The following is a 72,089-nucleotide window of genomic DNA, read 5'->3' as shown; positions in this document are numbered from 1 at the left end:
GCCCTTGCTTCATATGTCCTTTTTGGTTCCCCTGTTGCCCTCTTTTGCCTGCCATTACTGTCAGCTGTACTTTAAGTGATGGCCATGGTACTATCTTGTGAAGTCCCCGGTTGTGTTCCAAATGATTCTGCTGATGGTGCATATGAGCCAGCTGCAGGTTGGCCTGCTGCAGAAGGGCCAGGTGTAGGTTGCCCTGCTGTAGAATGGTCAGGTGCAGGTTGCCCTGCTGTAGAAGGGCCAGCAGCATCCTCATTTCCCACTGGCTGCATGTGCAGTGGCACATAGGAGGTGCTGGAGTCCATCTGTGTGCAATTATATTTGTTTTGTATTATTATTTATTTTGCTACATTCCTGCCATGTTGTTTATTTTTTGGATTTTGTATTTTTTGGTCATTGCATCACAGTGGCATTGACTGTGACATGTATAGAAATAAATTTTTTTACTTTACCCAAAAATGTGTGGTTTCATGAGTACATGTCGAATACACATGTGTATTGCTAGTATTAATATTCTGTCATGTCCATTGTTAGCAGTTTTAAAGTGTCTGACAAGTACAGGATATGTGGGTGTTTAGTAAGGGTTCCTTGAAGCAGCAATGGTTTCAATTAAAGCACTGACAAGCGGCCTATTAGTGAGTAATGAGTAAAGGAGTAGATTCTATTGGGTTCAGGTGTTAATGCTTGTAGTCATTAGGCGTACGTTCGCCTACCGCATGAACGAGTGGTGTCCGCAAAGCAATAGTACACTTGTGGACACCGCACATTTCTTCCCTTTTTGATCGCGTGCATTCGGAGTGCTATCCGAATGTACGCCCCCCAACATAAGTGTACTCCCCCGTGTCCGCCCATGTTTCCGCCCCGTTTTGCCCACTTTGAAACTACGCCCATGTGACATTCCGCATGACGCCCATAATACGCCCATATTTCCCGACTGATTGCGGGGAACAGTTTTGTACGGGATTTGGCCGAACTGGTACGGAGTCAAGGCGTGGCACATGCGCGTTGCGTTCTCCACGCATGCGCAGACGCCGAAAAGACGCGATCCGTAAGAATGCGGTAAAGTCCGCGTCAATCAGAATAAGGGCCCATGTGCACTGCAGGTGGGGCAGATGTAACATGTGCAGAGAGAATTAGATTTGGGTGGGGTTTTACTTCAAAGTGAGATCTATATTGCAGTGTAAAAATAAAGCAGTCAGTATTTTCCCTGCACAGAAACAAAATTACTCACCCAAATCTAATTCTCTCTGCACATGTTACATCTGCCCCCCCTGCAGTGCACATGGTTTTGTCCATCTAAGAAGGATTTTGTCAGAAAGAATGAACCAAAATAAGGCCCCAAGGGCCCTCCTCACAAGCTCACAATCTGCTTCTCACTACATCTATATACAGTAGATATTTAAAATAACAAAGCAAAACTGTATTCCTCAATGTAAAACTGATAGAATTAAAGTATCCTTCAGTAAAGAGAATGCTTTCCCTTGTAAAACACACATTTATATACTACATCGTCCTATGTACTATTATATAGGTTAAGTATCCCTTATCCAAATGCAGAAGAATTTTGAATAACTGATTATTCCATATTTCAGAATATTTTTATATTTAAATGATGTATCTTGAGGTATCTTGCATTTATGTTGTATAAAAACATCAAACACATGAAATACACACAAACCGTATATACCCGAGTATAAGTCGACCCGAATATAAGCCGAGGCACCTAATGTTACAACAAAAAACTGGGAAAACTTATTGACTCAAGTGGGACCCTCACTCGAGTATAAGCCGAAGGGGGCTTTTTCAGCATAAAAAATGTTCTGAAAAAGTAGGCTTATACTCAAGTATATATGGTATTGATAAACCAGATATTTATCTGATAAGATTAGATATGATTAATAACCCAAACCAAATATATTTACTTTATTACCTTTAAATATAACGGCAACGCTGAAATGATTGCACACCCACACAACCTTGTTATAAAAGGTATGACAATGCTTTACTTAAAGAATAGCTTCATTACAGATATTTGCAAATGCAGACTAACACAAGAAACATAAAATTGATTAGCTAATACTTAAACAGTAATTCTAAACCAAATCAAAATGGACACCTTTCAAGGACAGTGATCAGCCATGATTAAACCTCCTTCATAGTTACCTCCAGCCCCCTGTGCTTGCTGGTTCTTCCTCAACTGCCTTCCACCTCCTCCTATCACTCTGATATTTAAACCTTTATCACATTAATTAATTAATTACTCATAAGCATTGAGTCTTATTGGAAAGCTCTGCTTTCAATCATGATGTCATAATTAACCCAACACCCAACTTCAGTGGCCTTGTGGGTCTACGCATGTGTGGCCTTGTTCCCATCTTATTCAGTTTGTGGAGACTAGCTTCCTGTCCTTGCTACATTATACTGTCAACATCACATTCTTAAGCTTCTAAAACCAAAAACAATATTCTATAAGAAATCACTTTTACAGCACTGTTCTGAATGATCAGCCATTTTAATAATATTATTATGCAAGTCATGCCTAACAAAATGGCTGCTGCTTCTAACATATTGCGCAAAGGGAAGGCCTCATACGCAGTGAATAGTACAATGTGCAACAAGCTAAAGTCATCTGCAGTAATAATAGCAGCAGTCAGGAAAACAGAATATAATAAAAGCATAGATTTATTGATTAGTTGATTTTCTGTATTATCAGTCCATCCTCAACTTTTTTATATCTCCGAAAAAAAGTTCATATCTCTCGTACTGTGCATCATTTGTTTCTCTCTTAATACATCGGAAAACCTTCTTGAAGCATTTCACTAGTATACAGAAAAATCAATAATATTATCTTGGCAAAAACATCAAACTTCTTAAAGCATATATAACATTGACTTATGCGAACCAGTTATTGGGGTTCAACCAAATAAACCAACTGTAGGGAATCACATCACTCACACCTGTTCAATAAACTAAAAAAATTTTTCAACCCAAATAATTTAATTCAACTTTCCTTTTAATGTCACCATCAGTTTCTTTTTCTTTCAACTGATATCACCACCAGGTCGGAAACCTTCTTGCAGTGAGACGCATTAATTCAATCGGTTTGTTTCACAGGGACGGGTCTTGCCTTTGATCTACGAGACATTTAATTGTAAGAATTTTCTCACCATTGCATAGTCTCCAGGCTGGACCTTATAACAACATCCCTTCATAAGCTTGTTTGCTTTTCTGGCAAAGTATTTAGATAATGTGAGAATTAGAGTGACAAGTCTGCTGCTGGATGTTGAATAGGGTTTGCTGGTCTCCCAAAAAAAATGTATATATCAATTAAAATAATGATCTTATAAGGGGACAGGTTCAGTGGCTGCTGAGGAGTAGTGTGAATGTCATACAAAACCAAAGACAAAACTTCAAGTCAACTCATGGTAATTTCCACACCCACCCTAAATAATGTGTTCTCAATGTGCATTTGTTAACATGTTCAATTTTGACTAAAACCTTTTAGTGTGTGGTGAGTGCAACCAAATTTTCATACCCATATTTTGACTTATTCCTTAGAATACCTTTCCTGTCAAATATGTACCTCTATGATTTCTTTAATACCATATACCTTATGGGATAACATATCTGAACACAAATTTCTTAATAAATTTCTTTGCTGTAAAGGATGCTGTACATGGGACAGCTGGGATGTTCCTTATAATCAAGATAACATATCAGATACCATTTAAATATAATGACAATTTTAAATGCATGTAAATTCAATAAATTTATTTTTAACCTTAGGAATGGACCAGTGGTAGGAGAAATGTTTGATGGTTCTATAGGAATAATTTTCCTGAGTTCATTCTTCTGCAGATGCGTTTGGGCCTCTGCATAAGATGAAATCAACATACATGCCCTCTCTCTCCTTACATGGGTCATCCCATGGGCAGCTTCCGCATATGCCAGGAGGAGGGGTTTGGGGAGCTACTGATCTGCCCCCACCATCTTTACATAGGCCATTAGCCTTTTGACTGTATCCATTCATCATCCATTGGCACATTCCTTTTAAATACACAACTCTTGATGTTTTATGAGATTCTGCTGGTCAATTGTAAAAACATTAAATTGTATAGTGGTGTGATTCACAACAGTGGCCATCTTATTTTTGTTACCAAGTGCAACAAGATCACTTTATAACATGTGAGCTACTGCCTTTGCAGGGAGTTGCACAGCCTCAATGAGCTCCTTTACTTGCTGTGATATTAGCGTATTATATCATAGCAAAATCACGATGGAAAATGAGGATCTCTAAATCCAATACTACCGCATATCCCGTATATGGCCATCCTGAGTCTCCTTGTTGGTGACAACTACAATCTTTGTAGATGGCAGTGGCGTGTCAGAGATATCAGGTCTGATTGCAGAAATTTTGCTTTAAATATTCCTCACAATCATGTTCTAAATCCTGCCTCTCATCCATCCTCTGGGACTCCCGGGTCCCACCAGGTAGCAGAGTAGCAGGATTTGGCGTACCACACCTGACAATGGTCAGGTCATGTGGCGCTGGGAGCAAAAGTTCCCAACGAGAGAACCATGCACTGGAAAGTGTCTTGTCCATGAAGAGTTCAGTAAGAAAAGATGTAGCATTAGAGACACATAGTGTGCGGTGTTCTGTAATTTCTATACAAAGGCTGCAGCAGCCGCCACAGTCCTTAAACATGTTGGTAAAGCAGATGCCACTTGGTCAAGTGCACAACTGTAGAACCTGATGGGTCTATATGAACCCCCATGTATATGTGTTCAAACTCCCAAGGCCTCTGCTTGTTGTTCATTACAGTAAAGACAGGTATATGATAAATCTGATATATCCAGTGCTGTGGCTTCTGTCAGTGCGTGTATCAGAGCCTCAAATGAAGCAATTATGTCAGTATATTGTACTTTGTCAGCTCTGTGTCAGTTTGATTTAGTAGTAGTAATAGAAAAGGTGTCAGTAAGAGAATCCTGTAAAGAATTTAAACACATCATTAGATCATAAACATATTGAATCAGCATTGTGGTAGCAATCATGCAACTCATTGTGGGACATAGTGGGACTGTCCATAAAACTTTGGCTTAATTGAGTCCACGTATATTGGACTGTGCTGTAAATAAATGTAGTAAGTCCTGACTATCTGCTTTAAGAACTATGCAGATCATAAATCAATGATTAGATGACTGTAATAATCACATTGGGCAGATAACCTGCAATAACAGAGTGTTGCAAATACTATGGGTATTAAATAGTATGCGTTGTTGTAAAATCTGGAAAAAAAACTATTTCTTGTGGTCCATAGATGTTTAGAAACTTGTGACATGATTAGTAATGAAAAACTCATCAAAATCCTCTAACCCCGTGAGGGTCCTCATATCGGTTAGTGCCTTCTGACTGCAGTCTCTCATGGATTCCTGTTAATAATACACAATTTCTTCCAAACCACTCTGAGAAAAAAAATAATCATTAAATCATTACAAATATTGGAGATAATATCATGATTAGTTGTGCAGCAATTGTGACCTCCATTCCTTATTTGTGGGCTCATATGCATGACCAATGGATCTAGTAAAGTGGCAACATGCAATCAGATAAATCAGTAAGCATAAAAATGCAACTCAATATGCATCTTATAATAATCACTATAAAATCTATATTTTCCAATAAGGGCTTTGATAAGGATTCTGCAGCATTACCTGCAGACTCAATATTTTTTCTAAATAATTTCTAGTGGCTCAGTAATAATAATAATAATAATAATAATAATAATAATAATAATAATAATAATAATAATAATAATATTATTATTTTTTTTAAAACACTTGCTTTTTCTGTGCAAAATGAAATGCATCAATTTGTAAATTAATCTTTTCTCTGGAATAGTCACACCTCTATTGGCTGGGATTTTTATTTAAATAAAACAAGCAAAAGCAATAGCATTATTAAGCTCAGACATCATATTAGCATTTGTCATTTGGAAAAAAAAAAATGGCAGTTTTAAAACAGATGTTGATAAAACAACATTATCACTTGAGGGAAGCAATGGGGAGGGGGCTGGAGGTCATCCTTGGGTATGGCTGATCACTGTCCCATACAGAACATTGCAATAACTTTAATCTATTCATTGTGCTTTTTCAAAAGGGTAAACAATATCTTCAATTCTAAAATCTTTCATGTCCTTGTTATGGAAAACAGTTCTGTTAAGGCCCCCATACACTAGCCGATTTTGGTCCGATTTAGGCCAGATCAGTCGGATCTGGGCGAAATCGGACCAAAATCGGCTACTTTTGATGTCCCCTCAGATCCGATGCGTGGTCCCGTGCGCATCGGATCTGCGTCGGGTGGTCGGACCTGCTGCACGTCCGACCACCCGACTTGGGACCTTTAGCTGGCGGTGAGTGCTGACCTGGGGGCGGTGTGGTCAGCAGCAGGGCTCATCAGGGGGACGCCGGAGCGGGAAGCGTGTCCTGACGCTGTAACTAGCCGGCGGCGCCTGTGTGTGATGATCTGGCCGGGCGCTGTGATAATTCACATATATCATTCATTCAGCAGCGCTGCGGGACGGACGGGGCCGGGCAGTGGCGGGTATTATATTTTTAAAACACCTGTCAAATGACTAGCCGTTCTCTGATTGGCTGAGAGCTCTCAGCCAACGGTCAGTCATTGGCTGAGAGCTCTCAGCCAATCAGAGAACGGCTAGTCATTTGACAGGTGTTTTAAAAATATAATACCCGCCACTGCCCGGCCCCGTCCGTCCCGCAGCGCTGCTGAATGAATTATATATGTGAATGATCACAGCGCCCGGCCAGATCATCACACACAGGCGCCGCCGGCTAGTTACAGCGTCAGGACACGCTCCCCGCTCCAGCGTCCCCCTGATGAGCCCTGCTGCTGACCACACCGCCCCCAGGTCAGCACTCAGTACCCCCGCTGCCCCTGATCACCACCGGCCCCCATGCCCCTCACCGCCCGCTGCAGCTCCCCGTACATGTGATAAATCGCAAGCGATTTATCACATGTAAAATTTGGCTCATCAAGTGCCAAATTGTATTTGAGCCTCCCGGGGAGCTGCCGGGCGGCTCACAGGAGTATTGGGTCCGACTTGTCCTAAGGACAAGTCGGCCTAATGTATGGGGGCCTTAACACTCCTTGGATATTTCACATTATTTAGGAATAAAACTTTACTCTCTTATCAATCTCATTAACCATTTCCTGCCTTTAATCTCCTACAGAGTTATTTCTGATGTTACTCTCACCTCATCACTGAAAAAAACTTCTTCCCTTCTGCTTTTTCAAAAATAAACAAAAAATTTCAAAATTATTCTTTTTTTCCCCATTTTTTCTTTTTCTCCCTAAGGCTCTAAAAGACATATCACCTCTCCTCACTTCTCACTGAACAGAATTAACCCCTCAGTGGGACAGTACAATCTTTCCAAACATATGTGGGTTAGTGGGATATACTATCTCAATTCTTGAAGCTTTCACCACCTGTCACCAGACCATTGCGCGTTCACTCTCATCAAATAATCATTACCTCACAGGTGCATCATCATCACCAATTCCAACTAACTATGACCAGCATAGTATTTTCTATTCCTTCTCACTTGCTCACACTAGTCACATACTCAGAACTTTCTGTGATCCCATACAAATGCTTAAAACAGTGTTACCTCTTTCAAAGACAAAAATGTAAATAAAATAAATGAAAAATTTCCCAAAAAAACCTAACCTTGCGTTATGTGTCTGTCACTGTTATCACACCTACGCCTTCCACATACTGTCCTCTGTTATCAGTATAGTGGGCCACCTACTGTCCATCTCTGTTATCAGTATGGTGTTTCATCTACTGTCCTCTGTTATCAGTAGTCACGTGTCCCACCCCCACCCTTTTTTTTTTCTCTTTCCATATATTCTACCTTGCACGTAGGTGGCAGATACCCCCTGTGAATCTCGCTACCGGTCAGCACTCACAGGAAAAAATCAACTCATCAAATCATAAAAAAATTATATGCAATATGTCATTCTTTGTTACCATATCTGCACATTGTCTAAGCGATCATTACACGCTTAGATCACTATCTCCCCTTGTTATTTAGCTAACTGTGGCCACAGTATTAACCCCTTAAGATACTCTATCAATTTAGTACCCTCCCCCTTTCAAAACAAACAAAATTAAATTAACACAAATTAAAAACAAAACAAAAATTGGCTAAAAGAAAACCCCACAGCCTTGAGTCAGTTATCACTGATTACCTTCCATTCATAAGAATAAAAATAAACCCAGGATTTATCTGCGCATTACTCAAGGTATATCTGATTCAATATATGTATCCAGATTAAGCAAATAGGCAATAGAAATTGCCAACAGAAAACACGGTCTAATATGTCAAAATGAACCTTTAAGAATAGATGTTATATTGGACTTATATCTCATCGATATATATATATCACTTTTCTTATTCAAAATGTATTACTCATTAACTGAAAAAAACATTGAATTCACATGATCATTTCCTGTTTCTTCACCTAACATGGACAACTCCTTATCTCGCATTACATCAACTGAATCCATCACTTTAGAGTTTCCAACTCACAGCTGCTTTGTTTAATAAACCAAAAAAATTAAATCAAAAACCCATAGCAGAAAAACATCAGTCCTACATTACGGACTTCATCTCCGCAAGACAAGAGATGAAAAAAACTTTACAATGAGATAAACTCGATCTTTCTTTGTTATAAACAATATTCCAATTAACTTTATTTATTCTGGTGGTAAAAATGAACTGTTTACTTGGCTTACAATATTAGCGTCTACTCCTTTAAACTCTGTATTTTAACGGACCTCTGTCTATGGATATAAAGAAATTAGCTCAAACTGTTATTGTAATCCGACTGCTTGCTAGCTCTAACAATGCAACGTATACTTAATTATTTATTAACATTTTCTTATATAAACCATATACAGTAGACAATCCGGGGGTTTCCAAACAATACAGATTATGGATAAATCATGCATTCCATTTCTTCCACATGTTGCTGGCCAGTCAACCAGAAAGAGACGTAAATACACAATCTCCTATCTCTAATCACCAAATTATAAGCACGGGAAAACCTACAACAAATATATGCAACTTCTTTAAAATTTATAGATTGGACAAACAAAGAAACTCTAATTATCAAAACAACCGCTACAGATTAGTTACTTCAGCAATATCCTCAGCAGATAATATACATCAAACAATCCAACCGCGGTCAAAAAATAAAAACAAACAAAAAAAATACTGTCATTTAAAGAATATATTTTTTAAAAAAGTAGAAAATGTATTGCCAGCATAACCTTTATACCAATATGCTTGCTATAGTCTGCATGCTTTGCAAATAAACTAAAGAAACACTCTTCCTGACTCAAGCAACGTTGTTTACAACTTCTTGCCAAGTTTCTCGCTGCTCTCCTTATCTATTCTCTGACACAGAGAAGAAATGGGCGATGCGGGGGGGGGGGGGGGGGTTTAGCAAGCTGACAGTCTGCAAAATGCAGCATTGTCTTTCCATGCCTTAAATTACGATCTATTTGTTTTATAATTAAATAGCGAAGTTGCTTCAAGTAATTGTGGATTACCATACCTTAACAGATGTTTGAGAAGATTAGGGTACACAAATGCACCGACTTTAAAAAAATTCTACACATTTTTTTTTTTCCCAATAGCTAATTTTTTTTTTTTCAAACTTTGATCTTCTCAATAACTGATAAAATATGGACACCAACCATCATTGAATCTCGCTGAGGCCTCCAACTGATAAACCAGATATTTATCTGATAAGATTAGATATGATTAATAACCCAAACCAAATATATTTACTTTATTACCTTTAAATATAACGGCAACGCTGAAATGATTGCACACCCACACAACCTTGTTATAAAAGGTATGACAATGCTTTACTTAAAGAATAGCTTCATTACAGATATTTGCAAATGCAGACTAACACAAGAAACATAAAATTGATTAGCTAATACTTAAACAGTAATTCTAAACCAAATCAAAATGGACACCTTTCAAGGACAGTGATCAGCCATGATTAAACCTCCTTCATAGTTACCTCCAGCCCCCTGTGCTTGCTGGTTCTTCCTCAACTGCCTTCCACCTCCTCCTATCACTCTGATATTTAAACCTTTATCACATTAATTAATTAATTACTCATAAGCATTGAGTCTTATTGGAAAGCTCTGCTTTCAATCATGATGTCATAATTAACCCAACACCCAACTTCAGTGGCCTTGTGGGTCTACGCATGTGTGGCCTTGTTCCCATCTTATTCAGTTTGTGGAGACTAGCTTCCTGTCCTTGCTACATTATACTGTCAACATCACATTCTTAAGCTTCTAAAACCAAAAACAATATTCTATAAGAAATCACTTTTACAGCACTGTTCTGAATGATCAGCCATTTTAATAATATTATTATGCAAGTCATGCCTAACAAAATGGCTGCTGCTTCTAACATATTGCGCAAAGGGAAGGCCTCATACGCAGTGAATAGTACAGTGTGCAACAAGCTAAAGTCATCTGCAGCAATAATAGCGGCAGTCAGGAAAACAGAATATAATAAAAGCATAGATTTATTGATTAGTTGATTTTCTGTATTATCAGTATATATTTTATTTGTGCATAAAACAAGGTTTCAAAACATGAAGTTTGTGTATTTCTCAGATACTGAATTTAAATGCCAAGCAATCATTTTCTTGCACATATTTAGTGATAGTTACATATCATATCATCAGTAGTGCCAGTTCCAGATGTCCCCAGTAGTGCCAGTTACATATCATATCATCAGTAGTGCCAGTTCCAGAAGTCCCCAGTAGTGCCATTTATATATCATGTCCTCAGTAGTGCTGTCAGAGATGTCCTCAGAAGTGTCAGTTATATATCATGTCCTCAGTAGTGCTGTCAGAGATGTCCTCAGTAGTGTCAGTTATATATCATGTCCTCAGTAGTGCTGTCATAGATGTCCCCAGTAATGCCATTTATATATCATGTCCTCAGTAGTGCTGTCAGAGATGTCCTCAGAAGTGTCAGTTATATATCATGTCCTCAGTAGTGCTGTCAGAGATGTCCTCAGTAGTGTCAGTTATATATCATGTCCTCAGTAGTGCTGTCATAGATGTCCCCAGTAATGCCAGTTATATATCATGTCCTCAGTAGTGCTGTCAGAGATTTCCTCAGTAGTGTCAGTTATATATCATGTCCTCAGTAGTGCTGTCAGAGATGTCCTCAGTAGTGTCAGTTATATATCATGTCCTCAGTAGTGCTGTCAGAGATTTCCTCAGTAGTGTCAGTTATATATCATGTCCTCAGTAGTGCTGTCAGAGATGTCCTCAGTAGTGTCAGTTATATATCATGTCCTCAGTAGTGCTGTCATAGATGTCCTTAGTAGTGCCAGTTATATATCATGTCCTCAGTAGTGCTGTCAGAGATGTCCTCAGTAGTGTCAGTTATATATCATGTCCTCAGTAGTGCTGTCAGAGATGTCCTCAGTAGTGTCAGTTATATATCATGTCCTCAGTAGTGCTGTCAGAGATGTCCTCAGTAGTGTCAGTTATATATCATGTCCTCAGTAGTGCTGTCATAGATGTCCCCAGTAATGCCAGTTATATATCATGTCCTCAGTAGTGCTGTCAGAGATTTCCTCAGTAGTGTCAGTTATATATCATGTCCTCAGTAGTGCTGTCATAGATGTCCTCAGTAGTGCCAGTTATATATCATGTCCTCAGTTGTGCTGTCGTAGATGTCCCCAGTAGTGCCAGTTACATATCATGTCCTCAGTAGTGCTGTCATAGATGTCCCCAGTAGTGCCAGTTACATATAATTCCCCAGTAGTGCTTTTAGCAACAACCGAAAAAAAAAAAATTATGGATAACGGATATTTGGATAACGGATACTCAACCTGTATATATATTTTTTAAATTTATTTTCTAGTAGTATACAGTATATTATATATTTTTTTGTTTATTCTTTCTGACATTTATAATACACACATAAAGCATTGCATTGATTTGGTGTACGGCCACACATAAACATCCCTTTTCTTATTATCTAAAGAGGGGGCCTGTCAACACTTCCCTGAGTTGGCAACGCCCTGGCTGTACTGGGGCCCAGAGGAGCTGTCAGCAGCCCTGATAAGGACACATCTGTATCTGTACAAATCCTGCACATCTTCGGCACCTATTACCAAATCAACCACTGGTGTATGAATCTCCTTCTGATGAGTATGATTGCACTAACAATGTTATACAATATGATTCATATTAATGAATACATCAATATTACATAATATGATTCTTATTAATGTATACAATATTACACAATATGATTCATATTAATGTATACAATATTACACAATATGATTCATATTAATGTATACAATATTACACAATATGATTCATATGACCTAATACAATGTTACACAATATCAGTACTTCACAGAGAAAGTAGAAAGAATTAAAGTGATTTCTACACACTGGGAGGGGGAAGGTGGTCAGTGCCGCTGGCTCCTCCCTATAGTGTGAACGGGACCCAGATCGCTCTAGCTCTGATCACATGGTGGGGATGTCTACAGTGTCAGCTGCCTGTTACTCAGTTCAGCAGCGTGGGCCCATAGAATCATGAGGCCCTTAGGCAACTGCCCATTTAGCCCATAACATAAGACAGCCCTGCCGGGCAGTGCTGCATAATGCCATTTGCTAAGGAGGCTGGCAAGCACAGGGTGCACTGCCATCATGTTACGTCTGTATAAGCATACAGGGCCGGCGCCACCACTAGGCAGTGTTAGGCATTTGCCTAGGGCGCCGGCCACTGGGGGGCGGTAGTTGGGAGCAGGGCAGGAGGGAGAGCTGGAGGTCTGGCTTAGCGGGCAGGAGGGAGGGCTCGCTGCGCTGTGTGCAGTTCACCGGACCCCGGTGCATGTTAACTGACATTTTCCTCCACCCGCACCGCGTTCAGCCTCTCAGCCGGGCAGCGTCTGATGGTGAGCCAAGTACAGGTGGAGGAAGATGTCAGTCATACTGTGCCCTGACTGAACTACGAGGCCTCCCTCCTGCCGCTAAGCCAGACCTCCAGCTCTCCCGCCCGCTGAGCTAGACCCAAGCTCCTCCTGAAGGGGGGTGAGTAATTATACCCGTGGAGCAGGTGAGCGCCGGGGCGCCCCCCCGCCTGGGGCGCTCCGGCGCCTTGCACCGGCACTGTAAGCATAGCTTCCAATATCCAGGCCAAATAAATCAATAATTACATTTATTCACTATGGGGGTTATTTAGATCTTATTGGTGTCATGCAAATTTGCAATCTTATCGATTATCGAATTGCTGCGCATGGGTACAGATCATAGTGCACATGCTTCAGTCCAAATAGCAAAGGAAATAGCGAATGTATCTAATCGCCATACCCGCACAATTTGATTGACAGGAAGCTGCTGTTAGTGGATGGTAACCTGTCTTTATCTGGGAGTGGCTGGAAAAAAGCAGGCGTGCCGAGGTGTTTTCAGGGAGGGTGTGTGATGTCATCTCCGGCTCAGGGAGGGTGTGTGATGTCATCTCCGGCCTGATTCTGTCTCAGAGTTGTGGAAGCCTCAGAGCTTCCCACATGTGCACAGCCTGGAAATATCGTTCCCGTGGTGAGTGAGTTGTGTATAGATTTGCAGAGAATAGCAAATAGCAATCCACAATGTATCCACAAATCACTGGCAGATTTGCACAAGGCAGGTTTTCACTCAGTCTGGGCTATTTACTCACAGTCATCTGCTAAATTGCAGATAAGGGATCAGTTCTGAATTAGGGCCTATGGGCCTGATTCTGGTTCACTCGCTAATTATCTCTATAATGGACAAAACCATGTGCACTGCAGGTAAGTAAACTGGCTGCTTTATTTTTACACTGCAATATAGATATCAATTTGAAGTACAAACCCCACCCAAATCTAATTCTCTCTGCAAATGTTACATTTGCCCCCACCCATGCAGTGCACATGGTTTTGTCCATTAGAGAAAGAATTAGCTTTTGTGAGTGAACCAGAATCAGCAAATACCTATTAAAATATTTACATTATGGTAGAATTTGCTCAACATATTAAGAATGTATTTGAACATTAAATAAAAGAAAAAAAACACATTGCAGATATTTTTGTAATTGATTTTTATTTTCTATTTAGCACATTATACCAAATATCATACAAGTGGAAACAGATTGAGCTAAAATACAGTACAGTATTACAAATGTACGACGGGCAGGGGGGCAGGCCATGCCTATGTACTTTATTGGCCACTCCCCCTTACCCCAACATGTCACTGCCTCTATTTCTGTGCCATATCGGGTGCCTCAAGACCACCAAAGCAGCCCCAACCTCACCCTACTTTCACCTCCAGGACCCTACTCACAGCAGTTGCAAAAAAAAATTAAAAAAAAAAAATCATCATCATCCAGGTGTACCGCCACCCCACCAAATGACCAAATGCGGCCCCTGGGCAAGTGCCTCACCAGCCTAGTGCGAAATCCGCCACTGACTATAGGGTGGTGTGTATAGGCCGTTTTGTCCCCATGTTTGTCCCTATACTACTGACATCACAATACTTTCTAGCATTTTGTCAAAAACAAAGGGTTTTGTTCTAGTAAATCTTTATTCAGAACTTATCAGTATTTCTGTCCTGTACATTCTTATACTTCCTACGTCTGAGGTAGCAAACTCCAGTCCTCGAGAGCTACCAACAGTTAATGTTTTCCAGATCTCCTCACAGAATCACATGTGAAGTAATTAGCTCCACCTGTAAGTGCACCGTGGCAGCAGCTAGGTTGGCTGGAAAATGTGAACTGTTGGTAGCTCTCGAGGACTGGAGTTGTCTACCCCTGTTCTACGTCATTGTCAAGTCAAGGGCAAAATGCGTGTGATTACAGGGCAAAACGCGTGTGTTTACAGGGCAAAACGCGTGTGTTGGCTTCTGGTCTAGCAGCAACAAATGTGTGTGTTTCTTCATAGATGGAGAATCTGGCTCTTTTATACCTGCTCTCTCAGAAATGAAGCACCTTGTTAATAACATTAAAAGGGAAAGTGACAATTTTAGATATACAGCCTAATTCAGGCTTTTTCGGAAGGGGCTGAATTGGGCCATCGGTGGGATGGCATGGCGGCACTTACTCCCTCGCTAGGCAGTGAAAATACGCTGCCTAGCAATCGGGTTTGAATCAGGCCTATATATAGATACTGATCTATGTTTTTAGCACTGAAGTAAAGTGCGCATAGTTTCATGGCTGTAGGACTTTTTTTGTGCCTGTAATATTTATGAAATTCTGGGGCAGATTTGTTAAGCCTGGTGACATGATAAAGTGGCCGGTGATAACACAGCAGCCAATCAGCTCCTAACTGTCAAGCTATTGCGGTGTACACGCGGGCCGACCCAGCGGCCGTCAATGCCGATTTGATATCGATGGCCGCCGGGACGTGGCGGTTTGCCAGCATCGGCTAGGAGGGAGGGAAGCATTGCACTGTTTTTGTTCTGGCAGATTGAAGCAGAAATAGCCTTGCCACTCATTGGGATCGAATCAGAGATACAGGCATGGCCTGGCACAGTGGGCAGGGAGAGGTGTGACATATTTGAACAGGCTGTGGATGAGGGTGTGACTTCTTTGTAGCCACGCCCCCACCTGCTGCTATGCAATACGGAGATTACCGGTTTTGTACTGTGGCGGACGGAATCCACATGTTAAGGAAGACAGCCATTCTTGCTAAACTCATAAGCACTTGTGTTATATTGGTACAACAGTGCAGTGCATCTAAAGCAGTCATTATAATAGAGAACGTTTCCACGTGTATCACGTCGATAGACGAGACACAGCTAAACTTGCAGTTACAACTAGTCAGTAAGCGGCTATAGATCACAACATTATTAACGGTTAGATTTTTTAACTTCTTTCGCTGCTGTGCAGTTCATATTCACTAAAGTTAATTGTTTAGCCCCTGGAAGTGCAGGGAATCCAATCTGACAGGCATGTGCCACAGCGCAGCCCTTTACGGAGACATTACGTGGTATAGTATCTGCAAAAAAAGAAAATATTTGTTTTGTGAAAATTAAAATACAAAATGACTGTACTTCATTTGTCAGCATTTGGAAGTATTTAAGTTAACTGGTGATGGTAAAGTTAAAATTTATACTTTCTGGTTTGATACAAATCATTCAAATGTCATAATCCTATGCCCTTTTTTTTAAGGCTCATTGTTCTGCTCTGCGACACACTTGTGGTGCCTTATAAATAAAATAATAATAATAATAATAATAATTGTTCAATGTAGGTACAGAAGGTTTTTCAAGGGGACGCATATGATATCCCGGCATTCATTATGCGTGATGGTCCCCCTACCCCCTAACCTTCCTTTGCAGCATCCTAACCCTAACTCTTCCCCTACCGCAGCCTGACCCAAACCCTCCCCATTAGTGCCTAACCCCGCTGCCTAAACCTAACCCCCCCACCCCTCAAGCTAACTCTTACCTTCTCTGCTAAATGCCTAGCCTAAATGCTCCCTCTGCGCAACCTATCCCTACCCCCCTCCCTAATCTTAAATCCACCCACACGTGCCTAAACCTGAACCTCCATACTGAGGCCTGGCCCTAACCCACCCCACTTTGCCTAACTCTATCCCCCATACCCTGCCGCCTAAACCTAACCTCAGCCTAACCCTTGCCTCCCCTTCTAAGTGCCTTACCCTAACATACCCTCCACACCGCCTATTCCTATCCTTCCCCCCTCCCCCGCAGAAAAACTCGAATTCCTCCCAATAGTGCCTAAACATGACCACTCATTTCCCTTGACCCTAACCTGTTCCACATAATTGATGATTGGGATCAGGGGCAATCTGGGCCGGGGGGCAGGGTGCCATGTGCCCCCCAGGCCACTCCATTGCCAAGTATCCAGGGCCACCGCCTCTGACTGCAGGAAGTCAGTCTTGTTTCATCTTCAGTTACATGTGTCCTCTGTAACCACGGCCCGACTGTCATTGTCGGCAGCCGCGGTCACATGATCACACTGAGCCTCCCCCTCCTTTAAGCAGCCCATACATGCTGCTTTGTGGGCGTGCTAGTACAGCACTGAAAGCACGCCCACAAAGCAGCGTGTATGGGCTGCTTAACTCCTGCAGGGCTGTGAGCACTGCTGCGCGGACCAGCCACTAAAAGAAGTGATTCCATGCTGCCAGTGGCCAACCGCAACCAGATGGGAGAGAGGAGCCATAGCTAGCCAACCCAGCGCTGCTGGGATGGGCCTCCCTGCTGTGCCTGACTGCCTGTCACAAGAAGAGACAGCAGGAGGAGAGCCGTGCTCGGGCACAGCACATCAGCGCTGGGCTTTCCACAGCTTGTAAGTACAGATGGGTCTTGTCCCATCTTGGCAGGGGATGGCGCTGGCGTCGCCAGCCGCCATCCCCCGCCAGCGCCATGGCGATGGTGAGAAGGGGACGCGCGCGCACGAGAGGCGCGCGCGTCCCCTTCCGACGGCGCTTCCATCCGTTCCCCCGGGTCCCCGCCGGCTTTCCGGCGGTAACCCGGGGTCCCCGCCGCCTGCCCGCATCCCCCCCTAACCCCCCCTAACCCTGTCCGTCTCCCTGAGGCGGAGACGGACAGGGTTTCCGTCACGCTGGCGACGGAGACTGAGACGCGCGTGCGCGTGAGACGCACGCGCGTCTCAGTGCATTCGCTGGCGTGGCTGCTGGCGGGTCGCCAGCGCAGACGTCATGGCGACCTGCCAGCAAGGATGGGACCTGACCCATCTGTAGTACAGTACAGGCACAGTTGTAATAGTGATGTGAGCATAGACCCCATCCCCGTCCGTCACTAGGTAAAAGTACTCATAGCTGCAGCTCCTGCTGGTTTTCCTATACTCTGAAAGTGAGGCTCCTTACATTTCATCCAAGATGAGCAACAGTATTTATACATAAATTATCATTGTTTGGGAGTGAAGTAAAATAGGAAGGGTAGGTGACGAAGGCATGAGGTGTGATGTAGGTGACGCAGGCATGATGTGTGATGTAGGTGAATGAGGTGTGATGGAGCCATGATGTGAGATGTAGGTGACGGAGGCATAAGGTGTGATGTAGGGAATGGAGGCATGGGTTGTGATGTAGGGGACGGAGGCATAAGGTGTAATATAGGGGACGGAGGCATAAGGTGTAATAAAAGGGATGGAGGCATAAGGTGTGATGATGGGAAGGGGACGTGTGGTGTGATGTAGGGAAGCTGACGTGTGGTGTAATGTAGGGAATGGGGAAGGGGATCCACCACATTCTGATCCTCTTTTAATATTGACACCTTTCAATATCGTTGTCAGAAAAATATTGTGACGACACAGCCGGCACCTCGTGTCGCTCAATGTTAGACGACTGCGGTTACTTTCATAGCCCTGGTCCTGCTCATGGACTCCACTTAATTATAATAGGTTATTAGTTATATTCTGTATAGTATTATTTTGTATAGCTATTTTTACCTGTTGTATTTGGAATATGTACTTTAATTGGTTATATATTGGTAATGTAATTGTTAATATGAATAAATCTAGGCCAGAGTGTTATTTACTATAGGTTAAGTTGCCCATTGTTCTAAGTCCCCTGACTATCAGATTTGATTAACATAAGTACTGTAGTAACCAGTGTATAGGCCCCCACACACTAGAACGATTTTTTGGCCGATTGATTTCCGATCGATCGTCCGATATATCGGCCGATTTGCCATGTTACTAAACTGTTTACCTGAGTGATCAGAGAACCCATATCTTCACAAATATTGTGGGGGGTTAAATGCTTATTGCCAAGGGGTTACATGGTCCTTGCCATGGGTTTCATGCTCGTTGCCACGGGGGACTACTTGCTCATTGCAAGTGGGAGTTACATGTTCAATGTCCAGGGGGGAGTTAAATATTAGTTGCCCAGTGGGAGTTATATGCGCATTGCCCAGGGGAAGTTACCTGCTCGTTGCCCTGGGGATGTTACCTGCTTGTTGCTCAGGGGGAGATACATGCTTGTTGCTCAGAGGGAATTTCATGATCATTGCCCAGAGGGAGTTACATGCTTGTTGCTCAGGGGGAGATACATGCTTGTTGCCCAGTGGGTGTTGGCATTACTTATGGGCCAGTGTGGTAGACTTGCCCCCCAGGCTAAAAGATGCCAGCCAGCCTCTGATTGGGATGCCAGCTGTTGCTAGTCCGTCGTTAAAATCCTGATCTTTCCAGGTTTCAGCGTCGGCCTTTTGATGACCATCGGGAAGCCAACGTCTGTATTTTGAGCGCCGGTATCCTGACCGCATCCCCTGTCAAGTGGTGCAATGGTGCCATCGGGTATGCTCTGCCTGCTGCTTCAGTAGTGGCACTATAAGTATACAACCTTCTAACATACAGAATTGGGCTCCTGCACGGCAAAAGGGGCAAGGCTTCACGTGAATTACGCTGTCATAAGCCACGCCCCATTTCCATCACTATTGGTGCATGCCCATCACTCTGCTGAGAAAACCAATTGAGTGACAGGGCGTCTCCCAACTGGCTCTTCCCTACTGTGGGACACTGCTGCTTACAGGTGGGACAGCAGGACAGTCCCAAAAAAGGACTCATCGGGTGACACCTGGTTGCAACCCCCCTCCCCTCCTTTTGGTTGCTAAGCACTCTGCATAAGAAACAGTATCGTCACACTCCGCTGCCCCATACTTACTGGTCTGGTGCATGTCATGTCTCCTGTTTTTTTTTTTCCCCTGTGTTGAGGGGCCACACGAAGCTCACAATTTACCAAGTTCTTGTGACGCCGCCCCGGTGAATACCCTCCCCCCCCCCCCCCCCGCTGTTTCGCCTCGCAACCAGGTGCGATTCTATCTCATGTGCCCACAGTAATGTAAATCATTTGATGTTTGCCGACCATTGAATGATTTCTCCGGCCTTTGCAAATATAAGTCAGGGCGGGCAGCTGACGGGATGTGACATCAGCCGCCCGCCCCCAGCAGACTTCATCCCGCCTGCATTCCCATGGCAACGCCCAGCGCAGACACCACCCCCAATCGCCCCTGTCCCTCCCTCCCCTCTGGGAACTGCCCAGCAAGTGCACAACTCGCCGTGCCTGTTTGCAGTCGGGGTCTGCATAAATTAGCATGTGTGCGCGCAAGCGCCGACCATCGTCGCAGAGGCTGAATTTGGTTCACAGCGTGTGAACCAGAATCGGCCCCTAAATGCATATGATCATGTTATTTTAAAGATACAAATAAAGACACATTTAGTGTAGGTTAATCTACCTTATTTCTATCTTTCTTTTCTGCCCCTTTACCTCACAGATTAGCATAGCGCAGGAAATTATTGCTGTATTATTAACTACCTGGATGCTTCTTAATCCTCCCAACAACAAGCGATCTGCGCAGATAGCGTCATACTTTTGAAAATAAACACGCCCCCGTTTTATCTGACACTCCCAGAAAACGGTCGGTTTCCACCCTCAAACGCCGGCTTCTGTCATTCAACCTCATTGCATTGCCATAAACAATATTTTGTATTGCTATTTCCCCTCACTCATGCGCTATATGTATGGTACACATGCGCAGTTCGATAATCACTCGATTTCCAAATTCTCTAATTAGCAATCCATGGCATTACACCAGGGGTTCTTAAACGCGATCCTCAGGATCCCACACATTTCACGTTTTCCAGGTCACCCGGCAGGAGCACAGGTGCACTCATTACTCATTGACACATTTAAAAAGATCTGCAGGTGGAGCTAATTATTTCACTTGTGATTCTGTGAGGAGACCTGCAAAACATGCCCTGTGTGGGGTGCTGAGTACCGTGTTTGAGAACCTGTGTATTAGACCACAGTATGGGAACACAAACAAATTCAGACCTAACAAATAGTAGGCAATGGAGAGGAAATATTATGAGGTATGCGCAAAGAGACTTTTTCTTACAATTGGCAACTTTTACAGTAGACAGCAATAATTCTACAAAAGAACAACGCAGGGGCACGGGTGGATTTAGGGACCAGGTCGCCACCTAGGCACAATTTAGGCACCCCCCACATCACTACCAGCTCCACTCCCTTTATGTCGGGTACCAGGAATGGGGCTTGAAGGTCCAACCGGGGAATGGAGTGGTTCTGGCCCAAGTTTAGGGGTGTGGCCAGTCTATTTAGGGGGTGTGGTCAGCAACCATAGAGGCTTGTAGAACCATAATGAGTGCATGATCTGGGCGCCTTGATTAATAAGTATACTGTAGTAAATACTGCTAGTTTATCATGCCAATGCCAGATTAATAGTCAAATAATAATAGCCCACCTACTCCTCCGCCTTACAGTAACACAAAGAATTGAATGAGTACTACAGGGTAAAACTTCTTTGTGTTCAGAGTCTCGAGGCTGATAGTGAACTGTTGACATCTGCAAGCAGAATGGAATGATCTGCCCACTGTGATCTCTGGTGCTTGTTTATTAGGAGGCGGGACTTATGTACAGTACGCTTACATCTGTTTTCCTAGATAACGACTCTGGCTGGGATTTGAAGTGTACAAATAGCTTCTAAAGGTGCCAATACACGTACCAATTACCCGGTACTTTTTGTGCTAAAATAGCATCGTTGTGCATATGTTGTGCATGGGATGCGATGCTATTTTAGCACAAAAAGTACCGGGTAATTGGTACCTGTATGGGCACCTTTACTACTAAGGGACTTCTTTACTATTTACACCTGTAGATACAATGCGATTTGTCTGACGTGCCCCTTTTTCTATTGGATGCATGCGGTTACTTACCGGAATACTGCACTACCGCCTGATAATTCACACATTCTGTTTCATTTCCTACACATTTGACAGTTCCGCTAGCTGTGCAGCCTTCCAAGGTTGCATTGCTATAGCACACAGGACACTCGTATTCATTCTCTATTAATTCAGGACAGGGTTCTGAAAATACAAAAATAGACTTTAAAATAACATAAATTTGTATTATATTGTAATATAAGAGCTGGAGGTGTCATCCATTTGGGTGCAAATTCAGCCGGAGGCAGACACAGCTGCGTATTCATGCCAATGCTGTAACCCTTGTTGTACGTCAGCTCTTTCTGAGTGTATTGGCAAAGTGTGTGACTATGAAGCAGGTCTTATACGTATGAAAGTGAAGTGCTTATGTAAGTGATACATAGGCAGGACCGCCAGGAATCCCAGACTGCTGGGATTCCAGTCCCGGGGGGCCCAAACAGAAAGGGGGCCCAGGACTATCAAGTATAATGGGCCTAATTCAGACCTGACAAATTTGTTCTCAAAATGGGCAAAACCGTGCTGCACAGCAGGTGGGGCAGATGTAACATGTGCAGAGAGAGGTAGATTTGGGTGCAATGGGATAAAACTGAAATCTATATTTCAGTGTAAAAATAAAGCATCCAGTATCTACCCTGCACATAAACAAAAGAATTCACCCAAATCTAACTCTCTAGGCACCTATACCTGCGGTGCACATGGTATTGCCCATTTTGAGAAAATATTTGCCCTGCGATCAAGTCTTGATTAGGTGCAAAATGTCATAAATAAAGTTCACATTTCCCTTTCAGCAATGTGGAGGTTGAATAGTGCGACCAGTTTTATGGACACCGGAGGGCTCACCAGGCAGACCAGAGGTAGGAGAAGGGGAAAGGATGCTAGATCACTCAGAACATTCGGCAAGATCGCTCAGCACTCAGCGATGTGCCAGCGATGTGCTGCTGAGCGATCTGTCAGGGCCAGTGTTCTCCGGTGAGAATATCAATAGCGATGCGCGGGGCTCCACATTGTTATCGCTATGGCCCCTACACACGGAGCAATGTAGGGGCTTTTTCTAAGAACGTTAGAAAACGCTAAAGGTGCCAATACACGCTGAGAGGGTGCTGTGCGATGAGCGTTCCCAGGGGCATCCCATCGCACAGCACATAAAGTCTCTGAACTAGGGCCCTTATTCTGGTTGACGCGCTCTTGTGCGAATTCGCAAGGGGGACCGATGCTTTGCATATGCGCATGCGTCGCAGCATTTCTGCGCATGTGCATACGCTGAGAGGGGGCGAACTTGGGGCAAAATCTGTTTCGAGCAGGGGGTGGAGAGGGGCGTGGGGTGCCGGGCAGGCACAATAGCATATGTGAATATGCTGGGCATACACATGCTAATGCTTTTGTGATGCCCGCACGTGCGCGCGGGGGGGGGGGGGCAGTCAGCTGACATTACTAGATGTGAGCTGCCCACCCAATTCCCTGGATTTCTACACGCATATGTAGGAGTGGTCTGGACCACCCTTACAAATGCGTGTGCCTTCAACATCATTCGATGGTCGGCGACCATCGAAAATGGAGGAGGTTCCCCCTGGCATGCGAATGGATGTTTGTGTGCGAGATCACACCCGAGCCAGTCAACCAGAATAAGGGCCTAGGTCCCGATAGCATCGTATCGCATGCAAAACGCATGCAATGCGATGTGATCTAGTTCAAAACGCACAGGAATATTCTACTGTGTATGGGCACCTTTAGAAAATGCCCGGAAATCGCCCCCTGTGTAGTCCCCATATCTACTCACATGGAGCAACTAAAACGTACAGTAAAATCATTGCGCAAACCAAATGTTTACATGCATTCCTAACAGCAGTTAATATTTATACGGGACATCTAAATTCTGAGACTTATTCCAAATAAGTATAACTTGACCTCACACAGAATAGTAGCAACAAAAGCATAAATTATAGAACATATACATATTATGTAAATGCTTTTTTTCCTGAAGAAAAACAGTGAAGGCACAGGATTAAAATCAGAGACCTTGACATACCGTCCAACTGTCCCGCATTTCGCAGGAACGTCGCTCTTTTTGGGACATTTCTGCGTCCCGCCCGGGGCCGGCAGTGTGCATACAGGGGATTATTCTGAATCACTCAGAAAGGCACAATCACTCTCCAATGGACCAAACCATGTGGGGCTGATGTAACCAGGTGGGGCTGATGTAACATGTGCAGAGAGAGTTAGATTTGGGTGGGGGTGTACTTCAAACTCTCTCTGCACATGTTACATCAGTGCATATGGTTTTGTCCATTAGAGAGTGAAGCAGAATAACACCCAGTGTCTATTCTGCAGCCTGAGGGTCTGGGAACCAGAGGCGGGCTGGGCCGGGGGGCAGGGTGCCACATGCCCCCCAGGCCGGTATGACTAGCTACTGGCTGGGCCGCTGTGTGCATCTTGCACACGCTGCCGCAGCCCAGCCATCACCGCTGCAGCCGCCGGCCACCTCCATGTGTCCAGCTTCCTCGCCGCAGTGCACAAATGTAAGGTGACGGCCTCTCCCAAAATGGCCGCCACCTTATAGGAGACAGACACCAGAGGTACTGCTATACCTCTAGTGTCTGTCAGAACTCAGAACTTAGAGAACAGCGCGGCCAGCGCTACCCGGAAGTGCGGATTCGGGTAGCGCTGGTGCGCTATTTAAATGGTTAAATGGAACCCCTTGGTGACGAGCATGTACCCTGGCTCCCCCCTGGCAAAAAATCCCCATGGCAAGAATGAAACACCTGCCAACAAGCGATATAGATAAGCAGCAGTTATATGGTATATGGTATAATGATATAGTTTAATGGGCATTACAGTATTGGCGTTATGTGTAATGGGCATTATGGCATGTGGCATTATGTTTTATGGGCATTACATTGTTGGTATTATGTGTAATGGGCATTACGGTGATGGCATTATGGTGTTGGCATTATGCGTAATGGGCATTACGGTATGTGGCATTATATTTAATTGGCATTACGGTGTGGCATTATGTGTAATGGGCATTACGGTGTTGGCATTATGTGTAATGGGCATTTTGGTGTTTGGCATTATGTGTAATGGGCATTATGATTTGTGGCATTATGTGTAATGGGCATTACGGTGTTGGCATTCTGTGTAATGGGCATTATGATGTGTGGCATTATATTCAATTGGCATTACGGTGTGGCATTATGTTTGATGGGCATTACGGTGTGTGGCATTATGTTTAATTCACTTTACATCTGTGATGGCTTTATGTGTAATTAGCATTACAGTGATGGCTTTATGTGTAATGGGCATTACGGTGTGTGGAATTATGTGTAATGGGCATTACGGTGTGTGGCATTATGTGTAATGGGCATTACGGTTTGCGGCATTATGTGTAATTAGCATAACAGTGATGGCTTTATGTGTAATGGGCATAACAGTGTAAATTTTTGCGACGCGCCTTCGGCGTGCACTTTCCCCGTTTCTGTTGTATGTGTGTGTGGGGGGGAAGGATTGTTTAATCCTTGCTGCATACTAGAGGGAAGAGGATAGGGTGGTGAAACGATGGCGATGGTGATGGGCCACTTGCTTGTGTTGCCCCCCAGGCTGAAAGTTGCCAGCCAGCCCCTGCTGGGAACATAGCCAGCAGCTCAGAGAGCCACTAGCCATGACCCCACTGTGTCAAAAATGGGGACGAGGCCTCGTGGGAATAGACCAGGCCCTTGTGCCGCTAGGTGATGCCCCCAAATATCAGAGAGAGAAAAAGATCCAACAAGGAAGGGATTGAATTCAGGGCCCCATAGCAGCTGCATTCCCTGCACTCTCTATAGTTATGCTATTGCCTCATACACTGTTTTTCTAGTCATAAAAAATAGCTCCTCTTAAGAGGCCTACACACAGAGATGTTGGTGAGCGGTGTGAACAATGTACAGATCGAGCCGCTCTAATCTGAGCTGATCCCAACGTCACGATTGCCAGCCTGCGCTGGCGAATGGGGCGTTTGCAAGTTGGAGACGCTCGCTCACCCCATTCTCAGCAATGGACGCTCACACTTCCACGTTCACTAGATCACCATCCGCCAGATACCAGCGGATGGCAAGCCGGCGGACACACCTAGAAAGGCTTCACCTGTAGATTGCCCAGGATCGCTCAGTAACACACCCTCCACAGCGATGGAAAACTTTCATTGTTCTCTCACTTACTGTAACTTAGACCAGCATTGCTGTTATCTCCTGTAGCACACTGTATGCCGACGCGGACTCGAAACTCTTCTGTAGCAGTCACTGAGAAGCAGGTCAGATTACAGAAGACATCATTTGCACATGATTTCTGTATTGTTTGATATGTTCTTCCATCTTGAAAAGACATGAAATAATCAAAATTAATGGTTCAAATTACATACAGTATACAAATTCTGAAAAAGAAGGAATTACTGTAGTAATGTGTTAAAAATATGAATATAGCAAAAGCAATCGAGACACTAGCCAATATATGACAACAATGGATACCGGACAATGACCGCGCTACTGGGTACTGCTGCCTGCGACGTTCACCTGGGATACCCAATCCCACACACAAACTCCACACAAAATTGGGTGTAGTCACTGGCGCTGTACCCCCTACATGAATTCCTATTCACCAGTAGGTCAGAGTAGATTATAAGGGATCCTCCTGTGTCTAGCAGGGGGAACCTCTATTACTAACTGACCTTATCACAAAGCCCTATATGCACATCAGGGTATCTTTGTATTTGGAACCCAACAATCTTCTCTCACTCCAACAAGAAGAATGTCATCAGCAGCCGTATACTCATAAACTCGATACTGACCTTTTGTTAATACCCTATTTACACCAAAAGGTATCTTTTAGTTGTTTCTCCTTTAGCCCCACAAATTCACTCACACAGAAGTACTCCTTGTGTACGACACTCACCTAGGGACTAAGCCCTTTATGCGCAGAAAGGTTTCTTTATCTCTCTCCCTCTCCGGGTGGTCCAAGGGAAGAAGCAGGTAGACGTAAATCCTCAAAACAGGGTATTTATTCCATAAAAACCGGCACATAAAAAAGATGTCAAATGACCAATACAAAACATACTGTACCTTGAAAAAGGGCTACTTTTAAAAGCCCGAAACGCGTTGGGCTATGGAGGTCTGTTTGCTGGATTAGGTGTTGAGGCATGCTGTAAGACAACTCAGCCACTTCCTGTGTTCACCATCCGGATTGGTGATACATTGGATAGTCTCCATCTGCCAGCTTTTTTTACTTCTTTTATTGTATGTTTTGTATTGGTCATTTGACCTCTTTTTTATGTGCCGATTTTAATGAAAGATCCCATCCGATTAAATTTACATATGTGATCAACTCTAAAGAAATTCATTTCTTGGATGTAAGAATGCAACTGATGGCTGGGTCCATAAGCACCAATTTATTTACCAAAGAGAGGGACCGCAATAATATCCTTCATCATCAAAGTTACCATCCTGCCAGAATGAAGGCGGGCTTGCCGTACTCCCAGAATTTGAGAGTGCGTAGGATTGTTAGTGAAGATGAGGAAGTTATGAAACAATTTGCGGTCCTTACAAACAAATTCTTAGAGAGGGGTTACCCTAGGGAGGACCTGCTCAAACAGCAAGAAAAAGCTTCTAAGATTCCCAAACAAAAACTTCTTTTATCCCGCAGAAAGAAAAATAACACCAATTACACCCCATGGGTGAATCACTTTAATCCAAAAATGTGAAATGAGTGCACATGCATAATAATGAGCCGCTCATTACATATGTGCATATGTAATTAGCGGCTCTTTATTATGCACGTGCACTCATTACACATGCACAAAGTGAGAACTACTAGGTCTCATCAGGCACTGGGACTGCCTGGAAGCTAAATAACGTTTAAGAGGCATTCCCACTGCCTCTTAAACGTTATTTTAACGTGTAGGACTCTGCTTTAAAAACGGGTTGAAATACCATTTAGCTTTAAACGGTATTTCAACTCTGGCACTTTCCCACTGCAGCCTTAAAATGGTAAATTGCACTGAAAGTCGTCAATTTACCGTTTTTTAGCTGCAGTGGGAAAGGGGCATAAGTTGCTGTAACATTGTAAACACTGTAACAAATATCTTTTTGGTGTGTTTGTGTATTTTTGTAGATGTGTTTTTTTCTATTATGTATTGCTATTTTATGTAAATGTTGGAATTGTATGCTCATTTATGTGTGTTAATACACCTTGCATCACCTGTTTTAACAGGTGTCTTAATTAAACCTTCACACCCTCTGAGGAGGAGGAGTATATTCACTAGGATGTGGCTATATATTGCATATATTTGAAAGTTTTTTTTATCCTGATGATGAGAATAAAATCTCGAAAGATCTTGATGATACCTTTGTGGGTCTAAAGTTTTTGTGAAAGACACCAGAGTGCCGCCTAAGATGTACCGTATATACTCGAGTATAAGTCGACCCGAATATAAGCCGAGGCACCTAATTTTACAACAAAAAACTGGGAAAACTTATTGACTCAAGTGGGACCCTCATTCAAGTATAAGCCGAGGGGGGCTTTTTCAGCAGAAAAAAAGTTCTGAAAAAGTAGGCTTATACTCAAATATATATGGTATGTATGTATATATATATATATATATATATATATATATATATATATATATATATAGACGAAAATTCAAACACAGGCACTCACAACTTGCAGCAAATTGCAATAGGAAATAAGTAATCCCACACGGGTATGCTTTCGTCTACATGTCCTATCTGGGAATCGGAGCACCGCACATGTTGGTTCACTAAAGTGGAGGGCCGGGCATCCTTGTCATATATATATATATATATATATATATATATACATATACAGATGGGTCTGTTCCCATCTTGGCAGGGGATGGCGCTGGCGTCGCCAGCCGCCATCCCCCGCCAGCGCCATGGCGATCGTGAGAAGGGGACGTGCGCGCACGAGAGGCGCGCGCGTCCCCTTCCGACAGCGCTTCCATACGTTTCCCCGGGTCCCCGCCGGCTTGCCGGCGGTAACCCGGGGTCCCCGCCGCCTGCCCGCATCCCCCCTAACCCCCCCCTAACCCCGTCCGTCTCCCTGAGGCGGAGACGGACAGGGTTTCCACCGCGCTAGCGACGGAGACTGAGACGCGCGTGCGCGTGAGACGCACACGCGTCTCAGTCTCCTCGCTGGCGAGTCGCCAGCGCGTACGTTCTGGCGACCCGCCAGCAAGGATGGGAACAGACCCATCTGTATATATAATTTATTCTAGCAAGATTTTTTCGGTCCAATCTATCGGGTAGGAACAAAAATCTGGGACTGCATGGGAACATAAGTGAATTGAACGTTTGTTTCCAAAACACTGGGAAACAGATAATGGACAAATTAGTTAAATCCATTTGATTTAAAACATGTATCTTAACAATCTTTTTTGGCCATTATCCAGCATTTGGGAGCAAATGGTTGATTGTCATATGCTCCCAAATATTACCATATTTTTGTTCACACCAGACAGATTGGACAGACAAATTTTAAATTGTTTACCCAGCATTAGTGGACTATTTCCAACTTCTGTTACATCACTTGTTTCTGCAGCTTCTAGAGTGGACTACAGGAGCAATTTTCCTGAAGTAATGGAGATGTGGCATAGGATCCTACTTGGCTCCCTCATATGCTAACATGATAATTTCCTGCAGTAATGAAGATGTGCCATGGGATCCTACTTGGCTCCCTCATATGCTAACATGATCATTTCCTGCAGTAATGGAGATGTGGCATAGGATCCTACTTGGCTCCCTCATATGCTAACATGATAATTTCCTGCAGTAATGAAGATGTGCCATGGGATCCTACTTGGCTCCCTCATATGCTAATATGATAATTTCCTGCAGTAATGAAGATGTGCCATGGGATCATACTTGGCCCCCTCATATGCTATAGACAGTGGTTCACCTGGTATACTGATGATGGGTGGTATTCAATGCCATCCTCACTGTCTAACCCCCTAGCTGGCCGCTTGCCCTAGTCTATGTTCCGGGGGCATCCTCTCTGAATGAGGACAGAGAAGATTCCCCCAAATGGCGAGGTTTGCTGCATATAGTAACAACCCTCACCTTTTTGACAGCCGCATTCTCCATTCCCACCTTGCTGGGAAAAAAAAACAGCGAGGTGATAACGGCAAATGCAGGGTGGTCAGTTGAATACTGACCCACGAGCTGTGATTGGCAATGCTCTCCATCACAGCTTGCAAAAGGGCATTGAATATACCCCAATGTGTTTTTGTTGTACGATGGGGGTTACAAAACGTTATGAAAGTTTGATGACACATAACAATAGTTTGGATACAAAAATTAAGTTTACAGTACATATTTTTCTAGTACAAAGGAAGCTATTTTTTTACATGTTAACCATTGGATCACCATTGTAGATAATATCATTGAAACTGATATATATCATAATGTGAGTGGTGACTGATAGAAATCCATTTTTGACCTCACAAAAACAAAAGGTAGTGCCGGTCGCACTGGAGGGTGTACTCGATTTATTCACACGGGACCCCTATTCCTAAGTAATTGCTGTGGTGATAATATATTCTTATTCACTTAGTATTCTTCAGGAGGGGGTGCTACCATCGGACACGGGATATAGACAATTTGAAAAAAGAGAGAAAAAGTGTCCCTAGGTTTGTGCACCACCTAGTGACACTCTTTCTCTCTTTTTTCAAATTGTCCATTTTTGATCTCACCTAGCCATCATCCATATGCATTTTGCATGATCACTAGTGATCCATGCAAACTTCTGGGCCAACTAGATGCTCTTATATGTACATGTGTTGCCAGGGGTTAGGACTCTGGAATACTGGGGAAACAAAAGCTGAAAGTACTCCAAATTTTGCAATCAGATTTATTAAATAACACCAAGAATAATGCCGAGAACCAGATTCCTTGGCTTAGCGACATTATGGTGGCTAGCCCAGTTATCAGAAGGGCATTGTGGACAGTTGTGTCCATGGATAAGGATTTGGCTGTTTTTAGAAAATGACAGACGAGTGGCGACCTTTGACATGGCAGAACTCTGCAAGACAGATATTTACTTATTGTGTATATAAAAAAAGCGGATTGCTTTTTTTATGTAATATATAAAGTTCTATACTTCTGTATGCCTTGATGCTTTTATAGGTCTCCGGCTGTCGCCTGCACTGTGTGACAGTGTGACAGTTCCTCTGGCATAATGAAACGCACTCATGTGGTTCCTATGACTATGATGCCGGTGTGCTCCAGAAGTGTGACAGCAGTATACCCAGGGTTGCCGACTTTAATATTCTCCTTTCCGAGAAGCTGCTCGGGGGCGGGGCTTGAGCATGATGTCACTAAGCCCCGCCCCCATGGTGTTAAACAGGGGAATTCGCGAATCTCCATGGAGGGGGCGGGGCTAAAATGATGCGATTTTGCCATTTTAGCTCCACCCCCTCCTCTGAGACCCGCAGATTGCAGCATTTAAATGCCGCGATCGGGGGCGCAGTGGGGGTCCCCCCTGTATCCGAAAGGGGGACCCGATTTTCGGGAGACTCCCTGTCATTCCGGGAGGGTAGGCAACCCTGAGTATACCCCTGGCAGGCAAAACCTTGATGCATGCACACTGTCGGTATAGTAAAAAATACGGGAGAAGTAGCCCAGTGAGAAGTTGCCCATAGCAACCAATCAGATTCTACTTAGCATTTTACAGAATGTACTTAATAAAAACTATCATGAAGCTGGTTTGTTGGTTGCTATAGGCAACCTCTTTCCAGTCCAATCCATGCCTTTAATCAGATTAATTGGTGGGGCAGTAATTGCTTCCACTGTTTATCTAGATAAAACTATTATGTAAGATGTGTTCTTGCAGAGATGACATTATCATTCTACAATCCTTAAAAAAACATACTCAAGACTTTCCTGTTTACTCAAGCATTTCCGTAATTCCCTTAAGTATCGTTTATGAAAAGCTTGTATGTACTTCATTGTTCCTGTACTGTATGACATTTATTCTACCTGTTAAACGCCTATTGGAGAAAGAGCGCTATATAAATAAAATAATAATAATAATTAATATTATTATTATCATGCTGCCTGACTACCCATAACCATCCAGAAAATGTAATTTCTCTTTGTAGAAGGCCACATACCCACAACGCAGCCTTCTGAAACCGTCATGCATTGTCCTGGACATTGTATTTGAGATGTGCCACAGCATTCTGTATTACCAACATTCCAGCATAGATCGCATGTCGTGCATTGAGCTGAAACAGAGGAAAATGTGGGTGTTATTCATTTATTATTATAAAGTGATAAATTATTTTATGCAGTGCTATACAAAGAACTATCCATGCATATATGAATTGTCCATGCCTATATTTTCTAAGCAATAAATAATACAATCCAGCTGTTCATGTCATGGACCTAGAGAGACAAGGTGATTATTTTTACCCCAGAATTCATGTCATTTGGATTTGCCCCCTGTTCTCCAGGAAATCTCTGTTATTGAATAAGTATTTACTATTTTGTCATGTAGTACCAGACTATGACACTTGGTGGCGATATACAGTAGGAAAGACTGTGGAGCACCTACATAAAGTAACATAGGTGTGTTGACTGTACTGCCGTATTTCTTTTAAAGCGACTTGGAGATGTAATAAAGGTGAATATTTATTAAGCTTTGTGCAGTGATAAAGTGGGAGGTGATAACGTAGCAGCCAGTTAGCTCCTAACCGTCATTTTCCCAACTCTGCCTGTAACTTGACAGGTAGAAACTTTAACACCCCAACTTATAACATGGGCGATGAAACGCCCCCCATCTATTTAAAGGTACAGCCCACGCCGTGACGATCTCACCGCCCCTTCTATGGCATGGCGAGGACACTTCTAGGAAGTGGCCAATGCGCCCCCCCTCACGGAGGCAGAAATCACTAGCCATTGTGTCATAGTGGAGCAACACCACACAGGGCCACCTGGTCGAGAGCGCCTTGCCGACTATATAATGTAAAGATTTCAAAAAGCCAAATTAGGTGATGACCAACAGGCCAGGTAGCAATGAGAGAGCAAGGGAAGGGAGGGTGGGATTCCAGGACTCAAAGAGGAAGTAGCATCATCTGACTCCTCCTAATATACCCCTGCACAAGCAACCACCCCTTGGCTACCTAATTGGCTGATACACCTATCAATCACACACCTAAGTCTCTATGGGTAATTTATCTAGCCACAAAACTTTATTGAGACAATCACAAAATTCACAGGCTCTTAAATGCACTCATGCTTATGCAGCCCTCTCTTAATCAAATTAGGGTGTGCACTAAAAGTGCCCCCCTCTCCTGTTCCTCTCTATCTGAGGACCTTATTCAGGCATTTTTGTTTTCTGGATGCATACACCCAGGACAGCGGGCGAGGGACGGAGAGGAGCGTGGGGTGGCGGGTAGCTCCATTCGCATATGGGAACGCCCAGCACTTCATGGGCGTTCCCATGAGAACGTTGGGTGTTCTCATGCTAATGAGGCCATGACGGACATGCAGAGGATGGGCAGCTGACATCACCGGATGTCAGCTGCTTGCCCACTTCCCCCCAAGTGTACTCAGAGCAACCTTACATATGCATGCACCTTCCACATATTTTGATGGTCGGTGACCGTCAAAAGATGAGGGTGGATCCCCCTGGCCTGCAAATGGATTTTACTGTGTAACATCCATTCGCATGCCCCATACCCTCCAACATGACCCATTCCATTAGGTACAAATTGCTCTGTTTCTGGACTTCCCTGCCAGTGGCAGTTACAGCTGTCAGGCTGCAGCACAGTCCAATATTCAAAAAGGGGAGCCACACCTAATGCCACTCCAAACATCACTGTCCTGGACTTACTGGCAGTTGATGTGACCCCCCTCTTTGAATACTGGACTGTGCTAGAGTCCAAGCTCTGTAACTGCCACTGGCAGGGAAGTCCAGGAACAGAGCATTTTGTACCTAATGGAATGGGTCATGTTGGAGGGTATGATGCCCTGCTTCAATCTCGCTTATGAATGTATGGCGGCAGCCAACAATTTGCAAGGAGGGGTTTGGTGGACACAGAATAACCCCCTCAGTGTTTAAAGTACACAATAAGTCCTTCGCTTGGTACTATTGTAGCTCCCTCACCCATATTCCCTTGCTGCAGGTGATCTTTCTCAGCACAGGTTCCTCTTTGCGGTCTACATAGTACAATGGGCGCCATCATGGTTAGTCCTTGATACATTCACATAATGTGTTGGTATTAAGAATGATAGAAGAAACCTCTTTTCAGTGCCATAACTAGGAGTGTGTCAGCAGTGCCTTGACCACAGCCAGTGGCGTAACTATAACAACAGCACCCCCTGGCATAAATTTTGGTGGCGCCCCCCACTCTCCAGTAAAATTAAGCCACCCCAACCCTGCCTTACCCCGCTGGTGCTGCTTGTTGTAGCCGCCGCCACCTGGTGTGTGGCCTGGTGGCCGGGACCCGCAGATCTACTAGTCTGCAGTCCCGGCTCTCCTCCCAGCTGGCTCCTGCAGTGCTAATGAAAAAAATTACTCACACAAAATGTCTGCCCCCAAGTGTCTGCTGTTAAGGGGGCGGACATTTTGTGTGAGTTATTTTTTTTTTTCATTAGCACTGCAGGAGCCAGCTGGGAGGAGAGCCGGGGCCGCAGACTAGTAGTTCTGCAGATCCCGGCGGCGGCAACGGCAAGCAGCACCAGCGGGGTAAGGCAGCAGGGCAGTGCAGAGCATCAATAGCCCCGCAGAGCCCCGGTGCCCACACCTACTCAGCGCCTCCCCGTAACTGCGAGGTCTGCGGGGCTATTGTTACGCCACTGCCCACAGTGCATCTGGGGGATGGTTAAGACCTGTTCATACAGGTACAAATCCATCGCCGTCCCCGATGGTGGGGGACTGTGTATGCATATAGTTGCTCATGCGAATGGGCATACGCCCGAAGCGGAAAACATAAACCGCTGGGTCCTCCCATTGTTTCATGGGTGTGCCCACTTAAGCGGGTAGCACACTCAAAGAAACACTGGGCAGACCCCAGCAAATGCAGGTGTTGTCTTGCCTGCTTGGGGCGGTTGGATGACATCATATGACGTCAACACCCACCCCAAATTTTTCAGAAAGCATCCCTATGTAAAGTAAATCCTGGGCAACCTTTCATCATTAACAGAGGAACAATCATTTGCTGGTGAGTACCCATCGACTGATTTCTCCTTTGCGCAGGCACATGCGAGCAGATATGTAAGCGTACACATCCGCCCAAAATGTACCGAGGGGATTCTGCTGGCAGGGGGAGGTTGCATTTATATGAGAATACATGCAGGTATGAATTACCCCCTTATTCTGCAGCATAAGTGGAGATGGACTGCTACAGACAGTGACAGCACATCTCCTCCGCGCTGCACTGTGCTTCCCACCCGGCAGTTTCTGTTCAGTAACAGCGCCGCCTGTGGAGCCAAGCACTGAGTCTAGGTCACAGAAGGGGGAGTGCCGAACTGAGACCTTGATAAAGCTGACAGGGGTCAGCGAAACGCGTAGGTGCTTTCCGTGGATCTTACCCTTGCTACATTGCTGTTGGACATTCCTGCTACACTTTCTGGACCCAAGCCCCAAACCCTGGGAGAACTTCACCACCTTTTGGATTTACACCGCATCCATCGTTGAGGCTTATTCCAAGTACTGGGTAAACATTGCCCTAATTCCACAGGATTTGTACACCTCCAGCGGTCTTCCAGCCAAGTGGTTCCCCAAGGACTGAACTTAAGGGACACATGCCCGGTCCAGTGCAGGTTTTATCAATTGATAAGTCCAATATCAGCCATCATTGTTTTCTCCATTTTTAACCATATCTGAATTAATTGCCTTTTTTATGTTTATATTGTGCCATTAAATTGTTATTCTTTTAAAATTGATTCACTTGTGAGAACCAATTTTATTTTTAGCGCTGTTAATACCCCCTTTTTTCCTTGTTTAATTTTACCAGGGAGCTGACCACTCCCTTCTTATCAGCTGCTTTCCTTTATATTGAATCAACAGCTCATAACCAGCGCTCCTAAATCAATCGAGGTTGATTTTTTTTCTCGAGTGCCGAACTGATGATGGTCGGCGCCCCACCTCTTTGTCCTAGACTCTGGGCTTTGCTGGGCTAGCTGCACTATTGCTGACTGAGGAGCATGCGGCTGGGGAACACACACTGCAGCGCTGGGAAGACGCACTGTGACTGGCTGTAATGTGCAGTTGGGCGAGCAGCAGTGGGCACTGGTATGAGACCCAAGAAGGTGATGACTGACTTTGGGTGTTACACATGGCTTACATTTAGTAGGAGGTGAGGGGACATGGCTGACACTGGGGAGGGGGACATGGCAGACACTGGGATGGGGGGGGAGGAGGTCTCGACTGTCACTGCGCGAGTAAGGGGGACATGGCTGAGAATGGAGAGAAAAGGGGACCGGGCTGACACTGGGGGTGGAAGGAGGACATGGCATGTAATGGGGGGTAGAGCCCCTTATACATTGAATTATGGGCATTATGTACATAAGAATTGCTACTCCTGTGGGCATTATTTGCCTACAGGAGTACCTGTTGCAGTGTGTATATGGGGCTCTACCTGGGGCAGCATGTCTAAGAGGCATTATCTGGCACAGTGTGTACGTGTCACTTCTGTGTGGTGTAAATTGAATAACAGACACTACTGTGTGGTGTAGTACTATGTGACCATGCCCCTTCCCTATGAAGGCATGGCCCTAAATATTTGACTCACACCTCCGCACCTCCGTGCACCCCCCTCAGCCCTCGTCCGGGAGGTGAATGGATGCCACACACAGGCATCCATTCACCTCCTCCCTGTCGCCGCTGCTGTCTGCAGAGTACAGCAGACAGCAGCGGAGGCTGTGTGCGCTCTCCCCATCCAACAGGTTGAGATTCCCCCATTGATGTAAAAGGGAGCCAGGTTGGATGACCTGGTGTACCCGTTTACATTGTCCTCTACCCAGGTCCTAGCTGTGTTCTACCCAGGTCAGGACCTGTGTAGAAGTCCAGTGTAAAGGGACACGGCTTGAGCCATTTGCACCGGGGTATAAATGACTCCTCTAAAATGTGCAACTGAATTCTCTTTTCCTTGCATCTATTCCTCACAAACACATACAGTAGCAGCATTACTAATTTACTACTTATAAAACAAATATTATTAAGACAATACTGTACAGTTGTAACAATTTAGTGTGAGTACAAACATGCTTAATCTCTCTCTCTCTCTCTCTCTCTCTCTCTATTTGTCTGACTGTCTATCACTCAGTGTGCATATCTATCTATCTATCTATCTATCTATCTATCTATCTATCTATCTATCTATCTATCTATCTATCTATCTCTCAGTGTGCATATCTATCTATCTACAGTATCTACCTATCTATCTATCTATCTATCTATCTATCTATCTATCTATCTATCTATCTATCTCTCAGTGTGCATATCTATCTATCTATCTATCTCTCAGTGTGCATATCTATCTATCTATCTATCTATCTATCTATCTATCTATCTATCTATCTATCTATCTATCTATCTATCTATCTATCTATCTATCTATCTATCTATCTCTCAGTGTGCATATCTATCTATCTATCTATCTATCTATCTATCTATCTATCTATCTATCTATCTATCTATCTATCTATCTATCTATCTCTCAGTGTGCATATCTATCTATCTATCTATCTATCTATCTATCTATCTATCTATCTCTCTATCTATCTATCTATCTATCTATCTATCTATCTATCTATCTATCTCTTAGTGTATCTATCTATCTATCTATCTATCTATCTATCTATCTATCTATCTATCTATCTATCTCTCTTTGTCTGACTGTCTATCTCTCAGTGTGCATATCTATCTATCTATCTATCTATCTATCTATCTATCTATCTATCTATCTATCTATCTATCTATCTATCTATCTATCTATCTATCTATCTCTCAGTGTGCATATCTATCTATCTATCTACAGTATCTATCTATCTATCTATCTATCATCTATCTATCTATCTATCTATCTATCTATCTATCTATCTATCTATCTATCTATCTATCGCTCAGTGTGCATATCTATCTATCTATCTATCTATCTATCTATCTATCTATCTATCTATCTATCTATCTATCTATCTATCTATATCTCAGTGTATCTATCTATCTATCTATCTATCTATCTATCTATCTATCTATCTATCTATCTATCTATCTATCTATCTATCTATCTCTCAGTGTATCTATCTATCTATCTATCTATCTATCTATCTATCTATCTATCTATCTATCTATCTATCTATCTATCTACTGTATCTCTCAGTGTGCATATCTATCTATCTATCTATCTATCTATCTATCTATCTATCTATCTATCTATCTATCTATCTATCTATCTATCTATCTATCTATCTATCTATCTATCTATCTATCTCTCTCTTTGTCTGACTGTCTATCTCTCAGTGTGCATATCTATCTATCTATCTATCTATCTATCTATCTATCTATCTATCTATCTATCTGTCTCTCTCTCTCTCTCTCTCTCTCTCTCTCTCTCTCTCTCACTGTGCTTATCTATCGATCTATCTCTCACTGTGCTTATCTTTCTGTTTGTCTTTCTCTCAGTTTGCATATCTGTCTGTCTCACACTGTGCCTGTCTATCTGTCTGTCTATCATCTGTATACTGTATCTCTCAGTGTGCATAACTGTCTGTCTAACTGTCTGTCTCTCAGTGTGCATATCTATCTGTCTGTCTGTCTCTCAGTGTGCATATCTATCTGTCTGTCTGTCTCTCTCTCAGTGTGCATATCTGTCTGTCTCTCAGTGTGCATATCTGTCTGTCTGTCTTTCTCTCAGTGTGCATATCTATCTGTCTGTCTCTCAGTGTGCATATCTGCCTGTCTGTCTCTCAGTGTGCATATCTGTCTGTCTGTCTCTCATTGTGCATATCTGTCTATCTGTCTGTCTGTCTCTCAGTGTGCATATCTGTCTGTCTATCTGTCTGTCTCTCAGTGTGCATATTTGTCTATCTGTCGGTCTGTCTATCTATCTGTCTGTCTGTCTGTCTCTCATTGTGCATATCTGTCTACCTGTACTGGAATCATTGCTGTGTACTCACCTGTAACAAGTAGTGGCACAAAGACACACAGAGCAGCAATGTAACGGAACGTCATCTCGATGGGTGTCAGTTGGACAATGGTGACTTGCTGCAGGTATGCTCATGGCACAAGCCGAATGCGGTATTTGTACCTTCCAGTGACAAGGAAACGCACAATTCTGGGTTATGAGCCAACTCTGCTACTTCAAAAAATATAAATTTATTGAAGCTAAGTCAACAGAAGTCCCAGATGTTGTATCTGGCACACTATAGAAGGGGGAAGACATAAATTACCTGGTATTGTCTAAGTTTGTTTTTTAGAAATTGTAATTATATCATTTTAAATGAATCTCTCTAACCCTAAAGGTGCCCATACACGTTGCGATAAACAGCGTTCAATGCTGCACATACTTTTGGTACTGCCCGCGGATTGCATCGCACGCAAATCGCATGCAAAACATACATGTGCGATCTGATGCGATGCGATCCGCCCGATAACGCGTAGCATTGTACGCTGTTTATCGCAACGAGTATGGGCACCTTAAGAGAACATGCTCATCTCCCTTCTCCAGAATTGTTCAACAAACCAGTTATTCATTTACAAATGAAGGGATGCCAATAACGGACAGCTGTGGTGCGGCTGACGCAGTGTGTCCTCTGACCGTCACCCTCATGCCGGGGATCAGCAACAGCCGAGCGGGTGCTCAGTGGTTGCCCTGCATTTGATGCCAAATCCCGGGATCCTGCCACCCCCAAGACTGGCCATCGTACATACAAAGCTTAAATCAAGGAGGCAATGTATTCAAGGAATACTGTATATCCATTTTGTACATGCGTTGGGCTGCCAGGAGATCTCGGGGTGCCCGGCGGTGTCTGTGCTGTGCGCTGTCAGCAGGCGCTCCTGTCCCGCTCGCTGCCTTGTGCACGCGCTGCCTCTCTCCTTCCTATGCGACTTTACAGTTATGCCGATTGACTGTATCGCACCACTCAAGAAGAAGGAGTAAATATGGCAAGCAGTGACGTCATATTATTCTCTTTAATATTGCTCTCTTTGATATCATTTTCTTTAAATGTATTTGTCTTTCTTATTGATGTTTGCATATGTGTACAAATGCATCGCAGTGACTAGTACAGGTATTTTCTTTAAATAAAGGTTTATTGCTGCTACACGTACTAGCGTTATCTTTTGTGGGTCTCCCTGGGTTGTGCCATTCCCTGCCACAGGTTCTTCCAAGAAGAGGCCGTGAAGATCCGAAGCCGGCAAGTCCAGAGTCAAGGTACGCCATCTTTCACCACACTGTGGCATTGTCACACGTGCGTATGGAAATGTGGTCGGGACATGCATGTGGGGGGCGGACAGCTGACTTAACCGGATGTCGGCTGCCCACCCATATCCCTGCTTTCTTCGCTCATATGTACGAGTGGTCTAGACCACTCGTGCATGGGCGAGCGCTTTCCAAATCATTTAATGGTCGCTCACCATCAAATGACGGGGGAGGTTCCCACAGGCATTCGAATGGATATTCATATATAACATCTGTTTGCATGCCAACTGGCTGAATTCGGCGTGTGAATGAGCGGCACGGGCGGGGTTTGGTACATTTGCTTCGGCCCGTGTACGGGTCCAAGTGAAGTGATCAGAATAAGGGCCATAGTGCAACAAAATACTAGCCCTCATTATGCTTGCCACTTACATATAACGCCAAACAGAATGATCCAAAATTGACATATTGCCACACGGATTGAGCCAAAATTCACATAATAGTGTTCCTTCTTTTCTTGGGCAGGGCAGTGCTGCACGGGGGGCGGTGGACCGGGCCCGCCGACGTCACACTTGTGGGTGGTCCCGGGCTGCTGATATCACAAAAGGGGCATGCCTGAGCCGCAATGTTATGAAAAGGGGTGGGCCCGGCCGCCACCGTCACTACAGGGGGAGGGCCCGGCCCCGCCGAAGTTGCTGTGATGCCGGGGAAGCGCCAGGCTTCGCCTTCTAAGGTGGCTCTGGGCTTCCCCGTGCACACAGTTGGGGCAGGCACCAGGCTGTTTTAGCGGGGCGCTGCTAGCGGGGCGCTGCTAGCGGGGCGGCGCTAAAACAGCCTAGCGGGAATACTACATAATGCCAAACGGATTGAGCCAAAATTCACATAATGCCAAAGGGATTGAGCCAAAACTCACATAATGCTACACGGATTGAGCCAACATTCACTTAATGCTACATGGATAAATCCAAAATTCACAATATGCTTAATAAATAGGGACATTGTGTGCCGAAGGCGCACGTAAAAATTTTACACCGTAATGCCCATTGCTCGTTAAGCCACACACCATAATTTCCATTACGTATTAGGCCAAACACCGTAATGCAAAAAAAGGAAGGGCTGAAGCGCTGCCTGTGTCTAAGTTGAATGATAATTGAGTCAGTATTGTGTGTATAAAGTGCTTTATTCAAAAGTACAAATAATGCAGATAGAAATACAAATGATAAATAATAGAGTGAAATGTGATGGGGAAATGGGTAACAGTGTGGGCCCGTGGCGTGCACCTCAGAGAGCCCCCTCGGGGAATCAGGGAGTCAGCGGATCCCTTTATACCATAAACCCGGCCTGGGTTTATGTCTCTCTGGCTTCTACGCTGATTTTGCTGGGTAGGCACTGTGGGGGTGAAAGTCTCGTACGTCCGCCCTGGCTGCCCTTAGCAGATTCGAGGGGGTCAATGTAGTTAGTGAGCGGGATGCGCAGGAAGCGGCGTCCCGCTAACCTGCTTCTTACCCGGTGGGTGACTGGGAGTCTGCGGCGTTGTTAGGCCTCCGTCTCCCTTGTAGTGGAAAGGTGTGTCTTCTGTCCGGTAGCGCTGCAGCAGAGGTGGAAATAGCGATTGGGGAGCACAGGTGCAAAAATATGCTTTGGGCCCCCCACCATCGCTACACAAATAAAACAACTGTGGACACAGGAGATTACAAAATGTATTTATTACTCCATAAGTGAAATACAGTACAGTCTATGGTATAGTGTAATAGATGCAACACAAATGAAATGTTTCTTCCCTTGAGATGGACATGCGCACAAACTACATAATTACCCCCACATAGCCCATACTGACACCCTCATAGCTCACTTCCTCTACATAGTTCATTGTCCCCCTTGCAGCACTCTCTGCCCCTCAGGGAGCCCCACCCACCTCATTGCACACTGACCCCCTCATTTAAAGACCTGCACCATAGCACACTTACCTCCCCACCACAGACAGACCCCCCTCAAGGCATACAAGTAATACAACCCTTCTCATCGCATAGGGGAGAATGGTGACAGTTGATCCCCTGGGAGACAGGATCCCTTGTTACAATCTCATGTTAGAGGAAGTGATTACTGAGTTTTGTGACATCATGAAAAGGACAGAGACAAGAAACTTAACAACATGTTTTGCGCAATATTCGATTTGCTGTCCTAGCAACTTTTTTGTCGGGTATTATCATTTGTTATCTGGAGACGACTGGTATCCACCAATGGTGTTAATGGGTGTACAAAAAGGCCCTTATTCTGGTTCACCCGCATAGGCAAATTCCTTCTCAAATGGACAAAACCATGTGCACTGCAGGGGGGCAGATGTAACATGTGCAGAGAGAATTAGATTTGGGTGAGTTATTTTGTTTCTGTGCAGAGAAAATACTGGCTGCTTTATTTTTACACTGCAATATTGATTTCATTTTGAGGTCCCCACCCAAATCTAACTCCCTCTGCACGTTTCATCTGCCCCCCTGCAGTGCACATGGTTTGGCCATTTGAGAAGGAATTTGCCTTTGCGAGTGAACCAGAATAAGGGCCAAAGTCCACATTCAGGATCGAATCGAAATCAATTGCGTTAGTTTCTGGTCGATTTAATTTAGAATCAATTTGAATAGAAAAATAGACCTATGTGTGTACAGGGCATGGCGTCCTCACTCCCTGCCTGTCCTAATTCTCGCAAGAAAGTCCCATTCATTGGGGACTGTCCCGCATCCCACCTGGAGCTGGTAGTGTCCCGCAGGCAGGGGGTGGCAGTTGGGATTCCCCCCTGCCTGCCACTGCTCTGATCAGCGAGGAATAGATGCTGTGTGCATACGCACAGCATCTATTCCATGAGACAGAGGGCTGAGCGCATGGCTGGAATCTTCGTAGGTATGGGTACATTGTAAAGTGCCATTATGGCACTGCTGACAATGCTTGTAGCAGGCTTCTTTACCTCATCGGGCCCCGCTTCATTGCACTGGCTGTACCACCGGTAGTTCAGTTGCTGCACAATGGTAATATTTAGATTATAAGGTACTTGTGAGTTATCTGGGCTGCCGATTTTTTGATTGTATGCCTTAAGTTAAGGCATACAATCAGATGCGATGCGATGCGATATCGCATCGCATCGCATGCGATCATCGGATGCGATGACCCGATTTTTCCATAGGAATCAATGTTAAAATGGACTGAGTCCATTTTAACATGGAATTCAATGGGAAAAAGGGGTCCTTTTCATACCCCTACTATCCAAGTGGGCATGGAGTTGGATATAAACCTGTGGCGAGCGTAGCGAGCCACCGAGCCCGAAGCGTGGCGAGCGAAGCGAGCCCCGCGAGGGGACGGTATTCTGTGTCCCCTCGCGGGGCTCGCTACGCTCGCCACGCTTCGGGCTCGGTGGCTCGCTACGCTCGCCACAGGTTTATATCCAACTCCATGCCCACTTGGATAGTAGGGGTATGAAAAGGACCCCTTTTTCCCATTGAATTCCATGTTAAAATGGACTCAGTCCATTTTAACATTGATTCCTATGGAAAAATCGGGTCATCGCATCGCATCCGATGGTCGCATGCGATGCGATGCGATGTGCCCGATCCGACCCGATTTAGAAATCGGCAGCCCGGATAACTCACAAGTACCGATTATAATCTACGCATGCCTTATGCTGGTGCAGGTTTCCATGGTGAGAATGGCGGTCTGCTACAGTCTGCGAGAAGATGATTTTGTGTAAGTAGGTCACAGCTGGTCCAACTGCTGCCATCTCTAACTGCATGAACGTCAGTTGGGCAACATCCAGGCAGATGACGACAAAGACAAAATGTTCTCACTTTTTGCCCAGTGATCTCACCAGCAATTAGTTGAGTACATTCTCCATAGACAGAACAGTAAACAGTTCTATAGCACCAGGGGCAATTCCATTCCCAAAATCTTTATTTGTCAGTTGATGCTTCCGGAAGTACTGTAACTTTGCAGTTTTATAGTCTTGACTTAGTAGCTGTGAAAAGCAAACACACCACAATGAAGTCAAGTACGTATGCATGCTCCGAAAGCCAAAATAAGTAGTAGAGTCTAATGATACTCTCAGGGGCAAACGCAGGATTTGCAAGGGGGGTTTCCAGAGAGGGGTGGAGAGACGCATGGGGGGAATTGGTTTATATACAGTACCCGGTCCATTAAACAAGTGTAAAAAGATACAAAAATTATATACTGTACATACTGTACAGTAGTAATGGGCAAGATACAATTTTTAAATGCGATTAATTGCATGATTTTTTCTGCAATTAATCGCATCGTTGGTGCCAATTACCTACATGCTCGTTGCCAGGAGTTCCATGCTTGTTGCCAAGGGGGATTACATGCTTGTTGCCAAGAGGGATTACATGCTTGTTGCGAAAGCGATTGCATGCTCATTGCCAAAGGGAGTTACTTGCTCGTTGCCATAGTAAATTTACATGCTCGTTGCCATAAGAAGTTTACATGCTCATTGCCCAGGGAGAGTTAAATGCTCATTGCCCAGGGGGAGGTAAATGCTCATTGCCCTGTGGGAGGTAAATGCTCATTACCCAGGGAGAGGTAAATGCTCGTTGCCCAGGGGGAGGTAAATGCTCATTGCCCAGGGAGAGGTAAATATTTTTACTGTGGGGAGGAGAAGGGCTGTGGTGGTGCATAGTCTCTGACAGCATTAGAGACCCTGCTAATAGAGGAACTATAGAGTTCCTCCTGCACCTCTAGCTTCTGTCAGTGTGACAGACTCTAGAGGTGCAGGGGTATCTCTAGTGTGTCTTCTCTGTCAGAGACACTGCGCCTCCGCGGCACCGCTCCCCCCATTTTTTTCGAGCGCCGTTATAGTACTGCGGCGTTGACATGATAATAGCGCGTTATTCTGCCCAGCACTAATATATATATATATATATATATATATATATATATATATATATATATATATATATATATATATATATAGGATCCAAATCCCTAGGTGTAGGGACAAATAACGGCACTCGGAGACTTTTTCAACTGAACAACATATATTTAAATGAACAGGCAACGTTTCGGGGGACAAACCCCGTCTTCAGACCCTTCCTACAGCCCGGATCTGAAGACGGGGTTTGTCCCCCGAAACGTTACCTGTTACCTGCTCATTTGAATATATGTTGTGCAGTTGGAAAAGTATCCGCATGCCGTTATTTGTCCCTACACCTAGGGATTTGGATCCTACAAATTTACTTTCCTGGCACCGGAGTATATTGCTACTTGGAACCTGAGTGCCGGCAGATTGGACTACTATATACTGTATATATAAGTCCACATACATAGTATACAACAGGTTAGCAGCAGTCATAATTTGTTTGTTGTCACAGTTTAAATGTATCCACATTTGCGGGATACTCTTATTGATTTGCCTTTGCACGATTGTTTATTTACACACTGCTGTATTTTCATTGGTTCACAGTGGTCGAGCCTCCCTCTGTGCGCCCTGCACGTACGACGAGTGGGCGTGACATCATCTTTCAGCTTCCCCCTGGCAGGTGCGTGCGGGATCCACGGACAGAGCCAGCCACTATTTAGGTAAGTTTATTATTCATTGCAAATGTTCTCACCACAGCACGTTGATAAAAAAAAGCCAGCGGGCTTTTGAAACGTTGGTAAACCATACTGGTTGTCTCCTGTCCTCATTTCTGAGTGCCGCCGCCTCCCCCCCAGCATCTTGTATGTATATATATATATATATATATATATATATATATATACACTAAACATCGGCACTCACCTTTCCTAGTTTTGGAGTGCCCTATGGCTTGTGACCACATTGTTTAAACAGACATTGTAGGGGCTCTGCACACACTAAATGAACTGATAATAAATAGTGGAGATTTGGTTCATGAATTGATCAATGCATTTAAGCCTGCAGCCCCCTTCACGGGACCCCACTGTTCTGCAGGTCCTACCACTATCGCTGAAAATGGCTACAATACACATAGCTATCACATGAACCAAATCTCCACTATTTATTATCAGTTAATTTAGTGTGTGCAGAGCCCCTAAAATGTCTCTCTCTCTCTCTCTCTCTCTCTCTATGGGCCTTATTCTGATCGGTGCGGCCCGATCAGAATATGCGGCCGCGACCGTGCAGGCGAATCCCCGCCTTCCATACGGATCGCCACCTGCCGTCCGTACGCGGATATGTGGCGATCCGCATGAAATTGGACGGGGATACGCCTCCTCCGTCTTGGGAGCTGCCCCTGCATTCGATGGTCGCCGAACATCGAATGCAGGGCCACACGCTCCACCAGGTCCCGCAACACAAGACCACACGGACACTTGTCCGTGTGAAATCATGTATGGGGGCGGGCAGCTGACATCCGGCGATGTCAGATGCCCGACCCGTACCCACGCATCACGGCCTCATTACCATGCATACGCCCCGCGTTTGCATGGGAACGCCCATGAAACGGGGGGCGTATGCATAGGGTAATGAGGCTAAGTAGCCCCTCACGCCCCTCTACGCCCCCTGTGCGGCGTATAAAGAATCCGTGCGGCGAAATCGCCTGCACATGCGCAGAGTGACCTCTGCACATGCGCAGACGATCAACATCGGCGGTCCGTCCGCATGCGGGAATATCCGCACCAATCAGAATAAGGGCCTATATATATAGTGCAGTTGTAAGCTGGCGCCCCTTGTGTTGATCTTTACATTTAGACCAATGAAGCCTTATAATGTTTTTCTGAAGCACCCTAGACAAAATAGCCCTAATTGAACAATTATACCTGTTATACCTGTTATACAACCGGTTTATAACAACCACATATGAAGAGTGTGAAGTCTCATTTACTAACTTACTGTCCAAATGAAAGACAGAGTGACATTGTAAGTAATAACTATCTACACCAGTAAATAAAATCCATCTGCCAATCCATAACCTAACTATAGAAAGTAATATCGCCAATTCCGCATAAAACAGGCACATAAGAAGACCGTTTCCTGTTTAGTGGGCCCATTCAACCAACCAATAGAGAAGAAGAAAATAGATACTATCTGCATTTTCCCTGATACGAAATAAGGAGAATTCATGTGAACTTCACTCCGTACTTCAGGTACAATAGCAAAACAGCTGAATTTACAATAAGGGAAATCTATCTCTTAAGCGTAACCTAGAAGTGAAACATGAGGTATAGGATTGTCTGAAAAATGTTTCGTGCATTATTCTCCATTAAGCACCTCAATTTCGCAAGGACCCAATAATCACCTTGTTGTGAATATATTCTTATGAAAGTGGTCCGAAATAATTCTTGTTATTCGGTATGTAACTTAATGCACAAATGAATCCTCCAATAAGTTCTGTTCCCATCCACCTGTTCCCACCTCCACCTCTGTAGTCCCTTCTTTTGGGTTTTTATGTCAACTAGTCATGACAATTGAGCCAAGCCAGTCATTGTATTAGCATGTAAGAATGAAAGTCTGTTCGAAAATATGTCTTAATGTACAACTTTGTTTAATATATATGTTTTTATGTGTTGTTAATTTTTAGTAAAACCCCTGATGAAGTCCTGGTAAGGGGCGAAACGCGTTAGTATTTGTTTGCTGTTTCCAAGTATTTGAAATGTCTCAATGACCCTCAAAACAATCTGGAAAAACTGCTATCAATGTTTGAAATAAGAGACTTTTAAATAAACATTTGAAATGTATGGGCTTTATTTTATAGGCTTTAGAAAAACATTCCAAGGCTTCATTGGTCTAATTGTAAAAATCAACACAAGGGGCGCCAACTTCCAGCTACACTCCATATTTTCCCCATCCCCAATCTAACAGGGGATCTTGTAAGCAAGACAGCCTCTATACAGTAACTTTTTTCTTGTTGAGCGAAGCAAGGGTCTGTTCTCGATATATATATATATATATATATATATATATATATATATATATATATATATATATATATATATATATATATATATATGGGTACACAAAAGAGAGAGAAAGTTTCAGCCCCAAGATATTTTTAGATATACAGAAGGATAATTTTTAGCTAGTCACGATATAGTATTTTATATATCTTGAATGAAATAAATGTGTAAAACACTCCCCATTAAAAAAATGGGTGTCAGCACGAGCCCAGGGTCAGAAAGTATTTTTGCGGGACTATAATTTTGGAACTCGGCGATCAGTTTCACCTTAAAAAATATATTAAAAAAATAAGAATGAGTTTTGAAAAAAATCGTCAGAAATTTATTACAATAAAGGGGTAGGGGGGCTGGTACAGCACAGTAAAAAACACAAGTAGGTGTGACAATAGGAATATATGCTTTACAAATTATGTATATGTGATGAGCAAAATAAAAGGATAATTTAAAATGCTACAAACACAATAAAAAACCACGACTTGGCTGAGTAAAAATACTGCCTATATAGTCATATATTCATAAAAAGCGGGACCATAAAATTTCAGATAAAAGAAATAGAAAATCGCTTAGCTTATTGAGGAGACAGGATTAAAAGCTGCCCGACATGTTTCGTCTTAGCAGACTTCCTCAGGGGGTGTGGACAAACTGGTAGGAGCAGGTATTTATGGTATGAGACAAGCTTACATCACTTCCTGTCCCTCAATTAAGCAATATAGTAGTGAGCGAGTAAATAATACAGTTGCGGAGGTAGATCTCACTTAAATTAGTAATTATATAAGGTGGTATATAGTTAGAGACTGTTTTTGGCGCCGTCCTGTAAATGTAAATAAGTTAATTGCAGTTAGATTAGTTCCATTGCTGTACGAGTGTACGGAACAGCGGGGCGGGACGTCATATCCGCCCCACTTCCGCCCCACATCCGCCGTTATACTGGAGGACAGTGCGTCTGCGCGATGCCTCCTTCGGTGCAGTTAACCGCCTCTTCCCTTCTGATTGGTCTTTCGGCTGCTTGTGTGAAGTCATATGCTAGCTCTTGATTCGCCGCAGCGGGGTTGTGTCGTTGCTATGGTGACTGTTTGTGGATATGACAGTTTCTCTCGTGTGTCTTTGCCTCGTAACGATTCTCACGTATGCGGGGTTTTTTGTCATTGACATATGGAGAGGAAAACACAATTATAGTGCATTACTGATCTTAGAGGAGATACTGAATAATGCGCAAGACAATGGTATTGTTAAAAAGAATCAGTGCATCAAATGGACCGTATTGTGTGGATAATATATAGATAAATGGAGGCAAAGTGCTCCCAAATAGAAATGCTTATATAGCAAATAATATTAGCGAAGCGATATAGCAATTCCGTGGGATGTTGGTAAAACAATGCTATTGCGTCATATTTATTATTTTACTGTATTAGTACATAATACAATCTGATAAGAGACTATGGGGAACATTCCAGTGGACCGTATGGAATTGTTACAGTTGCAGATGAAGTATTAGTGAGGTATATTCCATGATTGCCTCCATGGATGTGTCCCTGTTCAGCCTTTGACTACAGCACCTGGTCTTCTTTGGAGGTACCCCTTCCAAGTACTGGCCAGGCCTAGCACTGCTTAGCTTCCAAGATCGAACGTGGTTGGGCGTCCCAGTGAAGTATGGCTGTATAGAGGTGAAAAGTGTTATGGGCACTGGAGGGTCATGTAATTATCCTCTTCATTGAAGCCAATTACTATATATTATTAATGAGTATTAGGCGGCATAACGCACCTTTTAAAGGTAGTAGGACAAGTCATCATAACACTTATGTATATCCAGAACTTTTTAAATTTCACAGGAACGGTGCTATTTCGTAATTGTCATTAAATCCGTCAGGGTTGAGTGTGTTTAGTTCAAAAATCCAGAACATTTCTCTGCGGGAGAGCAGGTTGGACAAATCTCCCCCTCTTTCTCCCAGTGTTACATGTTCTATTCCCTTGTAGACCAGTTTATCTGGGTCGGAGTTGTGGTATTCCAGGAAATGTTGTGAGATGATGTGAGTTTGAACCTTGTTTTTTATGTTTCTTACATGTTCTTGGATCCTGGTCTTCAATACTCTCTTAGTCTTTCCGATGTATTGGGTCCCACACGGGCATTCCAACATGTATATTACTGAGGTGGTCATGCAGTTGATGAAATGTTTAATTTTATAATCTCTCGTTTTTTCTTTGTTTTGGAAAGTTCTTCTGTTCGGATGAAGCAGTTTACAGATATTGCAATGGCCGCATTTAAAACTCCCTACACATTTGGGCATTATATTTGACGAGGTACTTTCTTCACGTAGCATGCTAGGTGCCAACATGTCTTTTAGGTTTTTTGACTTTCGGTACACCACCTGTGGGTGAGTGGGTAGGTGCTCCTTGAGGACCGGGTCCATCATTAGGATGCCCCAGTGTTTTTCGAGTGCCGTTTTGATGTTTTTCTCATGGCAGTTGTAAGTGGTGACAAATTTAATTTCGGGTTTTTTCTGTTCCCTTCTGTTGTACTGTAGAATTGTGTTCCGATCGAGTTCGTCTGCCCTTTGTTTGGCATTGGTGAGGATGTGTTCTGGGTAGCCCTTCTCTCTGAACCTGTCGGTGTACGTATTAAGTTGTGTATTCCTCTCTGTCTCTGATTTGCAGTTGCGTGTTATCCTGTGAAACTGTGAAAATGGTATGTTGTCCTTCCATTTCTTAAGATGGCTACTTCCGTAATGCACATAACTGTTTGTATCAACTTTTTTGATGAAGTTCTTGGTGCTAACTGTTTCCCCATTCTTCATCAGGACAAGATCCAGGAATTCCACCTGTTCACTATTGATGTTGGAGGTAAAGGCTAGGTTCAGATTATTATTGCTGATATATCCAAGAAATTCATTAAAATCAGTTTGGGTCCCATTCCAAACGATTAAAATGTCGTCAATATATCTTTTAAAAAGAATAAGATTGTCCTTAAATTGGTGATCATTGTAAATGTATTTCCTTTCCCAATGGCCCATCAGCAAGTTGGCAAAGCTGGGTGCAAAAATAGTGCCCATTGCGGTGCCACAGATTTGTAAATAAAAATTGTCCAAAACAAAGAAAAAACGAGAGATTATAAAATTAAACATTTCATCAACTGCATGACCACCTCAGTAATATACATGTTGGAATGCCCGTGTGGGACCCAATACATCGGAAAGACTAAGAGAGTATTGAAGACCAGGATCCAAGAACATGTAAGAAACATAAAAAACAAGGTTCAAACTCACATCATCTCACAACATTTCCTGGAATACCACAACTCCGACCCAGATAAACTGGTCTACAAGGGAATAGAACATGTAACACTGGGAGAAAGAGGGGGAGATTTGTCCAACCTGCTCTCCCGCAGAGAAATGTTCTGGATTTTTGAACTAAACACACTCAACCCTGACGGATTTAATGACAATTACGAAATAGCACCGTTCCTGTGAAATTTAAAAAGTTCTGGATATACATAAGTGTTATGATGACTTGTCCTACTACCTTTAAAAGGTGCGTTATGCCGCCTAATACCCATTAATAATATATAGTAATTGGCTTCAATGAAGAGGATAATTACATGACCCTCCAGTGCCCATAACATTTTTCACCTCTATACAGCCATACTACACTGGGACGCCCAACCACGTTCGATCTTGGAAGCTAAGCAGTGCTAGGCCTGGCCAGTACTTGGAAGGGGTACCTCCAAAGAAGACCAGGTGCTGTAGTCAAAGGCTGAACAGGGACACATCCATGGAGGCAATCATGGAATATACCTCACTAATACTTCATCTGCAACTGTAACAATTCCATACGGTCCACTGGAATGTTCCCCATAGTCTCTTATCTGATTGTATTATGTACTAATACAGTAAAATAATAAATATGACGCAATAGCATTGTTTTACCAACATCCCACGGAATTGCTATATCGCTTCGCTAATATTATTTGCTATATAAGCATTTCTATTTGGGAGCACTTTGCCTCCATTTATCTATATATTATCCACACAATACGGTCCATTTGATGCACTGATTCTTTTTAACAATACCATTGTCTTGCGCATTATTCAGTATCTCCTCTAAGATCAGTAATGCACTATAATTGTGTTTCCCTCTCCATATGTCAATGACAAAAAACCCCGCATACGTGAGAATCGTTACGAGGCAAAGACACACGAGAGAAACTGTCATATCCACAAACAGTCACCATAGCAACGACACAACCCCGCTGCGGCGAATCAAGAGCTAGCATATGACTTCACACAAGCAGCCGAAAGACCAATCAGAAGGGAAGAGGCGGTTAACTGCACCGAAGGAGGCATCGCGCAGACGCACTGTCCTCCAGTATAACGGCGGATGTGGGGCGGAAGTGGGGCGGATATGACGTCCCGCCCCGCTGTTCCGTACACTCGTACAGCAATGGAACTAATCTAACTGCAATTAACTTATTTACATTTACAGGACGGCGCCAAAAACAGTCTCTAACTATATACCACCTTATATAATTACTAATTTAAGTGAGATCTACCTCCGCAACTGTATTATTTACTCGCTCACTACTATATTGCTTAATTGAGGGACAGGAAGTGATGTAAGCTTGTCTCATACCATAAATACCTGCTCCTACCAGTTTGTCCACACCCCCTGAGGAAGTCTGCTAAGACGAAACATGTCGGGCAGCTTTTAATCCTGTCTCCTCAATAAGCTAAGCGATTTTCTATTTCTTTTATCTGAAATTTTATGGTCCCGCTTTTTATGAATATATGACTATATAGGCAGTATTTTTACTCAGCCAAGTCGTGGTTTTTTATTGTGTTTGTAGCATTTTAAATTATCCTTTTATTTTGCTCATCACATATACATAATTTGTAAAGCATATATTCCTATTGTCACACCTACTTGTGTTTTTTACTGTGCTGTACCAGCCCCCCTACCCCTTTATTGTAATAAATTTCTGACGATTTTTTTCAAAACTCATTCTTATTTTTTTAATATATTTTTTAAGGTGAAACTGATCGCCGAGTTCCAAAATTATAGTCCCGCATATATATATATATATATATATATATATACAGGGTGCAATCCCCGTCCTGGGATCAGGCACAGGGGAAGGAAAACGGCACTCGCGGATTTTTGTAATTATATTAAATCCGCGAGTGCCGTTTTCCTTCCCCTGTGCCTGATCCCAGGACGGGGATTGCACCCTGTATCAAACGATATTAAGGGCACCGCGGTAAGTGACTACATCGTCCGGAGTGCCGAACAACACAAAAGATTATATATATATATATATATATATATATAGAGAGAGAGAGAGAGAGAGAGAGAGAGAGAGAGAGAGAGAGAGAGAGAGGAATGGAAGAGGCGGCACTGAAATGGGATTTTTCAAAAGTGTATTGTGGCAAAAAAAAGGACCTTTTTTTTTGCCACAATACACTTTTGAAAAATCCCATTTGAGTGCTGCCTCTTCCATTCCTCTACCTACCTGTCCTGTAAGGCACCGGGGTATTCGGACCCAGCTGCGGGAGTGCCAGGCCTTCTCCATTTTATATATATATATATATATATATACTAGGTGATTCATCGCACCCTACGGGCACTCTTCACACCGTCGTAAGGGGCTGCGCCCCCTTAATTTGTGAACGTTTGTATTGTGAGAAATATGGTTAGAATTGTATGTAAGATGGCCTGTATTGCAACTTGAGTTATAGGTGAAATGTGTTAAATAGAGAACATATGATGTGGAAGGGGGTGTGTATTGTTTTGTTTAATTAAAAAGCGGTTACAGAGTAAGATGTACATTGATAGTGTGGATGGTACAGTGACATTTGTGTGTGTGTGTGTGCGTGTTGTTTAGGTGTATGTGTGTGCAATAGTATAGTAGGGTGTTTTTGAGTCAGCGGCTCCCCAATTGCAGAGGTCACGACACAGGAAAACAGGAGGCTGGATAGTGATAGCGGTGTGTGGGCATAAGGGGGACTAAAGAGGAGGGTGGGGGACACTGTGCAGCTTCTGCCAGTGGGTGAGGGTCCAGCGTGGCAGCACAGGAGTACAGGACGGTGACGGTGAGTCAGTGTCTTCTCCTACTGGGTGGGAGTTCGGGTGCATGAGAGCAGGAGGCTGAGCTATGAGGCAAGATAGGGGTATGTGGGCAATACAGCGTCAGCGACTCCCCAGTGGTGGAAGTTACAGTTCAGGAGTGCAGGAAGCTGGGTAGTGAAAGAGGTGTGTGGGCATACGGGGGACTAAAGAGGAGGGTGGGGGGGGCGCAGGGGTCCGCAAAGCGCGTTAGGGGAGCTGGGGGGGTGGGTTGGCGAGAGTCGCGTGAGTGGGGGTTGTGAATTGCGGGAGGGGGGGGCGGGAATCACGGGAGGGGGGGCGGGGGGTCCGTGAATCGCGGAGGGGGGGTGCGTGGGGCGCCCTGTATCGCAGAAGGGGGGGTCCGCGAATTGCGGGAGGGGGGTTGTGTGGGTCAGTGGATTGCGGGAGGAGGGGTTGCAGGGGACTGTGAATCGCGGGAGGGTACGCGAGGGTGCCGTGAATCGCTGGAGTGGCGCGGGGGAGCCGTGAATCGTGGGAAGTGCCGTGAATCAAGGGAGGGGGGTGCAGGGGGGCCGCAAATCGCGGGAGGCGGGCTGGGGGGTGGCTTGAAACACGGGAGGGGGGGCGTGAATCACGGGAGAGGGGCGCAGGGGTCCATGAATCGCGGAAGGGTGGTGCGTGGGATGCCCTGAATCGAGGGAGGGAGTCCGCAAATAGCGGGAGGGGTGCGCAGGGGTCCGCAAATCACGGGAGGGGGGCTGGGGGTCCACAAATCGCTGGAGGGGGGGTTGTGAATAGCGGGAGGAGGGCGTGAATCACGGGAGGGGAGCGCGGGTGGTCCGCGAATCGCGGGTCGCTGGTGCCGTGAATCGCGGGAGGGGTGGGGGGCCCGCGAATCGCGCGAGTGGCGCGGGGGGAGCAAGAATTGCAGGGCAAATTGGGGAAGGGGGGCTTGGGGGGGTGTAGCGTGAATTGCGGGAGGGGGTCTGCAAATCACGGGAGGGGGCTGAAAAATTGCGGGAGGGGGTGTCCGTGAATTGCGGGAGGGGGGGTGAATCGCGGAAAGGGGGGGTCCACAAATTCCGGGAGGGGGGGTGGCCGCGAATCACGGGAGGGGGGGTCCGCGAATAGCGGGAGGGGGCGGTGGTCCACAAATCGCGGGAAGGAGGCACCGCGAATCACGGGACGGGGTCGCGGGGGGGTGGGGGGGTTGCTGCCGTGAACCACGGGAGGGGGGCCCGCAAATATATTATGATTTACAGTATGGTCATCTTATGCATCTAATGTACCTCGTCGGTACTTGTTTCCTAGCACGGCGCCCATCGCATACCATACTTAGTGGTGTGCAATGCGATATTCATGTTAAATTAACAGAAGTGCTTGTACAATGAAATATCGCATAGCATTGCATGCCAGCAAATATGATGCAATGCAATTTTTAATTGTACAAGCACCCTGATGGGTGCTTTCAATGTTAAATGCACCCCCTTTGGCAACGCCACCCCCACTATCAACGCCAACCCGAAGCGTGGTGAGCGCAGCGAACCCGCGAGGGGCGGCGGTACGTGTCCTCCGACCTTTTCATACCCCCACTATCCACGTCGGCGTGGAGTTGATCTGAGATAGTGTGGCGAGCGCAGCGAGACACCAAGCCCGAAGTGTGGCGAGTGCAGCGAGCCCTGTGAGGGGACGCGGAATACGAGCCCGAAGTATGGCAAGCGCAGAGGGGACGCGGAATGCATGTAAAGTAATCCGTGTCCCCTCGTCACGCTTCGGGCTCGGTGACTCGCTGAGCTCGCCACACTTTCTAAAATCAACTCCACGCCGACGTGGATAGTGGGGGTATGAAAAGGTCAGAGGGCGCGTACCGCCGCCCCTCGCAGGCTCGCTGCGCTCACCACGCTTCGGGTTGCATTGATAGTGGGGGTGGCTTTGCCAATGCGGGTGCATTTAACATTGAATGCACCCATGAGGGTGCTTGTACAATTAAAAATCGAATCGCATCGCATGCCGCTATATTGCATGCAATGCGATTGTATGACTTGTATGCGATCTTGTGACTCAAGATCGCACATTTTTTGAATTAACATTTGTAATTGTTTATTTTGATCCAACAAAACTCATCACTTTGTGTTTTATGAGATTTCAGTCAAGTTCAGTGACATTGCCCAATATTGCATACCTTTAAACTTTAGACCCCACAGCGCAGAGACACTTACGCGAGCCTGGATTATTTTTTTGTGGGGGGGGGGGGGGGGTGTTCCCCCATGACCAGGGGTGTGGCCTATGGTCACATCACTCCTGCAAGGCCACGCCCTGTTTTTGTTTCTGTGGCGGCATGGTCAGCACTCTTAGAGCTGCTCGCCATTCCTCCTGTCCATCTGATTTCCTGAATAGACACTAGGTGCTTCTATTCAATGCTGCTGTGCTCATCAGAGCAGCAACGGGCAGATAGTACTCCCGAATTCCCACCCCTCCAACTGCTAGCCCTGGGTGGGACAGTCCACAAAAACTGGACTATACCACGAAAATCGGGACAATTGGGAGGTGTGCATATTGCCCCATTTACAGTAAACTCCACAGCAATATTGAAGTCTGAATTCACTGACGGCAGCAGATTATAAGCACTTCACAGGACTGTATGATTTGTGCAGGCTGTGGTGTATTCTAGTATAAAGAAGAGGTGAAAATGTGTATGTGGTTTCCTCCCCAACCCAAAAATATAACCAGCCATGTGCTCTGTAGGCTGGACATCATCAGGAGTCCATTGGCGAAACGCGTTGAGATTATTAACAGCATTTGAGACTATAGGTGGGCGGAGCTCCACCGCACTTTAAATAAGCTAGATTTAATCTTGAACACTGTATGGGCATTTGTAGTGTCATCTGATGTCATTATTAAAGGATACAAGTTGTTAAGGTCCATTTGCAGAAGGGCTGCCTTCGCACGGGGACCGATGTTGTTTTATTGCGTATACCCATTTCTGCGCTTGTGCATATGCAGGGTGCGCACACCCACATTGAGGACATCAAGGACCTTGAGCTCTTGAAAATATAGAGCATAATGGGAATTCTGGAGATCTACCTGCAATCTATGGGATACCTGCATGATCCCTAATACTCCGAACCGCACCTGTGGACCGATTTGGGATTGCTAATATACTATAAAAACTTTGTATTTAAGCTCAGTCGAACATTCTCCTGTTATTATACAAGAAAAGTTCATGGGCGGGATGTATTAAAATACATCGCCGCCCTTCGCGCCCCCCCCCCACCGCCGCAATGCCGCCGCATATGTACTAACATATGCGGCAGGCATCGCAATGCGGTGACGGAGGCCCCCCGCGATACCTGTACTGTGGTCTGCGGGGGGTCTCCGTCACCTCCCAGCCGGCTTCTGCTGCTTTCACGCCGGGGACAGCTAAGCAGGCTGTCCCCGGCGCTTCCTCCTCCCCCCTGCAGCCGGAAGGACGTCCAGGAGGACCTGCAAGAAGGTAAGCCCAAGGGAGGGGGGAAAGGGGGGGTCGGCAAGGCGGCGGGGTTACGGTGACGCGGCAGGCGGCGAAAAGAAGCCCATAGGCTTCTATAGGGTATCGCCACCCAAAGGTGGCGATACCCTGCCCTGCGATATCGCTGCGAACGGGTTTTAGTACATAGGAAAATGCGGTAAAACGGGGGTTTTACCGCATTTTCCCTTTAGTACATCTCGCCCCATGAACCTAGCAGCTCATATACCAAATATTTTTTTATTATTATTATTATTATTATTATTATTACTATTATTATTATTATTATTATTATTATGTGATTGCTATGATTGTAATTTGATTTGATTTTAATATAATTTTTATGTATTTAGTTAAATAAATAAATATCATGGTGAACCGTCTTATACACAACATTTCAGCCAGCGCTGGCAAAACATTTTTCCTACTTTTCACTGTCGACCTAGCCATTGTTGACCTAATTCTTGTGTCAACCTTTCAACCCTGCTGTGTGACTATTACAGGGTGCAGTGCCGATACCACTATTATTCTATCTATCTTTCATACACTTAATTACATATTTCATAATATCATTAAATTATGTATAAAATAGGCATATGCTGGACAGTACTATCCTGATTTATGCTGGAAATTACTAACTATCCTGAATTGTGCTGAACAGTACTAACTATCCTGATTTTTGCTGGACAGTACTAACTGTCCTAACTTATGCTGAACAGTACTAACTATCCTGATGTATGCTGGACAGTACTAACTGTCTTGATTTATGCTGGACAGTACTAACTGTCCTGGTTTCTGCTGGACACTACAGTACTAACTGTCCTGATATATGCTAGACAGTACTAACTGTCTCAATCTGTGCTAGACAGTCCTAACTGTCCTGATTTTTGCTGGACATTATTACTAACTGTCCTGATTTGTGCTGGACAGTATACACTATCCTGATTTATGCTGGACGGTACTAATTGTCCTGATTTATGCTGGACAGTATACACTATCCTGACTCATGCTGGACAGTACTAATTCTCCTGATTTATGTTGGGTGTTACCTTTCCACAGGTAATTGGGATCTATGCACTCACTTATGGGGTGAAATGTAATAGGATGAGAGATTCAGAAACTGAGAAATTTGGTAAGAAATCTCCAGTTTTTTTAAAGCAGCAATCATTTATACTGCAAACTCAAACTGCTTTTGCGGTGTAAACGATTGCCGCTTTAAGAAAACTGGAGATTTCTTACCAAATCTCTCATTTTCTGAATCTCTCATCCTATAACATTTCACCCATGGTGTTTCTGTTGCAATGGCAAATTAATGGCTAGTTTAGAAAAAATTTACAAATTGTAATACAGAACCAGATGGGCCCCTGCGTGTGACGCACTTGTGCACAATGTACCAGGGAAGGAACAAACTTCTGGGTACCTGCAATGGGTAAATATTTACAGTATATAAACAATCTGTTTGCTACTTGGCAGAAAATAAATCATAAATTAAAGGCTTTAACTTTAATTTATTTAATCTTAAAAGTAAACAGTTCATTATGAAACCCTATCTTGTGACGTTTTTAGATGTACAATTGTGCTTATGTATACCATTAAAACTTAAACATTTAATATATTCAATTTAAAATTCCACCTTCCGAATCCCCCTTTTGAGACAAGAGTCAGTTCGGTTTCAATACTCCTAAATATTTTACATGGATGATTATTAATTACAGAATGTTATCCTTTCAATATATTTTTAATGTTCGTTTATCGGTTATAGATAGCAATTTGTCAGCAACCGTGGTTTTCCTCTGGGTACTCCGGTTTCCTCCCACAATCCAAAAATATACTGGTAGGCTAATTGGCTCCCAACAAAATGAACCCTAGAATGTGTTTGTGCGTGTACAGCATGGATGGTGTAATGGTAAGCATTAATGCCACACTGCTCTGAGGTCATGGGTTTGATTTCCACCATGGCCCTGTGCAAAGGGAGACCAATAGTCTCAGGGGTAGGAGGACTCACTGAAAATGCGAGCAAGTTTGTAGATCACTGGCTATGAAGCTATGTCTTAACCCTACCATCATACGTCCGCGACACAATGGACGTGCTGAACAGGATCCAGGATATCACACTGAGTAAGCAATGCTGGCTGGTCACATGTGATGTGGAAAGCTTATATATGATCATCATCCACAAACATGGTGTCAACGCCATATGCTATTTCCTCCGTATGGAACGGGATGATATATTCAACAACTTTCTCATCCAACTCCTCATACTCACCAAAAATTTCTTTATTTGCAATGACCAATTCTACCTCCAGGTACAGGGGACTGCTATGGGCAGTGCCTGTGCTCCAACTTATGCAAACCTGTAACTGGGGTGGTGGGAACGTGAAGTGGTATTTTGCGAGAAAAATGAAATGTTTACAAAACACGTCCTGTTATGGCTAAAATATATTGATGAACTGCTCATCATCTGGGGAGGTGATAAAGAGCAGTTCATCCAATTCCTTGACATCTTAAACCAGAACTTTCTGAATCTGAGACTCACTTTCGACATCAGCCAAGAATCAGCGACATTTCTGGATTTAAAACTAACGATTGAGACGGATGGACGAATCTCCTCAGATCTGTTCCGAAAAGAGACCACCACCAACTCCATCCTACACCATGACAGTGCCCACTTCCCACCAGTCCTGAAGGGTCTCCCCAAAGGGGAATTCCTGAGGACCAAAAGGAACTGCTCTAAAACAGAGACATACAGAGTAAGAGCAAAATAATTCAGTCAGAGATTAGAGCACAGGGGCTACAGCAAAAGGAGTATCAGGCAAGCAGCCAAAGCAGCCGAGAATTGTAATAGGGATCAATTACTCAACCCACGTCCAAAGGATCCGAATGAACCAAATGAGATTTATTGGCACCTACTGTCAGGAATGGAAATCAATCCAGAATATTTTGAACAGACACATTGACATCTTGAAGACGGATAGAGATTTAGACAAAATCCTTGGCAACCGCATCCAGATGACTTGGAGAAGAAGTAATAACCTGAGGGACAAACTGGTCCACAGCCACATGGAGAAGATCAAACCCATTACAAGAAACAAACCGATTGTAGGCTCATTCAAATGTGGCGGATGTAAGGCCTGTTCCTATATGGTACCAACCACAACTTTCCATGATAAGTTTGATAAGGAATGGCTAATCAGGGACCATATTACATGTACCACAACAGGGGTTTTATACAATCTCAGATATCCATGTAACCGGATGTATATCGGTAAAACTATCAGACCCCTTAAACAAAAACTGTTGGAACATGTAATGAGCATAAGAAATGCCAGCAGAGACATAACGAATATGAAGACATTGACATCTGTTGCAAAACATTTTTTAAAATGGCATCAGGGGAACCCAAGAGGGCTACAAGCCTTCGGGATGACACATGTTGCCATGGGTGTCAGAAGGGGCAACCGAGATAAGGAATTATTGAGACAAGAGACCAGATTAATATTCCTCATGGACACCTTGGTTCCGAAAGGCCTCAATGAGGAGAACAGCTATGCAGCATTTCTGTAGTATCAATCAAAACCCGAAGCTTTTTCTCTCCAGCCCCTCCGGGGAGATATAAAATCTCACTCCTAGACAATCATTAATGTATGTCCGAGCGGTTACAATTATGATTGATGACACTCCTATAGGACAGACTTTATTGACAATCGATCTTGAATAACAACATCTGGGACTGACACGGCCTTAGTATGTAGAAAGTCGATAGCAAGTTGTACATTAATAACAGTAATCCATGAGGAGCTAAACACCCTCCTAACATAATTACATGAATATAGGCTCTTACTTAAGGATTTTCCCACGGTTGTCTCATTGGTGGACAAATTTAATTTCAACCGGGGTCAATTTGTGGTAATAGTCTCAAAAGACCCCAATGAGGAAGATAACTATGTGCCAATCCTCCAGGTCTCATTGGTGGACAAATATAATTTCAACCAGGGTCAACTTGTGGTAATAGTCTCAAAAGACCCCAATGAGGAAAAGAACTATGTGCCAATCCTCCAGGTTTTATTAAAACCTATGAGCTAACCTTCCATCCCTCTTGATCACAAAAAATCTTATATCCCCAGACGGACACCACAATTCGATCGATGTTTCATTACTACGATACCTTACAATAGAATTTCTCATTACCATACTCGGATCCAATTAAGGTCCACCATGTACGAAGGAATAGTATAAGCAATATCAAAATTATAATCAAATGGAAGGATCTTCCCTTTAATACGTGGACAATCATCACGTCACATTTTTCACAGTGTTTCACAAGTTTTTCTATTATTTGGTATGCATCACTTTATCGCACATTTGTCTTTTTCACTCACCATCCAGGCACACTACAGTGTCATTTGGTAACAATCCTTATCTGCACTATTCTCTGGAACCAGCACAATTTTGATCACATCTACCAATTCAGTTTTGGGATATACACTCGAACATCCATCACCTAATCCCATCCATCACCATCACGACCTAATATACATATAATCCATTCCCTCACTTTATGACATTCCAGATTTTTGTTTTGACAAAGCACAATTTATATACCCGACATATATAGTTATTACAATCATAAAAAAGGCATTAACTAGGAGCACATTAAATCGTACTCCCCATGTAGGGACCATCACAGGAATTGATTACTCTGTAGCCATTCCTACAGTATTAAAAATATGACAGCTATTGACCGTCACCACATATTTCTTTTTAAATTTTAAATTTAATTTATATAATAGGAACATTGTCTCTCATAATCTGTTCTCTGTATTGTTTATTAAATGATCCTCCATGAGTTTTGCTTTGTATCTTTTACTAATTGATCCTTTATGAGTCCTTATTTCTTTATCTAAGGGACAATCCCCAACTGATCCACGACACTATTCCTACTTATATAAGTCAATCATTTTCAATAAAACTAAGAATCTCTCTATTGGTGTGTACACACGGTCAGATGTGCCTTAAGATCCTATCCACGATCCGACGATATTGTCCCAGGGTTATGACTGAGGTAGATAATATAGCAAACCGTCATGCCAGCGTAATTTCCCTTGGTACCCCTGTTGCCATATTAGGCATTGCAAGGAGTTCCCAGTGGATCGCAGCGAACCCTGGGACAATACACTCTCTCATTCCCATTCCTCTGCCTGTTGGCATGAAGGGTGAACAGCAGAAGTGATATAGCCCCAAAAGGGCTGACCTCTTATATATTTTTTATATTTTTTTTTAATTTTTTTTCAACTTTGGAGATAGATTACACAGCGATAAAACAAGGCTATATGTACTGAGATGGTACAAGATATTTTATGACCGATGATTTAACCACACAATTGACCCAAATCTATGGGTAAGAAGTGGCTGGACATATGATGGTCATTTTTTCACGATTTTTCACATTCTTCCATGAAAATAGAAATTAGGAAATAATCCGAGAAGGGTTAAAAATCATGGATATTTTCGCAGTGTGCGATAACTAGCAAGAGGTGGTTCTTAATTTTAATGATAATTAGAATAAAAGGTATGTATTAAAGAATAGTCACAGTACTCTTAATATTTTGGGACATAAGGGTGCCCCCAAACAGAGTTTTTCTTTCTTCTCCGGTTCTCTCTTGAACCAAACAGTCACATATGACAACTTTCTAAACTCGGGGTGCACCACTGACTGTCACACCTAACCCAGGAATATATCCAAGGATGTGGTGACCAATTGGAGATTTTACTCCAAAAGTCAGTAGTCCCAAAATATTTCAATCAATCAAAACAGTAAAAACCACTAAAATATAAACAAACATAACATAGTGTTCAATAGACTGGTGCGGTCTCCATCCCATTCCCCCTTTTCCCTGTATATAGAAAGAAGAAAGGACACAGCTATGTGTCAAACATTGGTCTTTAAGAAATAACACATTCTCTAATAAATCCTAACACCACTAACTGTCTCCATAGTGATGCATCAAATTAATCTTACTATTATTATCTTTCAAAGTGACACACTATAGGTTTAGGACTACATTGGTAGGATGCACAATAACAGGGACACTATAAGGGTCTCATAATGATTTATCTCCAATCTCTAATAACGGGAGATGTAATTCCCCGTCATCCATATCATTACCTCACCGTCGGGAAAACTATACGATGTGTAAATAGATGCCAATCAAAGACAAAAAAGGAGGATCCACTGGTGGCGGGACTAATTCCATTGGTGGATACGAATTAGTACTAGCCATTAAAACATGTCCAGGGCGCTGGTACGGGTTGCCCTGAGAAAGATTTGCGAAACGTACGTCGGCTCCCTTGCCGCACGGACGTTCACTGTGTGTCGCTCCTATCTGATATTTATGTAAATACCAGTCCTTTTTAGGATTCTAATGTGTTGAATTGTCTTATATACGTTGGTCTCAACAAACCCGCATCTTCATGTGTATATGAGTCCGTAGCAGGACTTCTACTTCTTATGTGTGCCACTGCCGGGCAGTAGGACATTCAGCTGCGGTGCCGGAACAGCAGGTTAATTGAATTAAGGTCTTTGTTAATGGATGATTTGTTCTATATAGTTGTTTATAGTTGTTGAATTTAGGCCTTTGCTGGATCATCCAGTTGGGGACAGCGACGCCACTCGGATGGGTGGGCAGTCAATGTAGGAGGCTGAGCGGATACCGCTTGTTGTTTGGATGTTGGTTGGTTATGTGGGATAGTGATGGGTGGAGCTTAAATAATTAGTCATTCTTTCTCGGCCACCATTAATTAATTAACATCAATTAAATTAGATTAAAGTCTTGTATAAATACAGCTAACACTTTCTGCCAAACCTATGTCTCCGAGTCGTTATTTTAGGTTTAAGCTAAGGTTTAAGTTAAGTGTTAATTACCATTAACACTCGGCTGCTAGAATGGAATGATCTGTGCTCTGGTGCAAATCTATTAGGAGGCGGGACTTGGGTACGCTAGCATCTGTTTTCCTTGATAACGACTCTGGCTGGGATTTGAAGTGTACAAATAGCTCATTAGTACTAAGGATGAGTAGGACTTCATATTTTTGTCTGTAGATACAATGCTACAGTATTAGTCTGACGTGCCCCATTTTCTAGTGGATGCATGCGCTTACTTACCGGAATATAGCACTACTGCCTGATACGTCACATATTAATTTTCATCTCCAAAACAACTGACAGTTTTGGTAGCATTGCAGCCATCCAAGGTGTCATTGCTATAGCACACTGCACACTTGTATTCATTCTTTACTAATTTTATTTATTTATTTATTTCCAGTTTCTTATATAGCGCAGCAGATTCCGTTGCGGTTTACAATAGTAGACAGTGATAAAACAAACTGGGTAACAACAGACAGACTTGGAGGTAGGAGGGCCCTGCTGCAAGCTTACAATCTATAGGGATTCAGGACAGGGTGCTAAAAATTAAATATAGACTTTTAAAATAACCTAAATTTGTATCATGTTATAATACCCACCAGCTGCTGGATGCGCGCATCCCCTTCTAACAGAGCTCCCCACCGCCTCGCCGCTGATCCCCGATGCTTTTACCCCACCTCCCCGCTCCCCGCCTAACCCTACCCGTCACATCAATATTGAATGCAACAGTGCAAATCGGATGTGAATCGAATGGAAAGCAAAGGCCAAATCAAAAGGGGGTGGAATTGGGGAAATCAAAAGCAAATTGATTTGAAAGTAAATCGGTGCGTGTGTATACAGGCTTATCCAAATAGGTACAAAAAAATATGAGTATCTCGGATCCAGTTTTGAGTTACCGCATATATGCGTACTCCCGAGGCACACGGAATTCAAGTTTTTTGCAACATTTTTTGTGTGCAAAAGAAAAAGAAAAATGAGAAAAAGAAAAGTACTGACAAGGAAGGAATTGCCTTTAGGGCTGCACCAAGCTGCTGGGCCCCATAGCAGCTGCATTCCCTGCACCCTCTATAGTCATGCTAGTGCCACATTCACTGTTTTTCTAGTCCCACAATTAGCCCCTCTTAAGGGGTATATGTGGCACCCCAGGGGGTACCCCTTTTATTCCTGTACCCCCAGGTTGTTAACATTGCAGCCAATGCTGCCAGAACAGGTCCTCTCCCCTGTCAGCAGGGCTGTGAGGGGTTAACAGACACAGCTAGTTTCCCAGCTCCCCTGCAGACAGGAAGCTGGGAGGTCAGAGGTGATCCGAGCAGCAGTGTGAGAGTGAGGAGAGGAGCAGCATGGCATGGCTGCAGCAGAGTGAGAAGCAGTGTGGCAAGTGAGGACAGGACCACATGTGCAGTGGACACAGCTGGGCATGCTGTGGTGGACAGAGACAGCAGCTGCAGATAGAGTGTGTGCCTGTGGGAGAAGGAGCCACAAGTGAGAGAAGTGATTGGCAGGAGGAAGCAACTGCAGAATTTAGTACAGGTACCCTGATAACACACAGCCCTTGTCCATGAACCCCTTCAGAATATGCCCTGAGAGACTGCCCCTGTATCCACCTGAAGGCACCCCACAGTACCCCTGGTGCCCAGGCAGTGCATATCAGGCAGCACTGGCCCCTTCTTGTCCCTGTACGTGCAGCAGCCACAGATAGCTCAGCCCAGGCCACACAGCTGCAAATGAACCATGTTTAATTCCTTACAGTGTGGCCTGAAAGAGACACTTATTCACCTCCCACTATAAAGGCATGTGAGCACAGAAGGCTGCAGGAAAAGGACACCTTACTGCTAGCAGCCCGGAGAGAGAGACAGATACTGTTCTAGTAGGCTTTGTTTATATGCAGCACCCTCCATTGGAAGCCTATGCTGTACATCACAAATAACTGCTCCAAAGCACCACCACTACAAGTACCTGTTCTAATATACCTGTTGGATTATAAATACTGGGCGCTGTACAACCATACTTTACAGCGCCCTCTGCAGGACATCCACACATGGAACAATATATTATAGGTTCAACCATACTTCACAATATATCTCCACCTTGTGAGCAGTTTACTCAAGGGATTGATAGACTGAGAAGTTTATTCTTTTATTTGTGCTGTGATTGATGATTATCTTTGACATTGTTTTATGATATGTGACTATTGCGAGTATCTGATATTATTACATATTCTAGTGAGACGTTATACCTGCTAGTTATTACAAGATGTGATTTAACCTGAGTATTGCTTTGACACAGAATATTTGAAATTGGTAGTAATGTTTACAGCGGTGACCAGTTAATTCCTTAGTTAATAAATATTGTTGTCACTGTCACTTTGTGTGCTAGTTACTGTGTGGGTGTGTTGCTTGGGGTGTTCATCCCTCTGCCACAGGCTCCTGCTAAAGAAGAAGAAGTTGTTGAGCCCATCCTTCATCTGGAAACCAAGGGCGACACTACACCAGCGACCCCGGTGAGTGCATTACATCTCACCCACCGAGTCAGTGAGCCTGTCACATATACACAGGGATATATTGCAGAGCGATCTGAGCAATGTAGATTGCTCAGGATCGCTCAGCAATATCGCTCAGAAGAAATTGCTGCACAGCGATGGGAAATATCCAATGTTCGCTCACTTACTGTAATTTACAGCATTGCTGTCATCACACTGTATGCCGAAGCGGACTGAAAAGTTATCCGGTCCTGAGACTGAGAAGCAGTTCAGATTACAGAAATGATCATTTCCACATGTTTTCTGTATTGTTTGATATTATTTGCCATCTTGAAAAGAAATGGAATAATCAAATAAACATAAATGAATGGTTTCAAAAAATTATATTTCCAATTACATATAAAAATGCTAGAGAAGAAGGAATTACTGTAGTAATGTGTTAGAATATGAACATAGCAAAAGCAATCGGGACACTATAAAATATATATGGTTTCTCAGCCAACAAACAAAATTTCAAGGACGCACCAACCACCTAAAATAGGCATTCTATAGCCAGGGGCAGCTCTAATGAAATCTGCGCCATTTGTATATTACCATATTTTTGTTCTCACCAGCCTGATTGAACAGATAAATCTTTAGGTGTGTACCCAGCTTTAGAGGACTATCTTCCAACTTCTATTTTATCACTTGTTTTTGCAGCTTCTAGAGTGGGCTACATGAGCTATTTTCCTGCAGTAATGAAGAAGTGCCATGGGATCCTACTTGGCCCCCTCATATGCTAACATGATTTTTTTCCTGCAGTAATGAAGATGTGCCATGGGATCCTACTTGACCCCTCATATGCTAACTTGATTTTTTCCTGCAGTACTGAAGATGTGCAATGGGACCCTACTTTGCCCCCTCATATTCTAACATGATTTTTTTTCCGGCAGTACTGAAGATGTGCCATGGGATCCTACTTGGCACACTCATATGCTAAAATTTTTCTGTTTGATCAGGAAGAAAGAATGTAATTTGACAGCCATGCATTTAGCCATCACACACTGTCGTTTACCTGGTATATTGATGATGTGTTTTTGTTGTAGAATGGGGTTACAGAATGGTATGAAAGTGAGAGCGCTGCTTGGTATAAAATATCCTTATGTAATAAAATTTACAATTCACATACAATATTGGCCAATATTATTAAAATACATGACATAACTATAAATAATATAGGGCCTTATTTTGGTTCATTCTTTCTGACAAAATCCTTCTTAGATGGGCAAAACCATGTGCACTGCAGGTGGGGCAGATGTAACATGTGCAGAGAGAATTAGATTTGGGTGGGGTTTTACTTCAAAGTGAGATCTATATTGCAGTGTAAAAATAAAGCAGTCAGTATTTTCCCTGCACAGAAACAAAATTACTCACCCAAATTTAATTCTCTCTGCACATGTTACATCTGCCCCCCCTGCAGTGCACATGGTTTTGTTCATCTAAGAAGGATTTTGTCAGAAAGAATGAACCAAAATAAGGCCCAAAGTAACACTCTCTTGTAAAACTTACCTTTGGATTTACATATTATTGTTATTAATATAATTCAAACAGATGTTAGTTTCAAGCAACTGTTTTTTCTCAGGTCAAATCAAATGCCATCATTAATACTTGCATCACTAGTACTGTAGGTTAATTAGCTCCCAAAAAAATTAACCCTAGAATGAATGTGTGTGCGTGTTCATGTGGTAGGGAATATAGATAGTAAGCTCCACTGGGGCAGAGACTGATGTGAATGTTCAAGTATTCTCTGTGAAGCGCTGCGGAATATGTGTGCGCTATATAAATAAATGGTAATAAATAAATAATAAATAAATATAGGTCCCTGGCCATGGTCTGCACTGTGTGTCAGTTCATCTGGAACATACGGTGCAGGGCATAGTGTTAGGGTTCTGGGGGTATCCCCGCCAACCCTAACTCCGTTGCCTCCGCCTGGAATCGACGGACGAGTGCAGGTCTAGGCTTCACCTGGGCCCATCTCGGCTGAAGGGCGAATTAGGTCCGCCCCACTCCGCTACAGGCAGGTCTTAAGTATGGACAACTCGTCCGCCGAGGCCAGGAGAGAACAAGGGGATAAACTAGCTAGACCCAATGAAGGCGGGGAACCCCAGAACCGCAGCTGAGTGAATGACACGATGCCTACACAGTGGTGAACCCGCTAATGACCTGACTACGGGAAGCGCAGGTAAACGCAACAATGCGTATTGGTCTTAAAAGATAACAACAAACGACAGTAGGGACAGGATGGTATAACCCAAATGGTGAATAGCAACAATGCTAAAGTTGGCACCAATAACAAAATCTCACTGAACAATCAGGAATGTAAAAGGATATACTGGGGGAACCCCTGGAGGGTGTCCCACCCGGACTCACGGTGACAGGGGTGTCTCGGACGGGACTGTCACGGACCACAGCACCACTGCTTCCCTCACAGGTATGGAACACTCTGGATGGTAACAGGTTCTCAGGACAGAAGCAGCAGGTGACTCTGGGTAGGAGGGTGCAGTAGATCCGGGACCCACCGGAGACCAGACACGCACAGCAAGACAGACTGGAACAACCAGGAAGACTCACTGGACAGGCAAACTGAGCTTGACAGGCAGGACAAGCCTCAGGACACGGGAACCAACAGACTGGACAGGTGGGGTAATGCCAAGGAACCGGGAACACTCTGGACATGCAGGACAGAACTATAACCGGCATGGGACTGAATAACCAGAGGGTTTATATAGAGAGCACAATGTGGTGCTGATTACACATTGCCTACAGGTGCGCACTGCAGGCTAGAAGCCTAATTAAGACACACCCTAGTCCTGATAACACACCAGTGAAAGTAAGCTGCAATGGCCCAGGCTGACCACTGGAGGCCACCAGCGAGTAAACACACACACAGGCTGGAATAAACCCAGGGAGCAGAATCCAGGGAAAACAGACAAACTACACACAGAATATGTAAAACTGCACATTTACACCGATCCGCTGGAGGCGGATCGTAACACATAGTGCAACACACTCTTGCGTCTCCTATGACTACATGGTGACGCGCTCCAGATGTGTGACAGCAGTATACCCCTGGCGGGCGTAACATTGATGCATGCACACTGCCAGTGGGGGTGGTAAAAAAAGACTGGAGAAGTAGCCCAGTGAGAAGTTGCCAATAGCAAACAATCAAATTCTACTTAGCATTTTACAGAATGTATGTAATAAAAACTATCATGAAGCTGGTTGGTCGCTATAGGCAACCTCTTTCCAGTCCAATCAATGCCTTTAATCAGATTAATTGGTGGGGCAGTAATTGCTTCCACTGTTTATCTAGATATAACTATTATGTAAGATGTGTTCTTGCAGAGATGACATTATCATTCCACCATCCTTCAAAAACAGACTCAAGACTTTCCTGTTTAGTCAAGCATTATTGTTTCTGAAAAGCTTTTCTGTACTTCATTGTTCCTGTACTGTATTACATTTATTCTGTCTGTTGAACGCCTTGAGTCCTATTGGAGAAAGAGTGCTATATACAAACAATTATTATTATTTATATTATTATTATCATGCTGCCTTACTACCCATAACCATCCAGAAAATGTAATTTATATATGTATAATGTCACATACCCACAATAGAGAGTTCAGAAACCGTCATGCATTGTCCTGGACATTGTATTGTAGATGTGCCACAGCATTCTGTGTTACCAACATTCCAGCATAGATCGCATGTCTAGTTGTTCATGTCGTGGACCTAGAGACAAGGTGATTTTTTTTTTACCCCAGGATTCTCTGTTCTCCAGGAAATATCTGTTACTGTCTTGTATAATTACTATTTTGTCATGTATTACCAGACTCTGACACTTGGTGGCGATATAGGAAAGACCATGGAGCACCTACATAAAGTAACATACTGTAGGTGTTGACTGTATTGTCATATTTCTTTTAAAGTGACTTGGAGATTTAATTAAAGGGCATATTAATTAAGCCTAGTGCAGTGATAAAGTGGTCGGTGATAATACAACAGCCAGTCAGCTCCTAACTGTCATTTTCCAAACCCAGCCTGTAACTTGACGGGTAGAAAAGGATTGCGTTATCACTGGACACTTTTATCACTTCACCAGGCTTAATAAATCTTCCCCAAAACATATAAAGAGAACAGACAGAAAGTTTGCCATAGCTACTAGATATTACATAATAGAATGTGCAGTAGCATTGGTCATTGATACCATAAGCCCAAAATCATCTGTAAAATCACGTTAGGGCATATTATCCTTTACTAATAAATGAAACAATTCAGGAACACTTATTCATATATTTGTGCTCTTGAAGAGTAAGTGTAGGGGCGAAATGTAATGGCCCCAGAGTTTGGTGGTTGTGCGGGACTCCGGCCGAACTTGAACACTGGTTTAAAGCATGGGTCCTCAAACTGCGGCCCTCCAGATGTTGTGAAACTACAAATCCCAGCATGCCTTGACACAGTTTTGCTATAAGGGAGTGTTAAAACTGTGGCAAGGCATGCTGGGATTTGTAGTTGCACAACATCTGGAGGGCCGCAGTTTGAGGACCCATGGTTTAAAGGGGCAATCATGTACAAAGCATGGTTTTGTATGGTAAATGATTTCCCCCTTTTTTAAAAAAAAACATCTGAGTCTGTCAGCATCACCTAATACGGAAGCTATTACAATTGGCCCAAGATGTCTAGGTATCCTAAGCAGGGGAGCAAGTTTGCCAAAGAATCAAGAGTGGCACTACAAGTCTCAGCCTGGTTGTTCCTCTTATTGAGCCTAAATTTAGGGTGTGCAGTAAAAGTGCCCCCCCCCCCTTTCTCCTGTTCCTCTCTATCTGGGTATTCAAAGGACACTTGACTTTAGGGATGGCCATTGTTGCCTTTGCCATTGATGGCTGCTATTGATGGCAATAGTGAATTTAGCCATTTATAGGGTTAAACGGGATATGGTTGATTGGTCGACA

General features: G+C 43.8%; 1 protein-coding gene and 2 pseudogenes across 1 annotated transcript; 1 reads left to right on the top strand and 2 right to left on the bottom strand.

The window, feature by feature from the left end:
* Positions 1-14,219: 14,219 nt before the first annotated feature.
* LOC146041782 (uncharacterized) lies at positions 14,220-67,363 on the bottom strand. The gene is made up of 5 exons (XM_083161679.1): positions 67,284-67,363; positions 31,972-32,085; positions 26,012-26,164; positions 21,816-21,965; positions 14,220-16,092 (listed from the first exon to the last, which is right to left on the bottom strand). Exons 2-5 carry the CDS (start codon positions 31,997-31,999, stop codon positions 15,944-15,946), a joined length of 480 nt encoding a protein of 159 aa, XP_083017805.1. The 5' UTR covers positions 32,000-32,085; positions 67,284-67,363; the 3' UTR covers positions 14,220-15,943.
* LOC146044388 (5S ribosomal RNA) lies at positions 49,677-49,794 on the bottom strand (annotated as a pseudogene).
* Positions 51,758-51,875, top strand: LOC146044384 (5S ribosomal RNA; annotated as a pseudogene).
* Positions 67,364-72,089: the final 4,726 nt, after the last annotated feature.

This window comes from Crinia signifera, chromosome 19, assembly GCF_055691185.1.
Source record: "Crinia signifera chromosome 19, ASM5569118v1, whole genome shotgun sequence".
Lineage (NCBI taxonomy): Eukaryota > Metazoa > Chordata > Amphibia > Anura > Myobatrachidae > Crinia > Crinia signifera.
This window is presented reverse-complemented; position numbering and strand designations above follow the sequence as displayed.

Coding starts and splice junctions, on each gene's coding strand:
- LOC146041782 (XM_083161679.1), bottom strand. CDS start 31,999: ATGACGGTTTCAGAAGGCTGCGTTGTGG. Junction 26,165..31,971: donor TTCAGAAGGCTGCGTTGTGG/GTATGTGGCCTT, acceptor TGTCTTTTCAAG/ATGGAAGAACATATCAAACA. Junction 21,966..26,011: donor CAATGCTGGTCTAAGTTACA/GTAAGTGAGAGA, acceptor TTGTATTTTCAG/AACCCTGTCCTGAATTAATA.